The sequence below is a fragment of the Euleptes europaea genome, chromosome 18 (assembly GCF_029931775.1).
Source record: "Euleptes europaea isolate rEulEur1 chromosome 18, rEulEur1.hap1, whole genome shotgun sequence".
NCBI lineage: Eukaryota > Metazoa > Chordata > Lepidosauria > Squamata > Sphaerodactylidae > Euleptes > Euleptes europaea.
Genome location: NC_079329.1, coordinates 19,514,688 through 19,580,425, shown reverse-complemented (window position 1 = coordinate 19,580,425; position 65,738 = coordinate 19,514,688). Strand labels below are relative to the sequence as shown.

General features: G+C 43.3%; 3 protein-coding genes and 1 pseudogene across 3 annotated transcripts; 2 read left to right on the top strand and 2 right to left on the bottom strand.

The window, feature by feature from the left end:
* Nucleotides 1-1,407: 1,407 nt before the first annotated feature.
* On the top strand, nt 1,408-2,177 carry LOC130490770 (olfactory receptor 6C75-like; annotated as a pseudogene).
* Nucleotides 2,178-5,244: 3,067 nt separating this feature from the next.
* Nucleotides 5,245-6,192, bottom strand: LOC130489986 (olfactory receptor 10A4-like). Its single transcript, XM_056863775.1, has one exon. It carries the CDS (start codon nt 6,190-6,192, stop codon nt 5,245-5,247), a length of 948 nt encoding a protein of 315 aa, XP_056719753.1.
* A 9,978-nt stretch (nt 6,193-16,170) lies between these two features.
* LOC130490769 (semaphorin-6A-like) lies at nt 16,171-40,790 on the bottom strand. Its single transcript, XM_056864575.1, is given in 15 exon segments — nt 16,171-16,224; nt 18,468-18,552; nt 18,677-18,817; nt 19,447-19,623; nt 21,858-22,013; nt 23,723-23,854; nt 25,267-25,484; nt 26,794-26,882; nt 33,529-33,648; nt 35,127-35,217; nt 36,252-36,353; nt 37,359-37,421; nt 38,127-38,187; nt 39,467-39,581; nt 40,739-40,790. Coding segments are annotated over 15 exon segments (1,656 nt in total).
* Nucleotides 40,791-41,015: 225 nt separating this feature from the next.
* On the top strand, nt 41,016-56,026 carry LOC130490768 (vomeronasal type-2 receptor 26-like). Its single transcript, XM_056864574.1, has 6 exons — nt 41,016-41,023; nt 48,477-48,768; nt 50,442-51,281; nt 52,701-52,913; nt 53,947-54,073; nt 55,122-56,026. The coding sequence occupies exons 1-6, from the start codon at nt 41,016-41,018 to the stop codon at nt 56,024-56,026; spliced, it is 2,385 nt and encodes a 794-aa protein (XP_056720552.1).
* Nucleotides 56,027-65,738: the final 9,712 nt, after the last annotated feature.

The window sequence follows — 65,738 nt, the reverse complement described above, 5'->3', positions numbered from 1 at the left end:
TGCTTTGTGCTGCAGTGTAGTGAATGGATGATGCAAATGTGGATACATTATAGAACAGTTTTCCTTTTGGGTTGGACCAATATATCAATACTCCTGTTTCAAATATCTTATATCATAAATAGAGTCCCCCCAAAATGTGTGATGTTGCTTGCTTAGTTGAATCACCAAGAGTAATTGCATCAGTGGGTGCAGTGTGGTGTGTATTAGGATCTGGAAGACCCACCTTCAGATCTGAGTACCATGAACCTCACTGGGTGATTATGGACCAGTCAGACCAACCTACACCACAGAGGTATTATGAGGATATAGTGGAGAACGGAGAACCATCTGTGCCTCCCTGAGCTCTGCTGAAGGTATTGGTGGGCTTTAACTCTGATGTGCTTAAAATGATCCACAACCCTGGCACAGCTATTCCATTCTGTCCTTTTAGTTTAGCACACTGCAATTTGCTTCATTGCAAAGGCTGCATCATAGGCTGTTGCCAGGATTGTCATTAGGCAGGGATTAGACAAAGTGGCGTTTGGACATTGTCTAGTTCTTTCTCAAATGGTGACATTGTCTGTGAACAGCATATATGTGACAGTCAGCACGATGATGTGGTAAGCGTGTTGGACTAGGATCTGGAGGACTCATCTTTGAATTCTGTCTCTGGCATGGAATCCTACTGGGTGACCTTGAACCAGCCTGGGTTGCCTACTACACTGAATCAAGGGGTTGGATCCATCCAAACTTGCCCAACTCCCGACCTTCCCACAGGCCTTGTATGCAGGGTCCATGATTGCCGGCATAGTCTTTTTGGATGATCAAAGGCACTCACTTTTCCCCCAGCAGAACTGTTGGTTGGTTCCCACCCAGTCCTTTCAAACTTTCATGTTCCATAATGTTTTTGATCACAGCTCCATGACTCTTCCACAGAATTGGGCCATGTTTAAATTCAGTTCTTTGCTAATAAGCCTGAATCAGTCTTTATGCTCTGTGTATAATCTTGATAAATCTAATTTGTTATGGAAGAAATCATTGGCTACTTCTTATTAGATAGCACGTGAAAAAATGGTCAAGCTATATTTTCCTCCAAGTTGTTCAGTGATGGTGAGGCAGAAAAGTGAGAGCTTTAGGTAGTCTACTAAATTGATTTTGGAAATTAGCTTTATTCTTATTATATTAACCATAGGAAAATGTGAATGGAGTTCAGGGCCCATACAAATCAGAGGTACAAACAGGGGAACTGGATGGGTAAAGCTCACGCTGATTGCATATTTTATTATCTTTTCCACCAGCCGAATCATGCAGCAACTAGAGTGGAGAAACGAGACCATAATCACAGAATTCATTCTTCGTGGCTTTGGAGAGCTCCAGGAACTGCAGATCCTTCTCTTTGTGGTCTTTCTAGTGATCTACATCATGACCATGGCTGGAAACCTGACCATCATTATACTAGTTTTGACAGATCACCACCTCCATACCCCCATGTACTTCTTCCTGGGCAATCTGTCTTGCTTGGAGACCTGCTACACCTCAACCATTCTTCCCAGAGTGCTGGTCAACTTCTTAACGGAGAACCGTGGTGTTTCAGTGAATGACTGCATTGCACAATTATGGGCTTTTGTTTTCTTAACAGTAACGGAATGCTATCTCTTAGCGGCAATGTCTTATGATCGTTATTTGGCAATATGCAAACCCTTGCATTATTCGGTTCTTATGAATTTTAAAGTTTGCCTTTGGCTTGTGGCTGGATCTTGGATTGGCAGCTTTGTCATAGACACAGTATTATTAGCATTTATATTGCAGTTATCTTTCTGAGGCCCCAACATGATTGAGCATTTCTTCTGTGATTTCATCCCGATGATGAACCTGGCCTGCAGTGATGCAAGTCAGGTAAAACTGGTATCAGCGATTCTGACTTCCATCTCAACCATGCCTCCCTTTATTTTAACCATAGCATCCTACGCGCACATCATTACAGCCATTCTCGGAATCCCGTCCACCACAGGAAGGCAAAAGGCCTTCTCCACCTGCTCGTCTCACCTTATCGTGGTGATGATTTTCTATGGCACTCTCATCACCGTGTATCTTTTGCAGGATGCCAGTGAAGTGAAAGAGCTGAACAAAGCCTTCTCGATTTTTTACACCATCCTGACTCCCCTGGTCAATCCCCTCATATACAGCCTGAGGAATAAAGAGGTGAAAGAGGCTATAAGGAGAACTGCCACCAAATGGGCAAAGTGCATTAGACTTTATTGAACTCTTTTTTTCCCCTTCCTAAACTTAAACAGAACTTGCTTCTATGCTATGGTGAAGAAAGAATCAATTGCCATGCTGAATAATCATGTTTTGTGTGTGTTAAGTGCCGTCAAGTCGCTTCAGACTCATGGCGACCCTAGGAATGAAAGTCCTCCAAAATGTCCTGTCTTTGACAGCCTTGCTCAGATCTTGCAAACTGAAGGCTGTGGCTTCCTTTATTCAGTCAATCCATCTCTTGTTGGGTCTTCCTCTTTTCCTGCTGCCCTCAACTTTTCCTAGCATGACTGTCTTTTCAAGTGACTCTTGTCGTCTGATGACATTACCAAAATACGACAGCCTCAGTTTAGTCATTTTACCTTCTAAGGGTCAGTTCAGGCTTGATTTGCTCTATAACCCACTGATTTGTTTTTTGGCAGTCCACGGAATCTGTAACACTTTCCTCCAACACCACATTTCAAAGGAATCTATTTTCTTAGATAGATTTATCTATTTTCTTAGATAAATCATGTTTTAGGAGGGACTAATTCTTCCATGGAACTGAGCAAGTCTAAGTCTAGGCACTTTTAAGATAGGTCTATCCTTCAAGAGAGTATAGGATACATTTTTTTATTCGTTTTTCAAAAATTACAAAGCCACATGCTTACTAATATTATTACCCATTTAATGCTTCTATAGCAGTTACCATGAAGGAGACTTAGCTGGGATAAATGTTGTTGGTCTTCAGGTGGTACTGGTCTCTTACTTTTTTCTTCTGTTAAAGACTAAACCTTGCAATACAAAAGCGGGGGGGGGGAGCACCATAGGAGCCAGTGTGACCACATGAGGCATCTGTGCCACTTTGTGGGATGATAAGTGGCACCTACACCGGCATGGGGGCACTTACAATGGCCCCGGGGAGCGACGCAGCAGCTTGGGCCTTGGCTGCCGGCGCTGCCTCCCCAGTGGTGTAGTCCCAGCGAAACTTCCCCCGCCAGTATCCAGTGGGGCATTCCTGGGGGCGGAGCTGCTTTTAGGCAGCTTCCAAGCACCTCTAGGGCCAGGAACACCCTTCTACACTGCAGCATTGCTATGCCAACCAAATAGGTGGCATGGCCCCATGAAACTCCATGGAGGAGTTTCACAGATTCTTGCATTTCATTTATTTATTTTGTTTATCTTCTGGCCGGGAAGCCTCTCAGGTGGTGCATTTGTGCATTCCCGGCTGGCAACTAGGATTGGGCTGCGCCACAGGGACCCATCTGGACTTATCTGTTCAAATATGGATCTCATGAAATTATTGTGAGTTATGTAGTGTTCCAGTAGCTAGAATGCTAGTGTTTGATTCTGGAGACTATAGGTTAAAATCTGTATCGGTAAATTATTCCATATTTTGTTTTACTCCCAATGAATTGACAGACTAATATAAAATGATGAAAATAAAATTCAAGTGTCACTATGAAACTAAGATCAGAATAGAGAAGCTTTTCATTTCTTCACAATTGAAGTTACAATCATAGATTTTTTTTGCAAACATTTGAATGGGGATGATCCTTTTATGTTGGTACTCAATGGTTGTTATGTTGTTTTTATGCTAGTTTTATTAGTATTTTTAATGTTCTACATATATTTTCTCATTTTGTAATCCATTAGTGAATGTTCCTTCCTGCACCACTTTGCAGAACTGTGAATGTACTGGGATTATGTTCTGTTGTTTTAGTTTCCCTCCATATGACAAGTTACAGAGAGGAATAATGATCTCTATAAGAATGCTTCCTGACCTCTGTGTTAAGCACCATCCTGCATCCTGAGTCTATTTCCTCATCCAGAATGAATATTTGCATGTTCTTCTCTTTTTCATGTCTCTCTTTTTTTGGGGGGGGGGGATTTACATTTATCAGCATGGTCAATGGTCAGTGTGACTTAACTTTCTTCTCACACTCACACAGATAGATCAGCTAATGGGTGGGAAGGAGACAAGGAAGCAGGAAAAGAGGAGAGGCTATGGGAGACTGCCAGGGAAGGGAAAGAGGAAATAGTGGAGGAAGACAGAATGCAATGCCTCCCACAAGTCCTTGTGGGTCCTCCATTTGTTTATTTTAATAGAGGGCTATTTATTTGTCATTCTGTTTATTTAAAGCATTTATACATTCAATTCCCCCACCCTCAAAATAACTGGGGCACAAAGTGAGTACCAACAATAAAATCTATACAAGATAACACAATTCTAAAAACAACATAACTAAAACAACCAGTTAAAAATACTTTAAAACTAACATTTAAATGAGAGTGCTTTCTTTCAAGACATGCACAGAACCAGCATTTTTGGGGAGCCAAGGGATCTTCTAAAGAGTTCTGTTTGACAAGCCCTCTGAAACGTGAAGAGAAATGTAAATGTTCTGGGAAGCTATTCCATAACATGGGGGCAGCTACAGAATAAAGCTGATGAATGGATAGCAACAGAAAATACCTGTCCAGCTTTTAGAATTTAAAAGCTATTGATACACTGAGCACAGTTGTCACATGGGCAGAAACCAGAAGAGATGGTTCTTCAGGTTAGTGGGCCCCAGATTATAAAGCAATATTATTATTTTTAGCTTACAATATTGATCCTGGATAGCATTATTATTTTAAACAACACAAAAGGGGGGGAATCAGGTTCCTTTATGCAGAGGACATTCAGAAGAAGAAGAAGAGTTGTTTTTTATACCCCAATTTTCTCTACCTGTTTAAAGGAGACTTAAAGGAGCTTACAATTGCCTTCCCTTCCTCTCCCCACAACAGACACCTTGTTAGATAGGTGAGGCTGAGAGAGTTTGAAGAGAACTGTGACTAGCCCAAGGTCACCCAGCAGGCTTCATGTGAAGGAGTGGGGAAACCAATCTGGTTCACCAGAATAGAGTCCACCACTCATGTGGAGGAGTGGGGAATCAAACCTAGTTCTCCAGATTGGAGCCCATCTCTCTTAACCGCTACACCATGGTTGCGTCATTCTTCAATAGCTCAAGATCTTCATGTCTCTCAAGGCTATAATTGGAAACCTACTGTCTTCCACAGGGCAGCTTTCACTTCCTTGTTTCTTAGGCAGTATATCATGGGATTCACCATGGGGGTAACCATTGTGTAGAAAAGGGATAGAACTTTATCATTCTCTGAACTGCCACTGGATTGGGGGCACAGATACACTGTCATGGCAGAGCCATAGAACAGAGTCACCACCAGAAGGTGGGAAGAGCATGTGGAGATAGCCTTCTGCCTGCTTTCAGATGAGCTCATCCTCACCACAGCAGCAATGATATGAGCATATGAAATGAGGATTAGCATGAATGGAGCAATGATGATGACCACAGTGATAATCAACATAGCCATTTCTATCTGGGAAGTGTCAGCACAAACCAGCCTCAGCACAGGGGGAATATCACAGAAGAAGTGATTGATTTCATTAGGTCCACAGAATGGAGAAGAAAAGGTCAATGTGGTCTGAACAGAGGAAACTGGAAAGCCACTCATCCAAGATCCAACAACCAGCAGGGTACACGAACATTTGTCCATGATGGCCATGTACCTCAGAGGGTGACACACGGCCACATAGCGATCATAGGCCATAGCACCTAGGATGTAACACTCTGCACAGCCCAGAAGCAGGAAAAAACACATCTGGACCGCACAACCAGTAAAGGAGATCTTATTGTTCCCAGTGACATAACTCGTCAATATCCTGGGCATGGTGATGGAGCTATAGCAAAGTTCCATGAAAGAAAGGTTCCGAAGGAAGAAATACATGGGTGTCTGAAGGGCTGGGTTGGACAGTGTGAGGAAAACAATGAGGCCATTTCCGAGCAGGGTCATGGTATAGATGGTCAAGCAGAGAATAAAAAACAGCAGTTCTAGTAATGGACTTCCTGAAAATCCCAGGATGTGAAACACAGACACATGAGTGTTATTTCCAAGTGCTGCCTTCATCTGATTATTCATCTGCAAAGTCTAGAGATACTTCAAGTGGACACTTCAAGCTAGAAAACAGAAGAACTAGAAAGTGGTCAGTCACCAGGACACAAGCTGAAAGAAGGTCCTGAACATGGCAGTTTAGGGTCATTGAGGAGAGATTTAAAGTTATGAGTCAACACTAGGCTCTTGCTAAAGAAAATCAGCCACTAGCAAGAGCGCCTCTACACAATAGGACAAAAACAGTGATGGGGGTCAGAACCATTAATAAAGGCTTTTGGGTCAAGCCTGCCCAATCGTTTGAGAAACTTGTAGCATTGCTGAGGGCTACGGATCTCCTATTTCTTTGTTTTATTTCCAGTTCCAGTTTGATTGAAGAAGGATCTTGAAATAGGAAGGTATTACAAGTGAGCAGGGAAAAAAATCAACTTGTGCCCCCTTTCCAGTTTAGCATGGATGTTTATTCAGACCCAAGCCAATAATACAAATTTTCATTTCAGCTACTGTGACTAGTCCTATTTTCCAAATCAAAAATATTTTTTAAAAGACTTATTTTATTTTATTTTTATTGTCACATCCCCAGTTAATCTTACATTATCTGCCAAAGTAGGCCTCATGGCTAATCGTTGAATCCTAGTCCAAACATCAAGTGCTATGGAGTCAAAAGGCAGCCTTAGTTGCCAAGCGAATTATCTTGCAGCACTGGATATCCTGTTTTCTCCCTCTGTGGGTGATTGGGTCAATGATTTGTTATGTTAGATCTCTGTGTAAGGGAGAAGAAGAGTTGGTTTTTATACCCCAAGTTTAACTACCTTTAAGGAGATTCAAACTGGCTTACAATTGCCTTCCCTTCCTCTCCCCACAACAGACACCTTGTGAGGTAGGTGGGCTGTGTGAGTTGGGAAAGAACTGAGACTAGCCCAAGGTCACCCAGCAGGATGCATGTGGAAGAGTGGAGAAACCAACCCAGTTCACCAGAGTCCGCTGCTCATGTGGAGGAATGGGGGATCAAATCCGGTTCTCCAGATTAGAATCCACTGCTCTTAACCATTACAACACACTGTACAACAGACAAGAAGCTAAGTTCCATCTGGCAATATTTCCAGTGAAAATTGGAGGTGGGGAAGTCCATCATGTGTAGAGCTAACACAATGTTTGGGAAACATCAAGCATAGAAGGAATGAAATGGAAAATTTTACTGGTTTATGCTGTATTAATGAATCTCAATCTGGCTGCTTGACCCTCTCTCATGGCCAACAGGGTCCCTTGAGTTGGATCCAGCCAGTTATTCCACTCAGTCTCACTCAATTCCCTTTCATAATCCAGCCCCCATCCCACATGGCTTTTGTATATGAGTCCCATGATCCCTGGCTTAGCCCTTTTTGGTAGTCAAAGTCACCTTCCATTATGGCCATCAAATAAGAAAGCAGGGGGCATGGATGAAATTATGCCCTTGCTGGCATCAATAGCAACACATTGGCTCAATGGCGCTAGTCAGGACTCTAGTTTAGAATTCCCAGCTTCTGGGCCATCATCACGGACACATTTTCGAATGAAAACCATGTGAAATTATTCATTCAAAAATGTATGACTTTAAACAAATGAACCTCTTATATGGTCTCTGTCTTCCTTTTTATGCAAAAAGGCAGTAAAAAAGACAATGAAACAGTACACCACCCTCTTCCAGTTTGCAGCAAGGAGTGAAATATTGATAAATGCTGGTAGGATTTTTCACTACTCTTCAAGCAATGCAAGCTAATTCCCTTCTCCCATTGCTCACCTGACTGAAAAAGCAGCAAGAGTAAACCAGGAGCATCCTCCTCAGACAGACAGCGTGGTGTAGTAACAAGAAGCATTGGAATCATTTCACTAGATTGTCATATGATTCCTTCCACTCCTTTCTTTGTTATTTAGGGCTAATAGGAAAGCATCATTCTGTTCTTTTTTGTCAGATCGTTCAATTTTTAATTTTTAAGGACGTAAAATTAATAAATCCCTCTGCAAACCCTTGTAAATTTGTAAATCCCTGTGGATTAAGGTTATGCTTCTGGAGACCAATTAAGTGGCTGTGTTATGTTATGTACCTGTGTGAAAAAGAAAGAGCTGGCAATCAGCCAGTCTATCTGAGCATCTACTGCCAAGTGCTAGCATAAGCCCTTGGCATCTAGAACTTTTCTGTAGACATTGTAACTCTAAGGATCATCTATACCTGTATGGGGAAGGCAGAGCAACTAATCAGAGCATCTACTTAAGTGAGCAGCTGCCTACCAAAGAGAAATCTGCTCGATCCTGTCCACATCCTTTTTGAAGCGAGGCCTCCAGAACTGCACACAATACTCCAGGTGCGGCCTGACTAATGCAGTGTACAGTGGAACTATGACATCTTGCAAAAGTGAGCCATACAGAGTGAGCCATTACCCCTGACTAAGGGGCCTTAGGTAAACTGTCCAATCCCAACTAGATCAGCTGAATTAAGTTGCTGTCAATGCAGAATGAGTCAATCACTATCTTGAAGGGTGACTGGAGTGCCAGTGTGCTAGACATTGCAAGATGTCATAGTTCCGCTGTACAATGTATTGTTCAGGCTGGACCTGGAGTATTGTAAGAAAACCATTGAGAACTGTAAGAAAAACAGAATCCCATTTCCCAAGATCGACGAAAAAGAGCTGAATGACACGGAGAATCTGAACGACTGTCACATATTCAGAGGAGATAGTGGCCTAACTGTCATGCATTTCCCACTATTCAACAAAGTCAACTACCCAGGTAACTTTGGAAGAGGGTTGATAGGGGGCATAATGTCCCAATATTAGATTTGTTGGGTCGTCTTGTTGCCCACTGTTGGCTTGTGGAGCTCATTCCAATCAAGTCTACTGTGCAATGTTGGAATTGTGAACTCAAGCAAGATGGTGGCTTCTGGAGAAGAAAAAATAGCTAGTTTTGATTCAGGAGATTCCCACACAGGGATTTTGCCTCATGTGGCCAGTGAGATGTTCTGGGTTTTTTGGGGGGGAAGTCTCCACACAACATTCTGAATATGTCACGTGGGGCTTCTCTGGTTTCCCCCCTTAAGTCAGAGCAAAGAAAAATCTTCTTTGTTCCAACTAAAAGGGGAAATGGTGGGGTGGTTATGGGCAGAGCCTCTATGTGAAAGTCATACCTGCAGCCAATCAATGGTGGAGAGATTAGTGCTAATCTCCACCTTCTGTTATATCTTTAGGGATGGAAAGGGTCATTAATGGAGGCAGTAGTGGTCACAGTTTATTAGAATTCCACAGCCAACTAACAGAACAGGCCTCAACTAGGCCTCAGTAGCTAACTCTTCCTCCATGGTTCACATGACCTGAGCCTCTGCTTTCTAGAGAGGCCTTAGGAGTTGCCCTTAAAGCACCAGTAACAATACATCACACCTTCAAAATGACAGAGCAGACTCTAGAAAAGGGGAATGGCTTTTTTTCAGATTCTTGCTGTCCCCCTTCTCCAGAGTCCGGAGAAAGGGGACACCATGGATTTCTTTCACTCCAGAGAAGGGAGGCAGCATGGATCTGAAATAAATCCACATCACCCATCTTCTTCCGACTCTGGAGAAGGGGGTGTCATGGATTTCTTTAAGATCTGCGCTGCTGGCCTTCTCTGGAGTCTGGAGAAGGGGGGTAGGGTGGATTTCTTTCAGATCCACACTACCCCCCTTCTGTGGACTTTGGTGTGGATCTGAAAGATCCAGTTTTTCAGGTTCTGGTATTTTTTGAGTTTATTAACCCATTTTTTAAAATAAATAAATAAATAAAATCCAGGTTTTTTGGATTTTTGAAAAAATTGTGGGTTTGATAAACCCACCAAATACAGAAAAAATGGTGCACACCCCTAGTTGCCAGGCTAAGAGGCCTCAGTGGGATATTTCATTCCCTTAGTGTTTCTGTATCAATATGACAGAGGGGCTAGGACAGCAGTCAGCAGCATGGGGGTCAAGTAGGGTTGCCAGCTCTGAGTGCGGAAAAACCTTGAGATTTTGAGGGTACAGACTGAGGAGGGCAGGGGTTGGGGAGGAGATGGACTTCAATGGGGTATAGTGCCATAGAATCCACCTACCACAGTAGCCATTTTCTCTAGGTGAACCAATCAGTTGTAATTCCAGGAGATCTCCAGACACCACTTGGAGGTTGGCAACCCCAGGGTAGAGTGTGCAGCGGGCTCCCCACCCATCTCCATCCCACTTGCTGCCACTTCCACAGCAGGGGCACCATTTTGCATCACTATGTAGAATGCACCTCAGATTAACTTCCAAGTAAATAGTCATTAAGGAGAGCTGAGCATGTGAGATCCACAGTAATGTTGTATTACTTTACTTTTTTATTTTCAGAACGAATCACACAATACAATGACCAGTATTCCACATTCAAGAGGAATTATACCGTGAAGAAATTGAAAAGTTCCTCATTGCTGCCCAGAAAAATGTCAATGTTTGGCAAAAGATTGTGGAAGAGATCAAGCGTACTGTGGGTTCACAACGCGCTTAAGCAAATGCCTTCTATTTTAACCATTGCTTAAAAGCTGGGCTGTACAACCGAGGTGGGGGAGGGGCTTTCTTTTGTGCTATTTTTTTTAAAAAAAACAAAGCATACGGCCAATCATCATCTGTGTGGTTCAGTTTCAAGCATGCATTAAACAATCACAGTCAAAAGGAAGTTCCGTGACCAAAGAGGTTGGAAAAATATGTCACTGTAAACACTGGAAATGTTTGCAGGCCATATCTCCAACCCTCTGGTTCATGAATTGTCACAGGGATACACCTATGCCATGTTATATGTAAAATCCACACAATGGAACACAGTGTCTGCTGGCCCTCAGTTCTACTCCATTTCATCGACCATAAACTGTAGTTTTGGTCAGATACACCATCTGTCACTATGCAGCATTTCAGATCTACTGTTAAAATGTTACTTGCTTGCCTTGGGCTTCTGAGCACCTTTTCCAAAGCTCTCCAGTGAGAAGAAAAATCCTAGCAAAAGAAGGAACAAATCAAGATCACTGACACGTAAATGATTTTTATACCCTTTTACTGTGTCTTTGTGGGCATAACCAGCGGTGTTCTTACCCAGCAGTCAGAGAGCCAGCATGGTGTAGTGCTTAAGAGCGGTGGACTCTAATCTGGAGAACCGGGTTTGATTCCCCACTCCTTGTCAGGCCTTTGCTGTTAGCAGGAGTAAAGGCTCTTGACATAGGTAGGCCAGTTTCTGGCTACACGTCAATTCCCTGGTTCCCATGCCTGTAAACTCTGTGTACAGTTTCACTCATCTTGTTTTTGCTACTTTTGCTCCTGGAGCTGAAAGTCCTCGTCCCTTTCTCGCCACTTCCGAGTCTGGTGCAATCCCGTACCCCACAGGGGTGGTTCCTTGAAATCCCCCGTTGCTCCCATCCGAGAGCCAACTGTAAGATCCCAGTCCTCTCCCAGCAAGACGGAGCCCACTCCCTGCCGCCGCCGGGTAGTAACATGTGGAGGCTCCCACGGTCGAGGCGACTCCGGCCAAAGCCGCGGATGAACATCCGAAAGTAGGGGCACCGCTCTGTCCGTGCACTGAGACCGCGGTTGCTCCAACGGCAACTTGGGTGCCTCCTCCGGCTTTTCCGGTGGCTTTGGTTCCTCGTCCGGTACCTTGGGGTCCTCCAGGTCTTGGTCAGGAACTCGCGTGGTATCGGGCACTTTGGTATCCAGAGCTTCACCCATGGTGGTGGGGAGAACACGGCACTGCAGCCCGAAAATGGATTACCAGTCTAATGTCAGGATCAGGTGTCTGTCCTTAGCATCCCATAAGCAAACTCATCCAGACAGGTAGCTCTGAAGCAGTAATAGTTTATTAGGAGCCAAAAGACAGATTAAAGGGCTGACTGCCTACAGGCAAGTGAGGCTGGTAATGGCGAAACATAGACAGGTTACAAGCTTAAAAGCATTACAGGCTGTGAAAGTAAACAAGACTAAGCAGCACCGAGATAGGCGATTCCCAGGAAGGAAGACTAAACATCAGCACAGCACATGAGCAGCAGACTCTAATCTGGTGAACTGGGTAGGTTTCTGCGCTCCTACACATGAGGCCAGCTGGGTGACCTTGGGCCAGTCACAGTTGTCTTAGAGCTCTCTCAGCCTCACCTACCCCTCAGTGTCTGTTGTGTGGAGAGGAAAGGAAGGAGATTGTAAGGTGGTTTGATTCTCCTTAAAAGGTAGAGAAAAACCATCTCTTCTTCTTCTTTGCTCTGGAGCTCCTCCTCACTGGTTATCCCCTGACCATAATTTTTCCTAAAACCAAATGTATGAATATGTCCTATGAGCTTTGGCGAATTCTAGGTGCTAGTTGGAGGTCCTCTATGGATATGAAGGGCACATTTCCATCAAGAATAAGAGCAAGGACTAACTATCCACATGCCAAAGAGGAAAACACACTTGCTTAGTAACATTTAGGGCTTTTTATCTAAAAAAAAAGGAAAAGGATAATTTAATAATTGAAAGGTGATAGAACCCTGAGTAATTCTGATAGCAAGGTAGACTTTTCTGCATTTTCCGCCCAGCTGTTGCACAGGGAAGGTAAACTAGATGGGTTTTATGAATCCCAGAGATTCTTTCTGTGACACTAAGCAGATACTTATCTGGAATGTTATGAAACCACTCTGGAAGAGAGGAGTAACAAGCCGCATGTTACCCTGTTAGTTATGGACCCTAGTTAGAAATAAGCCTGTCTCAGTCGTTTACCAAGTTTGTGATTTCTGAATAAACTCACTTTGTTTAGTCCTTAATCAGACTCAGGATCATTCTTAAGAAAAACTCCACAAAAATATTTGGGGAAAAGAGATGTCCCTGATTTTCTCCAGTGAGCCATAATTCCAATAATAAATTTTACATCAGTCCACGTTGTGTACAGCAGGGAGAAAATACCACAGGAATGACCACACAAACATAGTTAGTGATGGGGTGAGGGCAGAAGGCAGGGTTGATGAGAGGTTTGGAAAGAGAGGTTTGGAGTAGCATGACGAACCTGTATGGGAACAAGGGATGAGTCCAGGTTACAACCTTTATCTGGAAACTACAGCCAGGGAAAGCCCCTGAGCCTGACGTGGTCACAGCTGCAGTTCTTCTTTATGAAACTGGATGCTGTGCCCAGTTCCAGGCCCCCATTTTTACACTGCAAAACAACTCAGGCAAAATGCCTACACCCTTGCACCAAGCCATTGTTATATTCATCCATTAAAAACTGGAAACTATTTAATCCATAGAGTTGGCAACCTCCGATTGTGGAAGTCAGAACTTTCCGGCAGAGCATTGTGATGTAAATGCCGGGGGGGGGGGGGAATGCCGGAATTCGGGATCGTTGTCATTTAAAAATCACACATTGGCCTCTTGTAACTCGGTCAGTGGCAACATCACAGATTACAAGGGACAACCTGAAATAGCGATCAGTGTAGGAGTTGACCCATTCCTTCCTACCCCCACCCCCCGCCGGTCTTTAGAAGCTCATCCAGAATTGATTAAAAAAAAAAAGAATTGCTCAATTTCTGATGCGCTGTAACACTCTCTTGCCAAAAACAACTACTTCCAAGGTTTTGTAATAGTTTTTTAAAGAAATCTGTACTCCCCCACCCCACTGTTTGACAGAGTTATAAGGGGAAAACTTCAAGATTTACATTCCACTGAGCGAGCAACATCTAGAGGTGAGACAGAGCGAAGCAGCATCATGGACAAAGTGGGCGTGGTTGGGCGGAGGGGGGGCCGGTGAGTCATGAGATGAGTGAAGGGGGAAGGACAAGAGGACAGAGGTAAGCGGTGCATAATACTGCGTGGTTTTTCCCATGAAAAAACAGAACCACTTAGGGATAGAGGGGGAAGGTCCGCAGCCATGAAAAATTATTTTAAATCGGTTTTTTTTTATCCACGGCAAAATAGAAGCAAAATCTACCATGAAAAATGCCCCTTAGACTTTCAAAATAACCTTTCGGTTTCAAGAAGACTTTGGTCAAGAACAACAGCGACATCTACGGGATTATTGGTTTGCTGCATTCTCACTGTCAATCTAGATGTCAATCTGGAATTTGTATCAAGGATAACAAAACAAATTGGGATTGATGATCATCATACCACAAAACTGATTTGAACCAGTTACAAAAGTAAAACGTATCAGCTAAATGCTTAAATGACGGAGGGCAGATTTTGCCCTTATGAGTAAATGCAAGGAAAATGGTGTCAGTCATTTGATCTATTTTAATAGCTCATTTGATGATGAAGTTGTATCAACTGGCATAGCTCCTGTTGAGCTCATTATGAAGTCTGGCCAGATTACTTTGATATCTCTTTCTCTTAACTGTTCCTCTTAAATCTAGAAATGCTGTTCCTCAAAGTAAGCATGACTTTGTGTTAGCTTGTGGGTTGAATGATGAGATAATTAATCCATCTCCTTTCCCTCTCTGTAAGACAATATTTACTTAATCATGTACCTGTTAATTTCCTTGAAATATATTAACATTACAAATACTGTATTTAGCTTCTTCTTTTTTTTTTGTATTTAGTAAAAGCATTTGTAACATTTCCTTTTTGGTCTGATTTCTGACTCAAGGGTACCTGGGAAACAGGCTCAGCAGTTCTACCAGGCAAAAATGTGAAAGGCAAAAACGTCAGCTTTGACCACCAAAAAGTCTGTGCAGGACATCATGAGACATGCATGGACAAAAGTCATGTGGTATGGAGGCTGTAATAAGGAGAGGAATTGGCTACGATTGCATGAAAGAACTAAGCAAGGTGTAGTGGTTACGAGTGGTGGACTCTAATCTGGAGAAGTGGGTTTGATTCCGCACTCCTCCACATGAGCGGAGGTGTCTGTTGTGGGGAGAGGAAGGGAAGGAGATTGTAAGCCATTTTGATTCTCCTTAAAAGGTAGAGAAAATTGGCATATAAAAACCAACTCGTCCTCCTCTTTCTCCTCTTTCTCCTCCTCCTCCTCCTCCTCCTCCTCCTTCCTCCCAACCCAGTGGCTCTCAGGGGCCATTTCAGAATAGGAAAGTTTAAAGCCCCACTTTCCCCACACGCCATAGTCCCAACCCAAATTCGGGCCCCACGTTCAAGGAAATCAAGCATTTCACTCACAGACCCCATTAATCTAATGAATCTGGGGACATACTGCAGAAATGTGTTTCATTTGGAGTCACATCATTGTTCTCTCCAGGTCAGTACTGTCTGCCCTGACTGCCAACAACTCTTTAGAGTCTCAGGTAGAGGTCTTTTGTTTTGCTTTCATCATTTGCTACCTGATCCTCGTGGACTGAAGTGGAGACATTCTGTGTGCAAAACATAGGCTCTCTGCCACTTAGCCATGGTTTGTTGATGAGTTGTGATTGCTGAGCTTATAGCTTAAAGAGAAATACTTTCATACATTCAGTGCTGGTAAGAAGTACATTAAAAAAAAAAACCCAAAAAACCTCAGCTCAACTTCTCTCAACATCTTTTGATCCAGCTTATAATTTCCCATATTCTCTCCAAAGATGTTAAATTTTATATACCTACATTTGTACTATATGGGTTTTTCCCCCTAGTCTCTGGAATAGCCAAAACCAAATTAGAAATTTGTTATTTTCCTTCTGCGTTTTCTTTCATTCTTGGACAATCATTTAATTTTAGGGTATTTTTTTGTGTGCATGTTTCCATCTTCTAGCTGGAACACCTAGACTCTCTCTCCATCATAGGAGGAACAATGACCAAGGCCTTCCTCTCTTGGGGGTTACAGAATGAATCACATTTGTATTTGTGTTTTCAACGAGGCAACCAAATCTTTCCAATACAGCACACACTCCATAATGTAGTGTGGACAGGCTGGACAATATGATGCAGTAATGTCGGGAACTAAGAAAGCAGAAAAGCCTTTTTGTGCTATAAATGCAGTTACGGGAAATAAAAATCAGCAGCCTAGTGCAATTGTTTACAGACACTCATGGACAATAACAGAAAGAAGACAAGCACTGTACTTACTTTTTTTAACAGTCGCCAAGACCATTTACATTGCCAAGCTCAACGTCCTGCTCAAATCCCTGGCTAAACAATAGAAAGAAATATAACTGTGAATTTCTGGACTCACTAGTCCCAGAACACCATCACATCTGGCTGACAGAATGAAGGGAAGATACAGGGCTGGATCCAGGCCTGGATGCTTGCTACTTTTAAAGGCATCCATCCCACAAAAGCCAGTGTATCACAGTGGAAAGAATTTCAGATTAAGACATAGGAGACCCAGGGGTATTCTTCACGGTGGATTTTGCTTCGGTTCCGAATCGGAGCAAATAATAAACTGATTTAAATAGCTTTTTCATGGCAGTGCAGATTCACCCCCCATCCCAATTTTTCATGGGAGAAACAGCGCACTTCTCTGCGCTGCTTACGTCTGCTGCCGCTCATGACTCACTGCTCCAAATCCGCCTAATCCCGCCCACTCTTCCCATGATCCTGTGTGTGTGGGGTATTCTTCATGGATATTTGCTGCTGTTTCGACGCTGTTTTGCCTCGGAGGCAAATTTTGGTTATTCACTGCAGAGCCGTGTTTTCCCCCACTGAGCAAAATAAGCCGGTTTAAAAGAGAGGCAATCCAAACCACTTCTGAGCCGTACTTTCCAGTAAAAGAGCATTTTGTTGCTCGGATGCCCATGAAGAAATGTTTGCTTCGCTCCCCTGACGTCTCCTTTCTCCTCCCCCAAGAACGGTGATTGGCTGGGGGAGTTGCCACTCTAACAGCATCGCACCGGCAGGAGGGAGACCCAAAGCAGACTGGCTGCCCCTCTTCAGAAGGGTGATGGGGGTTTTGGCTTGGATTTGCCGCTCTCAGGATGCCCCTCCCCAACACACACACACATAGGATCGCACCGGCTGGAGGGAGACCCAGAGCAGACTGGCTGCCCCTCTTCAGAAGGGTGACGGGAGTTTTGGCTTGGATTTGCTGCTCTCAGGATGCCCCCCCCCAAACACACACACACAGGATCATGGGAAGAGTGGGCGGGATTAGGCGGATTTGGAGCGGTGAGTCATGAGCGGCAGCAGACGTAAGCAGCGCAGAGAAGTGCGCTGTTTCTCCCATGAAAAATTGGGATGGGGGGTGAATCTGCACTGCCATGAAAAAGCTATTTAAATCAGTTTATTACTTGCTCCGATTCAAAACCGAAGCAAAATCCACCGTGAAGAATACCCCTGTGTGTTTGGGGGGGGGGGCATCCCGAGAGCAGCAAATACAAGCCAAAACCCCCATCACCCTTCTGAAGAGGGGCAGCCAGTCTGCTTTGGGTCTCCCTCCTGCCGGTGCGATGCTGTTAGAGTGGCAACTCCCCCAGCCAATCACCGTTCTTGGGGGAGGAGAAAGGAGACGTCCCGGGGAGCGAAGCAAACATTTCTTCATGGGCATCCGAGCAACAAAATGCTCTTTTACTGGAAAGTACGGCTCAGCAGTGGTTTGGATTGCCTCTCTTTTAAACCGGCTTATTTTGCTCAGTGGGGAAAACACGGCTCTGCAGTGAATAACCAAAATTTGCCTCCGACGCAAAACAGCGTTGAAACAGCAGCAAATATCCATGAAGAATACCCCCCAGATTCAAAACTTAGCTCTGCCATGGAAGTTCACTGGTGATTCTGAGCCAGCCACTGGTGACTTTGGGAGAGTGATGTGTTGGTTCCCCATTGGGTGGAAAGATAGGAAATATATGAATAAATAATACATATAGCTGAAGATGGGGGGCAGATAAACATAGGTTGGTTGGTAGATTTGAAAGAGGGAAGGAAACCAGAGAAGTTAAAGATCTAGGGGCTGCCAGGAGGAGGGAAAGAGGAAATAGTGTGGTGAAGGAGACACAGGGGGAAATTAGATGCCCCCACGAGTCCTTGCAGGTTTCCATTATACAACTGGGCCCAGACCAGCCCAATGGCCTACACTGTGCAACTGGGACAGACTTTTCCTGGAGACAGGCTGCCAGGGGGAGGCAATGAGGGAAAAGTGAAGACAGGGGGGAAGATAAAAGTAAGTTGTCTGGAGGGTGAGAAGGGGAGAGGAAGCAGAAAGCAGGTTTTCAGGAAAGAAAATTAGGAAGTAGGGGAGGTGAAAATGAGATGCCCCCTGCAAGTCCTCATGGATCCCCTGCTTGTAAAACTATTATGTGCTACTAGAAAAACATTGACTGTTAAATGGGGTTACTTGGCTTCATTTTCCTAATTTAGCCATCATGTACTTGGGCTTCAACTGGAGCGACGCCCCATAGAATCGCACTGTTATTGCATTTACCATCACAGTGATGACTTACCTATCTCCAGGTCTGAGGTATTTGCATTCCTGGCTTTTCTTCATCCATCCACAGTATGGATCTCGAGAAGCTATGCAAGCCCTTAATGGAGGAGACACATGTGGGTCATTCTAGAGTTCTTCACATGTACCATCCATATTAGGTGTGGTGTTTGAGAAAAGGATGACAGTGAAAGAAAGAAAAAAAGATCTCATGAACGACCTACTTCTTACACTTGCCGTGAAGCTTGCACCTTCCCAGTGGCACCTTTATTAAACAGTGTCTGAATGCGACATAAAGGGAACCAGATGGCTTGTCCAACTGCATGCTCACAATTCTTTTGTCATGCTCGCCTTTATATTGGCACCTGATTTGAAAAAAAGAAAGAAAAATAATCAGTGCTATAACACTTGATTATTATGAACATTTCATAGAATAAATATTAGGGGGCACAGGTCAGAAAAACAAGCAAGGGCAGAGGTAGCTTAGTTGGAGAAGGCCAGGACCTCCCTGAACTTCTCAGCCCTACTACGACCCCTGATTCAAACCAGCACTTCCCTGGTATGAACAGTAATGAAGGTTTTATCAGAGTACTGAGGTTCTTAGAAGTCATATTTCTTGATTTTCTTCTCAAGTTTCAGCCACTTCTTTTGTGGTGTTTGTTGACTTCTGGAGAATCAGGATTGGCAATGGGGTGCATTAAGATAATGGCTTATTTGTTTCGGGATGGAGAGAAAGAAACATTTCAGGACTGTAAGGTTCTTTCCCACGCCCTGTTATTTTGCATTTGATTTGTGTGTGTTGATATTTTAAGTAGTATTTTTCATAACCAAATGAAAATCCATAGGAGCAACAGAAAAGGGGGGGGGGAATTGAATGCATTTTTTGAAAAACAAGAATGAGCTCACAAATTTTTTCCCCACTGGACTAGAAAATGTAGAACTGACATTTTTCTTAGTTAAAAAAAAATAAGCATGAGAAACAAATGATACACACTTTTCAGGATTGTAAACACTTATCTCCTCCAGGAAAACACTGCTACTTAGGAAAGCATTCGCTCCTGATGTATCCATGACCTTCAAAAGCAATCCCATCTGTGTTCCAAGGAAAACCACCACCCGGTCCTTTTTGGGTCCGGCAGAAACATCAACTGCCATTTTTGTGAGCCGGTACCTGGATTGACAGCATTACAGTTTAAAATCCTACATTACCTGTCGTATGCTTTGTGTTTCTTTCTACTTCTTTAACAGTGTTATAAACACAATATAGCCATTCATACATACACAAAATTTTCTAGTTATGGTTAATGAAAAGACTCATACTAAACATTTTCACGCAGTACAAAATCAGTCTTCGGCTGAGCCAAGAGGGAGGCCACCACGATGGTGATTTGTATGTTATATTTTGTTCAATAACTTTGAAGGGAAGACTAGAAAAGAGCCAATATTTAGGAGCAAGTACCAAGGGCCTTTCATAGGGCTCTTTCACACATGTTGAATAATGCACTTTCAGTGCACTTTCAATGTACTTTAACTATCAGTTGCAAGGGGATTTTGCCATTTCACACAGTAAAATCCACCTGCAAAGTGCATTGAAAGTGGTGATAGCAAAAGGGCCTGCCCAAACCTCCCGGACTGGACCTGGCAGCCTGCTATGCAGACACTCGACTACTGTGCTGGCTGCATGGCCGCCCCAAACGATACAGGATGGTCGCTGCGCGCTCCGTTGTAACGGACTCGGCGGCTCCTGCGAGAGCCGTGCAGCTAGCAGTTAGGAAGCAGATGCAGGGGCAGCCTCCTGTGAACCTGAGAGAAGCCATGTTCCTGTACATCCTCTGTTCCAGCCGCAGCCATGTCATAGAAAGCAGACAGTCACGTAGTCAGTGTCAAACACCCCCCCTCCTCTTGCAACATCCACTGCTTAATGGGCTGTCAACAGCGATCCTGATATCAAGATGAGTCATTCCTCCTGCTATGCCGCAGCGATCCCAGGACGTTTGCATAGATCACACCCTTTGTTCCGAAATGCTAATCTGGTCAGCAGAGAATTTCCAGTTCCTCAAGGGTTGCAAAAGTCATTGGAATCAGAATAGATTTCCAAATTCTCACTACCCCACCCTGGTAGCCACAGTTTAATCCTTTTGCCACCTTTTTGCCATCTGGGAACCTAGGAGGGGTGAAACCCCTCTCCCTGCCCCTAGAAAAACAGTATATCTGGGGTGCCCCCAGCCCATTATATCTCTCTCTAAAACCTTAGGTCTTTCCTGGCACCTTTGCCGTTACTCTGTTGGTTTGGTTTTGTGCAGCCTTACCACGCTCCCTCCCGCCTTGCTGGCCAAGTCTACGGAAACCCCTGCCCCCAACTCGGCTTTAACTTTCAATCTGTTTTAGTCTACTTGACCTTGGACAACACCTTGTCTGGAAGGTAAATATACCCCCACCAACGACCTCCTGCCACGTTGGCATCTGTGCTTGTACTACTCTCTTTGAATATTCCTAGGCTTCTCTGTATGTGTGTATGCATCATTGATTTGAATGAGAAAGACATAAACACTATTTAATTTGGAATCCTGTGTCTGTCTTTATTCAAGGTCTCATTAAACGGACTCTGGTATAGCTGAGTGCGACCCCGTTATATAAATACACAGTTACCGATTGCTCAGCTAATTTCCCCATATTGACGGAGCAATTCGGCTAACAGTGGATTGCAAGTGCATTATTTGGCATGTGTGAAAGCACCCATAGCCTTTCTCACACTTTGCTCAGAGCCATCTGCGTAGGATACTAAAGGCTCATTTCCTTGTTATATATGCACCAAGCTCATGTATGTAGCCATGTGTATTTTGTAATGTGGGAATGTATACATTGTAATGTGGGAAAGTTTCCTAAAACATTACAGAAAGACCATAAGCATACACAAACACACAAAAGAATGAGGACATGTATGTAAAACAACAACAACAACACAGAGATCTGTCTATAACAGAGAGTTCATACATTTTAATGTTGTAGAGTGGCAAGCTGCAGTACTGCAGTCCAAGCTCTGCTCATGACCTGAGTTTGCTCCCAATGAAAGTCGGGTTCAAGTAAACAGCTCAAGCTGTAGAACCCTGTAATTTTTGCTTACTGCATCAATATCTTGAATAAATGTGATATCATTTATAAAATTATTTACATCCTTGAGCATTCCTGATTCTGGATTATTTAAGAATATCTTAAATAGAATTGTTCTTAATCTGACCACAGGAGACTTCACCAATTTCTTATTTCCTGCTCCCAGTTTTTAGACCCCTGATCATGTGGCAGTGGAGGTAGAAACATTTATACACATTCAAAGTATCAAAGGAAAACTACAAACAAATATCCAAAAGGAACAAATAAAAGTAATCTGAAAAAATATATATTTACCTGACCGTTGTCAGCAGAAACCATGGTAGAGATCCTGTTGATGATACACCTTTATCCATTAGATGATACTGACTCATAAAATTGAGAATGGCATCTGGAAAATCATTGGAAGATGTGTACCCTTCAAGGGGTTCAGAGCCAGCACAGGAACCAGGCCTAAACAGAACAAAGGGATGGAGGGAGTTACTTCATGAGTTGTACAGATATTATAGATACATTTCCCACAAGCTCAAGTTGCCTAGCAAAAGATGATGGGTTGGATCTAATCAGCTTGAATGCTGGTTGAACAGGGAGAAAGAGGAAGGTAATAGCAGAGGAAGGCAATAGCAAACCTCCTCTGCTTAATCACTTGCCTTGAAAAACCTTATTTCACATAGGCTATGTGTCTGTGCATCAGGAGCAATTGAGATGATAGATCACCTTCTGCTATTTTCTGATCTATGTGCCACACCCAGGGCCACCTGGATTGCACCCATTTTACCAAGATATCATCTTCCCGTTGACTCTTGGGTGGTCCCATTTCTGTTGGGTGATGCTGACCCAGAAATAACCAAATGTGTTGCGAAATATCTGGTAATAATAGCTTCCTTAAATGCAAGACAAAGCTAAACTATTGTTAATTAGTGGTATTATTATTGTAGTTACTGTTATGCCTGTAAAATAACTCATTTCTTGGTTATTGTGATTTTAATTTTAAAGTGTTTCAAGTATTTTAAGAATTTAAAGTTACTGCAGTTATACATTTTAATAATCTATAATGTTAAAATTATTTTATCCTATGCACATTGTGCTCAAGACCTTTGGTCAGATGAGCCTGAAATAAAAGGAAAGGGAAAACCCTATGGGGTCACCATATGCTGACTGCAACTTGGTGGCACTTTAGACACACATTTCCCTTGTCTCCTCTTGTAGAAAGCTGGGATTTCCAGTGAGTTTCCTTTCTGTTCCGGAAGAAGAATCCCAGCATATGACTTTATGAATCATCACCTTATCAAGGCCTTCTTCAGAGGTCTAATGAACACGTATTGCCATGTTTTAATTCTTCTTTCCACATATGAATGTAAGTGAATATAAAGACCAGGAAAACTACCTCTAGGGATTATTCAGATAAGGAGAATTTTGGAGGCATTCTTATTGTGTAGAGATCAACCACACCGTTGCCTAGAATATGATCTTTAGAAAAGGATGGAGAAAAATAGTAGAAAGGGATAGTAGACCATCTTGCACAATTTTTTTCACTATTGCCTGATCTGAGCAAAATCTTTATCGGTGGAAAACCACCTTTGGTTTCACTAAAATTACACTTCCTTCTGCTTTATTCTGGCCTCAATAAAAGTTGCTAACTTTGACATTTTTTTCATGGAAAATCTCCTGTTGTTTTGAAAACAATAAAACTTCATAGGTTGGATCCAGGCTAAATTGGCAATTTGCACTCATTCACTCTTCCTATAAATGCCCCCCCCCCGATTTAGTTTCTTGGTGGTGGAAAGTTCCGTCAAGTCACAGCTAACTTTTGGCATCCCTGTAGAGTTATCAAGGCAAGAGACATTCAGAGGGGGTTTGCCATTGCCTGCCTCTCTGTGGGCTGAGAGAATTCTGAGATAATTGTGAACTGGCCCAAGGTCACCCAGCAGGCTTCATGTGGAGGAGCAGGGAATCGAACCCAGTTCTCCAGAATAGAGTCCACCACTCTTAACTGCTGTACCTCACTGGCCCTCATTTAGTTTCTTAGGGTCCCCTTTCCCCCAGGAACAGCATTTCATGGAGATCAGAGGGCTGCAGTGGGAGGGAGAAGGCAGGAAAGTTCCATACTGCCATTGGAAAATGTGGTCCACATGCACGGAAGAACATTTCAGAGATATTACCTGGGTGTGGGCACCTGGTTATCAGGAACTGGAGTCCACATTGACAGTGGGGATAGCTGTCGTTTGAACCTCCCGGAAAACACCTTGTCAAGCTCAAGCATATCATAAGCGCACACAGCAGAGCCAGGGATGCTAGGGTGGGATATTTCCAGAAATGGTTAGAAGGGAAGCACATTTCCCCCTTTTTTACCTGAAAAACACCCTACCACTAGAATGTACAACATCTATTTTTAATGGAAGCAGAATGTGGTAAGATTTCCCATCTCATACTCACTCGGTGGTATATTCATGAATACATTTGTATATTATTATTTTATGATTCTATTCATCTAGAACAATATTAGGCTGCCCTTCCAAGCAATCTAAGGTCCCCCAAGTGAAGAATAATCAGAAATACCCAAACCAACTTTGAAAATGCTTATTAAAAGCCACAATTAAAGAAAACACAGTGACACATAAATAGAAAGGAAGGTCAGTGAGGGAATGCCAAATGGAGGGGGGAAAGGCTTCCCCCAAGAGATACAACATTTTTTTTACTATTTACTAATGAATCCTACAAGATGGGATATATAATGGCATCATTCTACTGTACATCAATGTCATGTGCTGCACCATCTTTCGAATGTACCATGTGCTGCATGAAAGAATTCCCATGACAATTGAACTGTATGTGTAAGGTCTGTGTTACAATCTCACTTGAGGCTAAAAGGATGACTAATATTGACAATTTGTGGGGGCGATGGCAGTAGAACAATGAAAATATGGGAAAGTGATAGATGGGAACAGATAGCCAGATTCTCAGGAATGACTGAGTTAGTAAAACTACAATGCATGCTCAAAGAGTATGCTCTACTCAGTTCTTAGGAATCCTTCCTCCTCTGCGAACTCCACCATATTTCAGCAATCTAACAGTCCTGGGTTTCTGAAGAGTCTTTATGCTTGCTCATTTGAACAACACACCTTCAGCAGTGCTAAATGGAAGACTTTGCTCATGTAATATAAAAAAAATCGATAATCTCTCTGATATGATGTTGGAGTGCCCCCTTTTAAACTCCAACATGACTAATGGATCACTCCTTATGACTTATTACATAAACCTTACCCATGAGTACTGGATTAAGAATGTTTCATTAGATTTGTCTTCTCTTACTGGCATGTAGGTAGCAAAAACCCAATGCAAACAACACCTTTATTAAACTAGTGAACTATGGTCCTTCATGCATGCCTGCTTCACTTGCTGTCACCCCTCCGATGACTTCAGGCCTTTGTTTGGATTATGCATGTCATTTCTGACTGTCAGAGGTTGCTTCACTTCCCCCTGCATTTCCCCACATTTTGCCCCCGTTTTCAAATTCGAGATAAAACAGGTCCCTTAACAGGTGGGCAAAACGTGGGGAAATAGAGGGGGAGAGAGAGGCAACCTCTGATGGTTGGGAAAAGTATGCATAATCTAAACAAAGACCCAAAGTTGTCGTAGGGGATACAGTGAGTGAAATAGCCATGTATAAAAAACCCATGAGAGGAAATGATTCTGTGGGGATTACCTATGTTTAGAGGTGGTAAAGGTTGCAAAGACCACGTCATGACCATTGATATGGACAACGTCTGTCACTGCCTGCAGTTCATCAAAATAGAAATTTAAAGTAGAAGGAACCAAGCAATTCAGTCGTGCCTTTAGGAAGGAAGTCCACTGTTGGTCTAGAAATGCCATATTTCCACCCATGTCGTTCTTGCAAATCCGAGCTACTCTCGAAACAATGAGCTGCAGTGAGAAGAAAGGTCAGGGCGAAGATAAAGAAATTAGGTCATTTTTGGTACTGAAGAGGAGAGCAACATTCAGCTTTGGAACAAGGCATTATGAACAACTTTATTTCTTTGCATCAAGCAAAACAAAGCAAAAATCCATCATGTCACCATTACTAAAACTGCCAAGAAAAAAAGTTGTTCTGTGTCAAAGAAGAGCAGTGATATTCCACACATACCAATATGCCTTCAGGAGATGAGTTCACTGACTGTATAGAACTCATCTCTATGCAATTTTTCTATGAATAAGATGAACATTAGGAGCCCCATGGCCAGAGTGGTAAGCTGCAGTCCTGCAGTCAAAGCTCTGCTCATGACCTGAGTTTGATCCTGCCAGAAGTCGGTGTCAGGTAGCTGGCTCAAGGTTGACTCAGCCTTCCATCCTTCTGAGGTCAGTAAAATGAGTACCCAGCTTGCTGTGGGTAATGTGTAGATGACTGGGGAAGGCAATGGCAAATCACCTCATAAACCTAGTCTATTTACTAAGTATCAGGATGTGACATCACCTCATGGGTCAGTAATAGCCCAGTGCTTGCATAGGGAACTACCTTTACCTTTAAGACCAGCATCCCTGGAACACATGAAGTTGACTTATACTGAGCCATATTGATCAATCAAGTTATTGTCTACTCTGACTAGCAGCCCCTTCCAGTAAAGGGTCTTTCACATCACCCGGTCCTTTAAACTGGAGGTGCTGGTGAGTGAACCTGAGATCTTCTGCATGCAAAGCTGATGCTCTACCACTGAGCCATGACCCTTCTTATTTCTGCTATCATGGTGAAGATTTTCCAAAGGTTTCTGTTTCCTTCCCCTGACCTGGATAGCTCCAGGCTAGCCTGATCTTGTCAGATCTCAGAACCTATGCAGGATTGGCCCTGGTAAGTATTTGGATGGGCAACCTCTAAGGAATACCAGGGTTGTGATGCAGAGGCAGGCAATGGCAAACCACCTCTAAACATCTCTTGCTTTGAAAACCCTATGGGGTCACCAGAAACCCACTGTGACTTGAAGGCACAAAAAAAACCCTGTTTCCTTTCTTTAATCAGTCACAGTAATTATTTACTGCAACTATTTTAAAACACATTTATTTGCCATGTGCTTTCCAGCTTAATGGGGTAGGGGAAGCATTCATAGGTCAGTATCAAGGCAATATGATACCTGATTCCAACCAAACTTCCAAATGAGTGGCAGGGGCTTCTTGAATCAGTGCCCTTATTCTGATGTATTTCCACACCAATCTTATCGCCCCCTTCTCTTTTGGCCCTTACCTCCCCAGGGTGATAGGCTTCAACTGCTACTTCTTGAAAGAAGAAGTACAGATAATTGCCATAATCTACCACATGGATGAAGCTAGACTCTGCAGACAAAACAAAATCATGGACATTGAAATGTGAATAATAACCAGAGCAATAAATCTGAGCAAACGACAAGAGGACTTTTGGATGTATTTTAATGAAAGTTCTGCAGCAATGTGTGGGCAGAGGTTGGGTTGGATCGAGCCAGCTTGTTCCCTCAATCTCACACAGTTTCTCTCCTTGCTACAGCCCCTGTCCCACATGGCTTTTTTGAAAAGGTCCCATGATCCCCCAGCATAGTCTTTTGTGGTGATCAAAGGGGTGGGGCTCCTTTCTTTTTCCCCAACAGAAAAGCTGGCTGGATCCAACCTGTTGTGCATACATGGTTTGCTGTAACTTTCCAATCATTCAGAAACATCATGCTTCCGTTCCTTCCTCTGCATTATAGATGCACATGTGTATATTGGTAAAAGCAGCATTTCTAGCTCTATATTATTGGATCCCTCGCAAAAAGGGCTTGGATCCCACATAAAAAAAATTCTACAGGTGGAAGGGGGTGTGATCTAGGGCTGTCAATTCGGTTCCATCCAAACTGAAAAACAGCCGAATTTTCCCCAATTCGGCGGTTTCCAGTTCGGATAGCGCCAAAGTAAAAAAAGGTGGGAAAATGATGAACCGAATTTGCTGAGTTCATGTGGACGCCAAATAAATTTGTACAGATTCGGCATCCCCAAATCGGCATTCTCCTGCAGTGCCTTCCTGAAAAGAAACAAAGAGCGAGCTCTCTTTTGGAAGGCAAGCAAACTTGCCTTTCAGGAGATATAACCATTACCAAACACCAGTGGCCAATAGGTGGCCAAGCTGGGTCTTCTTCTGGCCAATCAGAGAAGGGATTCTCCCATTTGAACCTCTCTGAATTGGCCAGGAGAAGAGAAGAAATACTTGCTGGCTGCCATGAGTCTTGCTGCTGCTGTGCTGCTGATCCTGAGCTGACCTGAGCTGACCTGACCTGACCTGCTGCTAGAATTGTATTGGATTACTCTTGAGTCCTGACTCCCAGTCCCTGCTCCTGATGGAAGAGAAGACATCCACAGTTTGACCCATTTTGGGGCTTTTCTCTATAACTTTTTTCCTGTGTGTGTGTGTGGGGAAAGCAGATTCTGTGTGTGTGTGAAAGGGGAAGCCAAAGGGGTGGGTGGGTTTACCTGTTCTGCTGGGAGTGGGCTTGATTGCCTCTCTGTGGGACTGTGCTTTCTGCTGTTTTCACTGGTTGCCAACTTTGTCTGGAGTTAACTGTGGGTCAGTGAGTCTCTCTCTGGCTGGCTCCTATTGTTTCCAATAGGCTGTGCAGCCACTCCTGTTGTTTCTAATGGGCTAGTCTGCCATTCATTTTAGTACATCCCATGTCAGTTAGTCTCTCTCTGTCTGGCCCGTTCTTCTCCTTCATTAGGAATTTGCATCTTCCCCATTCCCAGAAGAAGAAGTCGATTTTTATACCTTGATTTTCTTTACCAAAAAAAGTCTGAAACCAGTTTACAGTCACCTTCCCTTCCTCTCTTCACAACAGACACCTTGTGAGGTTGGTGGGACTGAGAGAGCTCTAAGAGAACTGTGTCTAGTCCAAGGTTACCCAGTAGGCTTCATGTGCAGGAGGGGGGAGAGCAACCCAGTTCACCAGATTACAGTCTGCCGGTCATGTGGAGGAATGGGGAATAAAACCCAATTCTCCAGATTAGAGTACACTACTCCAAACTACCATTGTTAACCACTCCACCATGCTGGCTCTCAGCAGTTCAAAAAGGACTTTGGACTATAGCGGAAGATGTGAGGCAGGGAAATCATGTTACATGGACATAATTTGTTCCATCCATGAATGTTTTAGCTGAAATCCAAGCCATTACCTTCCTGAAAGCTCCTTTCCCCATGCTCTTCTTTTGAAGAGCTGCCTGCATCATTATGCCTTCCCCCATTCTAGTGGGAGCATTCCATCAGCATTTCCTGTCTGCCTAGATGTACCAGGCTGGCCATTCTGTGGTATCAGGAGCCCCATGGCATAAAATCACTCCACACAAACTATATTAAAGACTCCAGAATTCCACAGCTAATCTATGTTAAGTCTTCATGACAAAATTACAGATATTTTACTCCACTTCCCAGTCATCTGCCTTTGAAGAAAATAAATCTCTGCAGCCTTCTGTTTAGCTAGACTGAATGCTAACCCCTCTATGGTTATGCAGGGCAGAAGTTTGAATATACCACACCCAAACAGGACCTGTCCTTTCTCTTCTGGCTCTATTGAACACATGAAGCTGCCTTATAATGAATCAGACCCTTGGTCCATCAAAGTCAGCATTGTCTACTCAGACAATGGCTCTCCAGAGTGTCAGGCAGAGGTCTTTCTCATCACCTACTTGCCTAGTTCCTTTAACTGGAGATGCCGGAGATTGAACCTGGGACCTTCTGCATGCCAAGCAGAGGCTCTACCACTGAGCCACAGCCCCTCCCCGATGGATTCATTAGCTCATGCCCTCTTGGAATGCCACTTTTATGAGGAACTCCAATCATGTTATATCTCTCCCCTTTTAACATATAAATCTAATGCCTCTGTGTCTGACACAATGCCTTTTTTTATTAAGTGACAGGGATCCCAAGGCTACATTGTTAGTGGCAAGATTTATTTCAGTCATAGAATCATAGAGTTGGAAGGGACCACCAGGGCCATCAAGTCCAACCCCCTGCACAATGCAGGAAATTCACAACTACCTCCCCCCTCCACACCCCTAGTGACCAGAAGAAGCCAAGATGCCCTCCCTGTCATCATCTGCCTAAGGTCACAGAATCAGCATGGCTGACAGATGGCCATCTAACCTCTTCTTAAAACCCTCCAGGGAAGGAGAGCTTACCACCTCCCGAGGAAGCCTGTTCCACTGAGGAACCGCTCTAACTGTTAGAAAATTCTTCTTAATGTCTAGACGGAAACTCTTTTGATTTAATTTCAACCTGTTGGTTCTGGTCCGACCTTCTTGAGCAACAGAAAACAACTTGGCACCCTCCTCTATATGACAGCCCTTCAAGTACTTGAAGATGATTATCATATCCCCTCTCAGTCTTCTCCTCTTCAGGCTAAACATACCCAGCTCCTTAAACCTTTCCTCATAGGACTTGGTCTCCAGACCCCTCACCATCTTTGTTGCCCTTCTCTGGACACGTTCCAGCTTGTCTACATCTTTCTTAAATTGTGGTGCCCAAAACTGAACACAGTACTCTAGTTGAGGTCTAACCAGAGCAGAGTAAAGTGATACCATCACTTCGTGTGATCTGGACACTATACTTCTGTTGATGCAGCCCAAGACTGCATTTGCCTTTTCAGTTACAGCATCACACTGCTGACTCCAAGATCCTTTTCACACACACTACTGCTCAAACAAGTCTTCCCCATCCTATAATTATGCATTTGATTTTTCCTACCTAAATGCAGAACTTTACATTTGTCTTTGTTGAAGTGCATTTTATTAGTTCTAGCCCATTTCTCCAGCCTGTCAAGATCATCCTGCATCTTGGCTCTGTCTTCTACCGTATTTGCTACCCCTCCCAATTTAGTATCATCTGCAAATTTAATAAGCATCCCCGCTATTCCTTTATCCAAATCATTTATAAAGATGTTGAACAACACAGGGCCCAGCACAGATCTCTGAGGAACTCCACTAGTCACTTCTTTCCAAGTGGATGAGGAACCATTAACTAGCACTCTTTGGGTATGATCTGTCAACCAGTTGCAGATCCATCTAACAATAATAGGATCTAACCCACATTTTCCCAGTTTATCAACTAGAATACTATGTGGAACCTTATCAAAAGCCTTACTGAAATCTAGATAAACTATGTCTACAGCATTCCCCTGATCCAGCAAGGTAGTAACTTTCTCAAAAAAAGGAGATAAGATTAGTCTGACATGACTTATTCTTGAGAAACCCATGCTGGCTCTTGGTGATCAGATCCATCCTTTCTAAATGCTCAAGGACGGACTGTTTGATGATTTGTTCGAACACTTTTCCTGGTATAGAAGTCAAGCTGATGGGTCGGTAGTTACCTGGATCCTCTTTTTTCCTCTTCTTGAAGATGGGGACAACATTTGCCCACCTCCAATCTTCTGGCACCTCACCTATTTGCCAAGACTTTTCAAAAATAATGGGCAGAGTTTCCAAAAATACATCTGCAAGTTCTTTGAGTACCCTTGGGTGCAATTTGTCTGGCAAAGAGGATTTTGGTTCATTTAAAGAAATCAGGTGTTTGTGCACTACCCCAATGCCAATTCTAGGCTTCAAATCCCTTCCCTCATCACACATTCTGTTTATGCCATGTTGAGCACCACTTCCCTCACGAGAAAAAAATGAGGAAAAGTAGGAATTGAGGAGTTCTGCTCTCTCTTCATCTCCTGTTACAATTTCACTTTCCAGTCTACGCAATGGGCTTATCTTTTCCTTGTTCTTACTCTTACTCTGTACATAGGAAAAGAACCCTTTTTTGTTGTGTTTAGCATCTCTCGCTAGCCTAAGTTCATACTGAGCTTTAGCTTTCCTAACACTCTCCCTACAAGCACTAGTTATTTGCTTATATTCCTCTTTGGTTATAAGGCCCTCCTTCCACTTCCTAAATGAGTCTTTTTAATTTCTCAACTCTTTAAAAAGCTGTTTATGGAGCCACCCTGGTCTCTTTAGGCTCCTCCCATTTTTCCTTCTCATAGGAATGGTTTGGGATTACGCCTTCAGTATTTTATTTTTAAGAAATGCCCACCCTTCTTGAACTCCCTTCTCCTTAAGTATTTCTGACCATGGGATTCTACCTAGCATAAGTTTAAGTTTGTTAAAATTTGCTCTTTTGAAGTCCAACCTACATGTCTGACTACATACAGGTTTTCCTCTCCCCAAGATTGTAAATGCCAAGAGTACATGGTCACTACTACCCAGGGTGCCTACTACTTTAACCTCATCGACCAGTTCTTCCCTGTTGGTGAGAATCAAGTCTAAGATAGCAGACCCCCTTGTTTCCCTGTCCACCTTCTGGAATAGGAAGTTGTCAGCAAGACAAGTCAGGAATTTATTGGATCTTGCATTTTTAGCAGCGTTGGACTTCCAACAGATATCCGGGTAATTAAAATCTCCCATGACCACCATGTCCCGTCTCTTTGAGAACTTTGTGATCTGGTCTAGGAGCGTCCCATCCAAGTCCTCTGCCTGGTTTGGCGGTCGATAGCAGACCCCCACGAGAATATCACTATTATTTCTTATTCCTTTTATTTTTACCCATAGAGTCTCGACTGCACTACCATGCTCAGATTCATGTACTTCTTTACAAGTGTACACATCTTTGACATACAGTGCTACTCCCCCCTTCCTTATCAGTCTATCCCTTTTAAACAAGTTGTACCCCATAATCTTAATATTCCAATCATGAGTGACATCCCACCAAATTTCAGAAATGCCTATTAGGTCAAAATTCCCTTCCTGTATTAGGGCTTTGAGTCCTTATAACCCTCAAGCATTAGATTTACTCTGCTAGAACTATCAACCTTATAAAATGTCATTGTGCCATGTTTTATTGTTTGTAATGTTTTAATCCTTATGTAGTGCCTTAAAATAAAATATATTTATTATTATTTTATCTTTTCCACCCAACCTTGGGTACCCAGCTTCTGGTTTGTTAAGGTTGGGTTCTTCTTCCTTTTACTTCCTGTTTTTTTTTTTCAAAATAGGAAGCCTCTAGTTGCCAGAGGAATACTCCTTGCTCCAAACATAATATTTGGGTCCTATCCATAATCTCCAAATTGTTCTTTTTAAGAAGAATCAGCTTTTATACCACACTTTTCTCTAGTGTAAGGAGCCTCAAAGCAGCTTATAATCACCTTCCCTCTCCACCCACAACAGGCACCTTGTGAGGTAGGTGAGGCTGAGAGAGTTCAGAGAGAATTGTGACTAGCCCAAGGTCATCCAGCTGGTTTTAATGGAGGAATGGGGAATCAAACCTAGTTCTCTGGATTAGAGTCTGCTGCTCTTAACCACTACATCACTCGAGCTCTCCAAATCTTATTTACAAGCAAGAGCTCCCTGTTCATTATATGAAAATTCTGTAATGCACCAATTCCTACTGAACAAACTGAAACATTCCTAACAATGTGGTTATTTAGCATGTAGAAAGAGTTTGATTTAGCACACATTATTCAGTATTTAGGGTTGCCAGCTCCTGGTTGGGAAATACCTGGAGATTTTGGGGGTGAAGCCTAAGGAAGGTAGGGTTTGGAGAGGGGAGGGACTTCAATGCTGTACAGTCCAACTGCCCAAGTGGCCATTTTCTCCAGGGGAACTGATCTCTGCAGCCCTGAAATCAGTTATAACAGCGGGAGATCTCCAGCCACCACCTGGAGGTTGGCAACCCTATCAATATTCCAGGGCAACAAAGCAGAATGTCTGTTATTTTATTTTTATGGATGGATGTCAGTGTTGCATGACAAATGCTCTAAAACGCTATACATGCTCTATACATAGAAGTGCTCTTTGGGGAAAAACCTGATGGTCACCTGGCTGATGTAAAAAAATAATTACAAGAGGATGAACAAGTTCTGGATTACAAAGCAGAAAAGAACAAAAACTAGCAGTCATCTAACTTTGTTTAGAAGTGTCTCTCTCCCCCCGCCCCGTTTTGCACTCTTACCTTTCAACCATTTTGAATCTTTTTTAGCGGTCCTCAGAAATGGGGGAGTTCCAAGGCTTCGGTAAATGAGCGGATCACTTCCCCTCATGTCTGACACAGTGCCAGAATACAAATGCCCACCTTTGGGATTGGGGTTGAAAGAGACATACAGTGAGAAAGAAGAGTAGTTACTTTCCCCCTTGATGTTTTTTTTTTTTTGCCCTGAAGGCACTGCTCATTTTCAGATGAGGAATAACCCATAGAAGTGGCCTTTATTTCAGTTGATTAGTTATATACAGAAGCTAAAATGACTAAACTGAGGCTATGGTACTTTGGGCATATTATGAGACGACAAAGGTCACTGGAAAAGACAATCATGCTGGGAAAAGTTGAAGGCAGCAGGAAAAAAGGAAGACCCAAAAAGAGATGGATTGGCTCTATAAAGGAAGCCACAGCTCTCAGTTTGCAAGACCTGAGCAAGGCTGTTGATGACAGGACTTTTTGGGGGACATTGATTCATAGGGTCGCCATGAGTTGGAAGTGACTTGATGGCACTTAACAAACACAGTTATATGCAATGTCTTACACAGCACCTGTTTGAACTCACAGAAGACAATATGACCTTACAACTGAGACAACGCCTGGAAATGTGGGGTTGGATCCAACCATCGTTTCTCCTCAAGCTTGCCCAATTCCCCTCCTAACTGGAGCCCTTGTTCTGTGTTGTTTTGGTCCTTGAGGATTTCATGATCCTAGGCATAGCCTTTCAGTGGTCAGAGGGGTCAGAGCAAAAGCTGAAAGGGTCCAACCCAACATTTAGACACTGAAAGATGGATCAGACATCCTATCACTAGAATGCACAGTCTCTTTTTAATGGAAATAGAATGTGGTACGGTTTTCTGTCTCATACTCATTGAGTGGCATATTAGCATATATATTTGTTTTTATTATTTTATTATTCTACTTATTTAGAATAATATTAGGCCACCTTTCCAACCAACCTAAGGTCCACAAACTGAAGAATACTCTGAAACATCAAAACCAACTTTGAAAATGAGTATGTGTAGAACAGTTCACAGCCACAATGAAAGTAAACACAGTAAAACATAAATAGAAAGTAAGGTTAGCGTGATAATGCCAAAGAGGTATAATCCAAGAAATATGACTTTTTTACTATCTACTAATGAATCCTAAGAGCCCCGTGGCGCAGAGTGGTAAGCTGCAGTACTGCAGTCCAAGCTCTACTCACGACCTGAGTTCGATCCCGACAGAAGTTGGTTTTAGGTAGCCGCCTCAAGGTTAACTCAGCCTTCCATCCTTCAGAGGTCGGTCAAATGAGTACCCAGCTTGCTGGGAATAATGTGTAGATGACTGGGGAAGGCACTGGCAAACCACCCCGTAAACAAAGTCTGCCTAGTAAACGTCGGGATGTGACGTCACCCCATGGGTCAGGAATGACCCGGTGCTTGCACAGGGGACCTTTACCTTTACCTTTTTAATGAATCCTAGAAGATGGGATATATCATCACATTATTCCATGACAGATCAATGCCATGTGCTGCACCATCTTTAAAATGTACAACACTAAAAAAGCATGCATGTTTTCCCTTCCTTATTACCGGCAAAAAATGCAACGTTGCTATCCTTGGGATTATAAGGGCACCTGCCATTTCCATTGATTTTTTCTCCCTTGAGTTCAAGAGTTCCCACCTAGAAAAAACAACACCAGAATCTCTTTAGAAAGACACAGAAATCGATACAACTTTTTATTTCTTCCGTCCTTGTCAGCAGTTTTGGTGAAACAAAGAGAAGAGGTCCCATTTACCCCCTCCCACAAAAAAAATTATATGGGGATCATGGGATCAGAATATGCATGAGCCATATGGAATGGCTCTTTAGTAGGGAAAATAATTGGGTAATACATGATAAAAAAATTGGGTAGATCCCAACCACTGTAAACTGTAGAATTAAATTGCTTCTTTTGGGGAAAATAACTCTTTTGCCTGCCCCATATATTTACTGAGACACTCTATCCATACACTATGTTTTGTTTAACTATAAATCAAATCCAGAGGTTTATGGGTTCTGGCAAATCAGGAAACTCTACTTTTTGCAATATAAGGGGACAGTCGTACCCAATACAAAGACTAATTGGATTTCCCATTCCATAAAGAGATTCACTATGTTTGTGTTAGCCAGGGTTGTACATAAATCCTTTGACTTTGCAGAACTACCCTGTGAAATACCTGTAAATCTCAGGCTAGGGTAACTAGACTGAAATTCCAGTTCCAGTTCCAGTGCAAAATGAGTGCCTGTATGAAAATGAGCATTGAGTCATAACTTGATTATCTTCAACGTGACCATTAAATAATAAACTACGGATAGAGAGCCCCGTGGCTCTCTAAGTTCTAAGTTCCTAAAACCTTGGGGTTGTTGAAGAGTACATCTATGGGATTTTAAATGAAACTTCCCAGACAGTAAGGGAAAACTTGGGGCAAAAGCCCAGAGTGTGAACCTCTCTCGGATGACTAATTGTATCTCCAAAGATCATGAATCTATATAAAAAGCAGCCGATGACGAAAGAAAGGACCAAAATTCAACTGCAAACTCTACCTTAATAGGATATCCTTGTGAGTAACCCTAGAAAACTAATTTTCCATTGTGGACTGTACCAATATTGAACGCAGCTCAAAGCAGAATGTCCATCAGGATTAAAAGTAAAAGCTTAAGGATGCAAAACATACCTTATAGTTCCCACAGGAAGGACTATAGGCATCTGTCCCACAAATAAATAATGTGTCATTGTTTTTTCTTATAAGAACCTTAATAAAGTTATGGCATTCATCCTGGAAAAAAAAATCAGAAAGAGAAATATTATGTCAGCAAATTAATTACAGCATCTTATATAGATAGAGAGGTCTTGCTAGAACTAAAATGAAACTGGATACTGCAAATGCTCAGCTTCAGGCTTCCACTGGCAATAATAATAAGCGAACAGTCATCTCGCCACATCTCAGAAGCTAAGCAGGGTTGGTCATGGTTAGTATTTGGGAGACCACCAAGGAATACCAGGGTTGTGACACTGAGACAGGCAATGGCAAACCACCTCTGTTAGTCTCTTGCCTTGAAAACCCTATGTGGTTGCCATAAGTCGGACGTGATTTGATGGCACTTGACACACACAACAGTAAGGCAGATAGTGAGTTTTCTTTAATGTATTAAAGAAAACATAGGTGCTAGGAAGTGAGAACAGTGGGTGGGACCCTACCAGCATTTTCCTGGTGAGAGATAGTAGAGCAGCCCTTGTTGGCTGTCAAAATGGTTATGCTGGCAATGCAGGAACCAGACGGGGATAATTTGTGTGGGATGAGATCTACAGTGATGGTGAGATTGAGTGGAAAAACAGGTAAGATCCAATCCTTTTTTTTTTTAACCAAGGTCATCTTTGTTGCTGAACTTTGAAAAGCATGCAGCCTTTAATCTCCATAAATGTGGGTTAATGGTTGAACGTTGCACATGCAGTCAAGAGCTGGTGTGCAAAAAGAAAGCCTGAACAGAGCAGGTTGGATCCTGCTAGATTTTTCCAATGATGAAAGAAAGAAGAGGACTGATCACCAAAAACAAAAACAAAAAAACAACAACCCTATGCTGGGGATGATGGGACCCCCATAGACATAGGCCATGTGGGACAGGCACTACAGCAGGGAGGAGAATCAGGCAACATTGGAAACATCCAGTCCAGTGACTGCAACTTGGTTGTCTTCATTAGGATCATGGGGGATAAGCCATTTGACAGCAAAGAGAACATTCCCGGATTAACAGTCAAAATAACCGTCAAGAATATTTCCTACCTCAGGATTTCCAAACATAACACATTTTCCCACTTTGGCATTACTGGATTCCCATGTCAATTTCTGCAAATTCAAGGAATAAATCAATTACAGCCCGGACATGTATGTTTAGCCTGAAAAGGAGAAAACTGAGAGGTGATATGATAACCATCTTCAAGTACTTGAAGGGCTGTCATATAGACGAGGGTGCCAAGTTGTTTTCTGTTGCCCCAGAAGGTCGAACCAGAACCAGTGGGTTGAAATTCAATCAAAAGAGTTTCTGTCTAGACATTAGGAAGAATTTTCTAACAGTTAGAGCGGTTCCTCAGTGGAACAGGCTTCCTTGGGAGGTGGTAAGCTCTCCTTCCCTGGAGATTTTTAAGAAGAGGTTAGATGGCCATCTGTCAACAATGCTGATTCTATGACATTAAGCAGTTCACGAGAGGGAGGGCATCTTGGCCATCTTCTGGGCATGGAGTAGGGGTCACTGGGTTGTGGGGGGGAGGTAGTTGTGAATTTCCTGGATTGTGCAGGGGGTTGGAATAGATGACCCTGGTGGTCCCTTCCAACTCTATGATTCTATGATTATGCTGCTGGATTTTAAAGATAACAACCAGCTGTTGGGTGGGATCCAACAAGCTTTTCTACTAATGGAAAAGGGTGGAGGGTTCCTCTTCCACCATACAAACAATTCTTTGGTGGGGATTGTGGGATCTCATATATCAGGGAACTGATATAGTGTAGAGGCTAAGAGAAGAAATTATCCTCTATCTACGTCACAGTACTTACTTTGGTAAAATATATTTCTCCCTTATGTGATGTGTCCATTTTAACAGTGTAAACATTGTCCCTGTAAAAAACAGAAAAATGGGTGCTTGAATAAGCTCGGACAATTCACCGCTGACAGAAGACAGTTTCTGTGCAATACTTTGGGAGTCAGAGCGGGTTGGAACTTACCAACTTTTCCACTGGCAAAGGACAGAGGAGAAGACCCTTTAAACCATTCAAAAGGCAATGACAGGATCCAGAGACATGAGCAGACAAAATCTATTCTGGATGATGGAGCTGAGAAATCAGGCAAGACTGAGGAGAAAATCTGGTAGACCTCAACCCAGTAGCTTGAGACCCATTAAGGACAGCTTATATGACGACTAGGAATGTTTGAAATCTTCTTGAAAACATTTCATCCATTGCTTCCCTTTTAGAGTAAATTGGTAACATTTATTTAGATATTTCCACCTTGCTTTTATTTCTGGGGTGGGGGGGGGGAAGCAGCTTTGCTTTCCTCCATTTTACTCTGACAACAACTAGAAGGAGGAGAAGAAGAAGTGTTGGTTTTTATACCCTGTTTATCTCTACCTTTTAAGATGTCTCAAAGCAGCTTCCTCCCCTAGAACTGTGATTAGCTCAAGGTCACCCAGCTGGCTTCATGTGTAGGAGTGGGAAAACCAACCTGGTTCACCAGATTAGAGTCCATCATTCTTAACCACTACACCACACTACAACTCTGTGAGACAGACTAGGCTGAGAGACGACAACTTGCCCAGGGTCACCTAATAAGACTTCATAGTACAGTGGAGATTCAACCCTAGGTATCCCAAGTCCATGTCCAATAGTATAACTGCCACACCACCTTAGCTCTCTGATGGGTGCCATCATGTATCAGTTGCTTGCATGTAACTGTTCTTCTTGCTCTCCCTGGGTCACTCATCCCTTGTGTGACAGAAAACTAAGGTCTTTTATACATGGCTGTTTCACTCGCTATCACCCCTCCAATGACTTTGGGTCTCTGTACTGATTATGCATGCCATTTCCAACTGTCAGAGGTCGCCTTGCTCTCCCTCTGTGTTTCCCCACGTTTTGCCCATATTTTCAATTTTGAGATAAAACAGGCCACTGAAAATGCAACCAAAACGTGGGGAAATGCAGGAGGAGAGCAAGGCGGCCTCAGATAGTTGAAAACTGCATGCAAAATCAACACAAAGACCCAAAGTCGTTGGAGGAGTGACAGTGAGTGAGAAAGCCATACATAAAAGACCAAAAAGAAGAAGGAAACAGCTGAGAAGGGCATCTCTGAAGGATTTGTATTATAAGAAAAGTAGGAATGGAGTAAGGAACAAGCAACTAACCTGGCAGCAATGTAGAGGATTCTGTTAATGATCAGAGTTTGCTGGATGTCTAATGAGTGCTCATTTGTATCACTTCCTGAGTTATGACCCAGAAACACCAGATAACCTAGTGTGCCTATGAAGACAAAATAAGACTTGAGGTTCAATTCAGGTACAATAAAAAAACAAATCCAAGCGTATTTGTGATGGGTCTATTTACCATGGGGATGGTCCAGGAAAGTTCACTCTTTTCCTCCACACTTAGGGTTGCCAACCTCCAGGTGGTGGCAGGAGATCTCCTGGGATTACAACTGATCTCCAGGCAACAGAGATCAGTTCACCTGGAGAAAATGGCTGCTTTGGAAGATGGACTCTATGACATTCTACCCCATTAAAGTCCCTCCCCTCACCAAACCCCACCCTCATGAGTCTCCACCCCCCAAATCTCCAGGAATTTCCCAACCCAGAGCTGGCAACCCTATCCATGCTGTTTAATACCCATATAAAACCACTGGGATGGATTTTATGGGGATTTGGTGTGAAGTGGTATCAGAATGCTGAAAATAGCCAGCTCTACTTCTTTTTAGCATCAGAATTAGGGGAAAGTTATTAGATCTGTCAGAAAACAGAAGGGCAAGTCTCCTTTGTAGTATATATTGCTTTTTATCAACTTCAGTAGTTGTGCCTACTATGTTCCTAGAGAGGAAGATTTGCCTCTGATTCTGATCATACAGAAATTGTATTGGTGTAGTGCAAGTTACTCGGAGCTGCCTTTGAAGATGGTCTAGACCAAGGGTGTCAAACTTAAGGCCCGTGGGCCAGATCTGGCCCCTTGAGAGCTCTTATCCAGCCTGCAAGCCAGCTGAGGCAGCCACCCACCCCCTGCTCCCGATTTGGGCTGGCTAGGATTGGCCCAGCCCAACCAAGTGACATTTACGCCATACCCAGCCCTCATAACAATTGAGTTCAACACCCCTGGTCTAGACACTTCAATTGGCACAGAACAAGCAGCCTTGTTATTTGCTGGTAGGAGCTAACCCTCAAAATGCTATGCTGATCGCCAGTCTTTCCAGGTACAATTTCAAGGGCTGATCATTATCTTTTAAGTCCTCAGCATCCTGGGACCTGGGTATTTGAAGGACCACCTGTTCCCACACCAGGAAGCCCCGCAGCTCACATCAGCATCCCAAGGTATTATCTATTTCCCCAACTGTCTACTTGTAGCCAATAAAATATGACTAGGAGCTTGGGGGTAGGAATCTTAAGGACACTGTCCCTCTGGGTAATACTCACGCTTACTAGACCAACGAACAGCAGGCTCTTGATCCTCTGGGAAATGCGCCATGGCACAATGTTGCAACATGAAATAAAGCAACAGGATTCCTGATCTCATAGTCATTCTGTTGGGAGACACTCAGTGCAATCCTAAGAAGGTCTACTCAGAATCCTACTCAGGTCTATTTGATGGGGCTTATTCCCAGGGCAATATTTTTTTAGGATTACACTATTAATAGCTTCACTTTACCCTGTGAAAGTCAAACAGAAACATTCTATCAACTCATATTGAGCTATGACAAAGTAAGTCTTGAATAGCCAACAAGGAACAAAGAAGACTGTCCTGCCTTTTTGAATCTGCAACAGCAACAATCACACTATGCTCATCTAAAAGAAGACTTCCCAGCATCAAGCTTTGGTGGACACTGACATAAGGAACAACTCTGAGCAGGTCTACTCAGAAGTTATTCAATGGGGTTTGTGTGTGTGCGTTTTAAGTGCCGTCAAGTAGCTTCGAACTCATGGTGACCCTATGAATCAATGTTCTCCAAAATGTCCTATCTTTGAAAGCCTTGCTCAGATCTTGCAAATTGAGGGCTGTGGCTTCCTTTATTGAGTCAATCCATCTCTTGTTGGGTCTTCCTCTTTTCCTGCTGCCCTCAATTTTTCCTAGCATGACTGTCTTTTCTAGCAACTCTTGTCTTCTCATAATGTGACCAAAATACGATAGCCTCAGTTTAGTCATTTTAGCTTCTAGTGTCAGTTCAGGCTTAATTTGATCTATAACCCACCTTTTTTTTTTTTTTTTTTTTTTTTGCAGTCCAGGGTATTTGTAACATTCTTCTCCAACACCACATTTCAAAGGAATCTACTTTCTTTCTATCAGCTTTCTTCAATGTCCAGCTTTCACACCCATGCACAGTAATAGGGATACAATGGCATGAATTAACTTAATCTTGGTGGCCAGTGACACATCCTTACACTTCAGAATCTTTTCTAGCTCCTTCATGGCTGCTTATCAATCTCCTTCTGATTTCTTGGCTGCAGTCTCCCTTTTGGTTGATGGGGCTTACTCTCAGGAAAGTTCCTTAAGATTGCAGCAATAGAGTTGGATCGAGTGAAGGAGTTCCACAAATGGTGTTGTTGTTGGGAATATTTGCTGATTTACTCCTCCCATTGCAGACCCATGAATCCCTCTCTCATTCTTCCTGAGGGTCATGCATCCTGCACAAACACAATTTTGGGCCACAGTTAAGGTTGTCTACTCTAGCTTGGTAAAATTCGCAGAGATTTCGGGATTGTGCCTGGAGTGAGTAGAATTTTGGGTGGGGAGATAGCTGAGTGGTGGTGTGATGCCACAGAGTCCAACCGCTGAAACTGACATTGCTAGCGTATTGCTCTGACATGCTGGAAGAGATGTTGCAATGCCAGATGATGCTGGACAACTAGGTTCCTATCTTCAAAACCCTCATGTTGGTTGCCCAGCCTCAGACTGGCAAACCTAAAAACAGCACTAATAGAAGATCAAAAATGCAGACAGCAGGACAGAGTCACTTGATATTATAACTACACATGCATTTACTAGCCTGTCTCTGAGCATGGAGGTGCTTCACCTTCATGGTTAATGACCATTATCTTGGTTGATGAAAAGAGAGAATTATCTTAGAGAGAAAGGAAGTTATTTTTAGTTAGCACAATATCTAACTTGATACATGTTTCTTTTTCGATGCCCATATTATAGTAGATTGAGGGTTAAGCTTGTTTATCCACATAATAGCTACATTCACGGAAAGTTCGGAGTGGGTATGGCTGGAAAAGTTATTAATTTGTGGAAATCCCATAACTTCAAAACAAGCGGCCATATTTTGTGCTTGTGTGGTTAAAGCCTGGAGCAAGAAAGGAGTTGCTGGGAAAGATAAGGAATTATATTAAAAATAGAAATACTGCTCCAAGTTTTACACTGTTATATTTGGCTTAATTAGGATTTTACCTGTTTTGTCAGCAGTTCTTTGAAATGCAAGGTTTTTGGAAATATAGCATAGAAATGTAATGTGATATTTTCTGGTCAATGACTGCAATACATTAATTATATATTGTATATCTGACTTCTGGATACCATACCTATCTCAGCAAAATAGGCGGCCTGGGCTTCAGCTGTCTGTTACCTGGAATTTTGAGGGTGAAGAATCTCTACTAAGCACTAATGGACCAAACATTCTTTGGAGTGTGAAGCTCAATTGCCAAATACATTTGCAAAAATACTTACAATACACTACCAATTACAGGTCTTCCAGAAGGCTGATCAACCTGGCCCAAAGCAAAGATCCCTCTTGAATGGCGTTCTTGATTGACGTGGCTTATATGGTTGGGATCCCAAGCAATGACAAAGACCTGATGCAATTCCTGTAACATTTATGCACTTTGAATACATGTATTGATTAACCATGCAATCCTAAACAGAGTTCCATCCTTGTAAGTCCACTGAAGTCAATGGGCTTAGAGACTGCAAGTTTGCTTAGGACTGCACTGTCATTATCCTCTGCAGGAATAACTCTAGCTAAACATGTACCAAAAGAAATATTTCACTCCGTTCCTGGAATGGTTTAGGTGGGATGATACAGGCACAAAGTGATCCTCTTACATTAATTCCCTGCACCAGGTACATAACATGCAAGGTACAAAGTAATCCTAACAGTTGCCACAGGATGAATATAGGTGGACAGTGATCTAAAGCTAACAGACATTCCTTGGGGGATTGGCCATTCTGATTAAAACTGAGTCATTGTGTATAACTGGTATATAAATGTCATAAATGCTGTAGAAGAAATACGTCAGTAAAGGTCCCATGTTCAATCCCTGGCCTCTCCAGTTAAAAGGAACAGGTAATAGGTGATGTGAAAAATCCTTCCTGCAACCTCTGAAGAGTTGCTGGCAGTTACAGAAACAGACAGGAGAAAGACATATCTTGTAATTCCCCAGGGGCCATCAACCTAAAGAGCCAGCACCATTCAGTGGTTAAGAGAGGTGGATTCTAATGTGAAGAACCAGGTTTGATTCCCCACTCCTCCACAGGAGCAGCAGACTCTAATCTGGTGAACAAGGTTGATTTCTCCAGTCCTACACATGAAGCCAGCTGGGTGACCTTGGGCTAGTAATAGTTCTCTCTAAACTCTCTCAGCCCCACCTACCTCACAAGGTGTCTGATGTGGGAAGAGGAAGGGAAGGAGATTGTAAACCAGTTTGATTCTCCTTAAAAAAATATAAAGGTGGCATATAAAAACCAACTCTTCTTCTTCCTCTTCCTCTTCTTCTTCTTGTCATTGAAACCAGGACGGAGGAGTTTACAAAAAAGGGAACAGCTAATAAATCAGCACAGATTCAACACAATTGAGGTGCCATGTTCAAACCCTGGAGAGGCTGGCCTACTAGAAAAGGTGCGGAGGACCTCCCAACACACAGCCAAAGTTGAAATAGCACAGTCGCGAAGCCATCTAGACAGGCTTCCTATTTCCCATGTCTGTGCTGGTGCCTCCGTACACATCAGAAAGTTGGGATGTGTGAAATAAATCGTGTTGTGTGCAAGAAAAGGGGAATGGGGGCATGCAGAGTTTAGGCGGTGTTACTGACCTCAATTTTACAGAGAGGCAGAGAGAGAGACTCCCAGAGGATCAGAGGTGTCTTTGTTCAGTGCTGTCAAGTCGCTTCCGACTCATGGCGACCCTATGAACTCAAATGGCTACTGTTCCTCAGACAGTGTGAAGTTCAGATGGTCCCCACCTCAAGTCTATCCTACTTGATGCTCTATAAGATACATGATACCATGAACCTCCTCTTCTTTGCTTTGTGCTGCAGTGTAGTGTAGGAATGGGCAATGCAAATGTGGATACATTATAGAATAGTTTTCCCTTTGGAGGGGACCAATATATCAATACTCCAGTTTCAAATGGTCTTAGTATAAATAGAGTCTCCCCCAAAATTTGTGATGTTGATTACTTAGTTGAATAACCTAGAGTAATTGCATCAGCATGTGCAGAGTGACATGTACTAGGATCTGGGGTTTGAGGAGGGGAGGGACTTCAGTGCCATAAAGTCCAGCTGACAAAGAGGCCATTTCCTCCAGATGAACTGATCTCTATTGGCTGGAGCTCAGTCGTAATAGCAGGAGATCTCCAGCTCATACCTGGAGGTTGGCAACCCTATTGGTCACCCAGTCATAATGCAATCTAGGCCAATGCACTAGGCCAAAAGTGCCCCTCACTATACTGCACAGGGTGTGATCTCCATCCTGTGAGCATCCAAGTTTGGAAAACCTGAAGGATCCCACCTACCACTTGGTCAGAAACACCTTCATGAATTTTCCCAACTATTAGCTGTGGTTTAGCTTGACAATAAACAAACAAAAAACAAGTACAATTAATCAAATCAAGGCTGAGATCATTATCTTGCTACTGAGAATGTCACCAAGACTCATAAGATTTATATTGATTGAGGTTTCATGACCTCCACATAATTAACAGAGCTGACTCAATCTGGATACGACAGAGGCAAATTCATGGAAATTTGACAAGTGCTGAAGTTGGTGGCGAACAGTTAAGCTCTCTGCTGTTTCTCAAAAAAGAACCAAAATGGGACATAGGTAGGGTTGCTAGGTCCCTCTTTGCCACCAGCAGGAAGTTTTGGGGGCAGAGCATGAGGAGGGCGGGGTTTGGGGTGGGGAGGGACTTCAATGCCATCAAGTCCAATTGCCAAAGTGGCCATTTTCTCCAAGTGAACTGATCTCTGTCGGTTGGAGATCAGTTGTAATAGCAGGAGATCTCCAGCTAATACCTGGAGGTTGGCAACCCTAGACATAGGTCTTAGGACTAGGAGGCTATGTACGTGCCATTGCCATTGACTACCACCATTGACAGTTGGCTATGACGTTAGGGGTAGGGCTTGGCTGCAAAGTGTGGAAATGAGCATAGAAATAGAAATATTAGTGAAACTTCCCCGTCACGTACACACACTCTTGGCTTCCCATTTATTTTGGGAAATCTATTACCTTCTGTCTGATCTAATAAGTGCAACTGACCCTGTTCCTGAAAGGGTGGGAAGTGGCATGAAATAGTGCTTAGGTCTAGTTGTGATTGGTGGCACATATGGTAAATTTGCTAGTGCCAGGGCACTGCCATGCATTTTTGATGCTACATTTGTGGGCTAAATGAGCACACCATGTTCTGCATTGTTTATCATGTCATGTCATGTTTAATATATAGGCTTTGTTCATGATACCTTGTTTTTCAGATTTCTGTGGTTCCTGCTCCTATTCCATTGCTTATTACATGTACAGTCCTATTGACTGCATAGATTTACATCGCATAGTCTGCCATGAGTCTCGGTGAACAAGGCAAACTATAAAATAATGCAAATAAATAATACAGACAAAGGTGAGACAGCCTGCTGCTTAGCAACTGAGGTCAAGAGTGGGAGAGTAGAGAGAAGAGAAGATGATCTTCTCATCCAATTCCCCATGGCAGATTTTGTCACTTAGTAAGTTAGGATCCTTATTGCATCTGGTGAATGTTCTGTAGCCTTGCATTCATATAATTACTTTACACCATTACCTCCTCACTGTGGAGCAGAGACGAGATTGAGTGAAATCTTACAAACACGTTTTCCCATTTGCACAGACAATCCATGACATTGGGGAGGGCGTTCATCTACTCTGTGATTACCAGAATCACTGTTATTAATTTCCCATTTCTTGTGTCATTGCAAAAGGACAGGTTTAAAGCAGTGGGGGTTAAATTCTGAACTAACTTGGGTGGAGAAGTCACAATGTGATCCTTGGAGCTGGGGTTCTGCTCCATGGCAGGGTAGGGCTAAGTCCACCATCTGTTCTTCAGCCCACCGGACAGAATGAAGCTTTTCAGCAAGCTCCCTAGGTCCACAAATCCACCTTCTGTGTATTGCCTTGGGGGGATGTCTTAAGTTGTCCTGCAGCGCTTGCTGCGGAGGACATCGTAGCAGAATGCAGGTGTGCAGCTGCGGCCTGGGGAGGCATGTCTATGCACGCAGGTGGTTGCTCTTGTTGCTCTTGCTGAGCCTTCTTCCTTCTCTCGCATGCTGGACAAACATGGAAGGGAAATGTCATTATGGAGAAAACCTACCGAACCATCTGTATAGGACAGGAGATAACATCATTGGTGGGGTTCTATCTCTCATACATCAAAACACTCTTTTGAATGATTTTCAGGAACCTCCAGATAGAAAAGATCATAAAGTCATGTAAGTAATAGTAATAGCAAGTAATAGATGATATTTGCCACGGGATGTTTAGGATTACTGACATCTGCAATGAGGGGTGGAGTTTCAATAGCAGCAGCTTTTTACATCATGGCTCTGTAGTTGTTGAATCAGCTGAATTTCTCCCGGTGGGGTGCTTCTTAAAGGCAAAGGAGACTTTATTTTCAAGGACCTGGCAACCGTACTGATGTTGGTGATCTAAGCTATGAATTTGGATTATAAGCTTTCCTAGTCAATCCAAACAAGTCTGCTTGAGGGGAAATGTGACTGTAAATTTTGGGCTGGATCTGGCCAAATTTTACACTCACCCAGTTCTTGTCCTTGCTAAATTCCCTGTCCCACATAGCTCTTGTCCATGCAGGTTCCATGATTCCCAGCAGAGAGTTTTTGTGTGGTCAAAGAGGACTCCTCCTCCCTTTTTAACCAGCATGTGAGAAAACATGTTTATGCACGGGAGGAAAATTCACTTATTTTCCCAAGCATTAGGTTCAGGATTGTACCCTGTTCTCTTGTTTGACCTGTATTCTCATCAGCTGCATTATCAATCACTTCTACTGGTTTATTCGTCCATGCTGTTTATTTGCTTCTTTTAATTCTTCTAGAGATAAGGTTATTGTTTTATGTTTCTCATCTCTTGATACTGCTTTGAGGAGAGGTTAGAAAGAGAAAACAGCTGCTAAGTATGATTAGTCAGTACATGAACAATTATTGTTCCATATTGCACTGTTCAGCGCTGAAGATCAGACTGTATGTATTTTTTTTTTATTGGCATGGAACGCAGTTGCCGTGTGAATAAGTAATAAAACGTTTACAAGACACATCAGGATTTATGTTATCTGTTAATCATTTGATGTTACATTGCTATCACAACATTACAAAAAAGAAGTTTCAAAATTGGCTTTTTGGTGTGTGCTGTCAAGTCACAGCTGACTTAACATGACCCCATAGGGTTTTCAAGGCAAGAGATGTTCAGTGGTGGTTTGCTATTGTCTGCCTCCACGTCATGTCCCTGGTATTCCTTGGAGGTTGCCCATCCAAGTACTAATCAGGGCTGACCCTGCTTAGCTTCTGAGATTTGATAAGATCAGGCTAACCTGGGGCTATCCAGGTCAGGGCTTTAGGTATACCAAAAAGAGCAATATGCTGTGCACATGGTAGGTCAGCAAGGGAAAGGTGTTGATTTTACCCACTGGAAGGAAGGCAGGGCAGATTGCAAGGGAATCAGTGCAGAAGGCTTTCTTTCCTTCCAGTGATAAGAAGGCAGCAACATTCTGTTTGCCTGCCCCAAAGGAGGCAGAGTGGAATAGGGAGGAGAGAATCAACACCTGAAAAGTTATGCTGGGGTGTACAAAAGTAATATAAGGAGGGATGTAGCAAGGAGGAGAACTGGGTGAGAATGAACAAAAAAGCTGGCTGGATCCCACCACGATCACTAATAGAAGTTTCCATATCAATGTCAATCTTATTGCAGGGTGGTCTATAAGAATTATCAGCATGCCCTCACCTTAATGTTTGCCATTCATGAGATCAATAAAAACCCTACACTCTTGCCCAATATCACCCTGGGCCTTCACATCTATGACAACCAGTTTTATGCAAGGATCACATATGCAACCATTCTGGATCTACTCTTCACCCAACAAAGAAATGTACCCAATTATAAATGTGATAGGGGAAAAGATGTGTTGTCTGTTATTGGGGGGCTCTCTTTAGATGCCTCCATCCAGATGGCCACCATTTTGAGCATCTACAAGATTCCACAGGTATGTACATTTATATTTGGGTCACAATGGTGCACACCTGCTAGTCAAATAGGTTCTGGTACAACAGCTCCCAATTAATTGTAATCGTTTCAGAACAAGAACAAATTCTTCCCCTTTTTGAGATTCACATCTCCTTGTGATTGACACATAAATGCAAAACACAAGAGGTAACACTTATAAACAATATATATTCCACACACATGTAGACGTCTTTGGGCTATTGGATGCTTCACATGGGAGTAGATTGAAGTGCATTTGTGAGGAGCAGGTCTGGACAGCCCTCTGATAACACAATTCAAAGTTGTTTATAGCTTTGGTGGATGCCTGTATGGCATCTTCCTTCTTCCCTTTTTTATGCCTTAGCCGTAATAGCCATTGTGCTACACAGAGGAAAATGTAGCTATTATTGCTGGAAAGACAGGAATCAAAAAGGAAGAGTTTTAAAAGGGATTTTACCATTGAATAAGCATAGTGCTCTTTTGGTAGGACTCATGAGCATCCTTGTGTATTCAGTGATTTATCTAGAATATTTGCACAATTCACTACTAAGGAACCAGTGTGGTGTAGTGGTTAAGAGTGGCGGTCTCTAATCTGGAGAACCAAGTTCAATTCTCCACACCTCCATATGAAGCCTGCTGGGTGACCTCGGGCCAATCACAGTTCCCTCAGAACTCTCTCAGCCCACACAGAGGCAGGCAATGGCAAACCACCTCCGAACGTCTCTTGCCTTAAAAACCCAACAGGGTCGCCATAAGTCAGCTGTGATTTGATGGCACTTTCCACCACCACTCTGAGGTATATTCAGAAATCAGTAATTCAGTATGGAAATCTTTACCTTGCTTCTCATGAGAGATTCTGGTCTTTGTATTTTCTCTGGTTATCTATTGAAGGAGGACATTGTGTTCAGACTAGGGCTGTTGGGAAAAAAAAGTTCGGTAAAATTCGGGTTTGGGTTTATTGGCCTTTCCCCCCCCCGGAAAACCCGAATGCCAAATTTCCTATACCGGTAAAGGTAGGAATTTGAATTTAAATTTGGGTTTCCTGAAAAATCTGGCCATTTAAACCCTATGGGGGCATTTTGCTGCTTTCCATGGCTCCTGGGGGGCATTTTTGCAGGTAGAGGTTCCGAATTTTCAGGGTAGCTAGAAGGGACTCTCCTTGCAAGAATCTCCAAGTTTGGTAAAGATTGGGTCAGGGGGGTTGGAGTTATGGGGTCTGAAAAGGGTTGCCCCATCCTCCTCCATTGAAAAGCATTGGCAAAGTGGCTGTGTTCAGAATCTTCAGTGTGATCTTTACAATGCATCTCAATGGAGAAGCTGGGCTTTAAACAGTGGGAAAGTTCACCCCACATCTCCTTATGATACAATGTATTTGGATACATTGTGCAAGATTGATGTCTAATGATAACTGGTCCAAATTTGGGTACAAGGAAGGATGAGATGGTTTTTTGCTCTTTGAACATATTTGAATGTCAAAATGGAAGAGTTCAGACTTTTCTGAATATACTTGACTGTAGATTTATGTATGCTATTGACCTTTGTATATTTGAAATGTAGATTTTAGTATGCCACGGAGCAAAACAGTTCCTCTGCTAACACCTTCTCTATTTTGGCAAGATTAGGGTTAGGACTATGTTTTATTTATGTATTTACAGTATTTATTTTCCCCACTAGCTCACTTATGGTGCATTCGAGACAACATTCAGTGGTAAAAGTGAATTCGCTTCTTTGTACCATGTGGCACCAAAAGTTAGTACTCATCAGACAGGGATTGTCCGGCTCCTCCTGCATTTCAGATGGACCTGGATTGGTGTCATTGTTTCAAAAGATGATGGTGGAGAAAGCTTTCTGCAGATCCTGATGCCTTTACTTATGCAAAACAACATTTGTGTTGTCTTCAGGGAAAGGATTGAAATAATTGGCAATGCTCAGTTAGGTTCTCATGCTGAAAATATGAAAAAGTTTCCTGAAATTTTTTTATCAGCTGATGTCAATGTGACGGTTATCAGTGGCGACTTTCAGTCTCTGCTTGCTTTAACGATAGTGCTTGGGATTCATGAATTTGTGGCTATGTCTTATGTAGGAAGGGTTTGGATCACGTCACCTCAATGGGATTTCACCAACTCAATCAGTGCACTTGGCTTCTGTCGAAAAACTTTCCACGGCACACTGTCTTTCTTGGCCCACACAAATGAAGTACCGGAATTCCGGAACTTTCTCCAGAACTTAAAACTGGATAAGACGCTGGAGCATTTTCTCTGCTTTTTCTGGATATCTGTATTCCAGTGTTGCTTTAACGAATCACATTTTACTGGCTGTGAAAAGTGTACAGGGGAGGAAAAGCTGGAGCATTTACCTCGAAATCACTTTGAGATGGAGATGACTGGTCAGAGCTACATGATCTACAATGTTGTCTATGCTGTGGCACATGCTTTACATGCCATGTACCTGTCCAGACCAAGACGACTGCCGGAGAAAAGCAAATCTGAGCATATGAATGTTCAGTCGTGGCAGGTATATCCATCCATGTAATGAACTTCATGGTGTGGTGCAATCACACTTGCTGACAGAAACTCCAAAGCTAAATTGCCTGGATCCCTTGCAGGAGAGCATGGGCCCACATCCTTTCGCAGTTAAAGAGCCATGCTACGTCAATGTTCAGGAGCAAGAGATCCGCAAAAAGTCAGTCTAAGAAAAATTATTTGCATAGCTGAAACTGCGCAGCTTAACATCAGTGACAATTGACATGTTGATTAATAACCTATATCATTTCTGCAGCCCAAACAATGGTTGTTGCAAGACTTTTCTCACGAAGCAGAACACTTGATGTCTCACAATAACTAAGAAATATACCCAGGAGCACTCTCAGTGATTGATTTAGCCAAAAACATCAATCTGTGCTTACTTTGCATTTAGGATTACTGGCAACTGTTCACTTCTAGCATTTCCCTTTCATAAAGCATCTCCAAAAAGCTCTTTAGTCCCATGGGGGGGGGGGCACACTATTTTACCATTCTCTGCACATTAAGGTAACTTTCACACAGTCCTGAATAATGCACTCTCAATCCACTTTCAGTGCACTTTGCAGCTGTATTTTACAGTGTGAAATGGCAAAATCCACTTTCAAACAATCCTAAAAAGTGGACTGAAAGTGGATTGAAAGTGCATTATTCAGGATGTGTGGAAGTGCTTTGGGTTAAAGAATATTGGAGAGGTAGGATGCCAGAATAAGTAAATGTTTGTTTTTAAGAGCTGTATTTGGTTCTGTACTGAGCCAAATGGCTCTAAAGTCACAGATATATGATAAATGGAACTAGGTTAACTGGAACTGCATTCCTGGGGGAAGGGTTCTAAGGGAACAGAGCTTACACTGGACATCTGGGCCTACACAGGGCAATTCAGTGAAGTCTTTGTTCAGAGCACAATTGTTTATTGATGCTCTCTCACTATCATAACAACAGACTGTTGGCTTAGTGAATTAAATACAGTACACAGATTCAGACATTAAGTTGCCAGCCTCCAAATGGTGGCTGGAGATCTCCTGCTATTACAACTGATCTCCAGCTGATAGAGATCAGTTCACCTGGAGAAAATGGCCTCTTTGGCAGTTTGACTCTATGACACTGAGGTCCCTCCCCTCTCCAAACCCCGTCCTCCTCAGGCTCCACCCCAAAATCTCCAGGTATTTCCCAACCCAGAGCTGGCAACCCTATTCAGACATCCTTTGGGATTGTCTACAGTAAAAAAAAAAAAAAAATCCTAGCACATCGAATACTAGAAGCAGCACATTGAAGAAACAGACTCCCAATGCTACCCTAGGTTGAGTTGTACCCTTCTAAAATAATTTACTTCAAGGTGCTGAAAAGGGTGTTATTTCTGCTTTGGACGGCATGGTCCATCTTGTACACTTTATTGTATTCTCTTCTTATAAAGGTCCACTCTTTCCTGAAAAACATCCACTTTAACAATGGCGCTGGGCATGAAGTCCTATTTGAGAACGAGGCATTGTCAACTGGGTATGATATCATCAATTGGGTCACCTTCTCCAATCAGTCTTTCCTTAAGGTCCGGGTCGGAAAGATTTCATCGAGCCAAGAATTCACGATTGATGAGAAAGCCATTGTGTGGAACGGCCGATTTAAGGAGGTAGGAATGAACGGCTTATTGTGTGTCCCAGTCTAAGGTATGTTTATTACTTTGTAAGTCTCACTGTGTACTGTATAGACCCAACAAGAGATGGATTGACTCAATAAAGGAAGCCAGAGCCTTCAATTTGCAAGATCTGAGCAAAGCTGTCAAAGATAGGACATTTTGGAGGACTTTCATTCATAGGGTCGCCATGAGTCGGAAGCGACTTGACGGCACTTAACACACACACACACACACACACACACAAGTCTCACTTGCCCTGGGTTGCCAGCCTCCATGTGGGGCTTGGAAATCTCCTGGAATTACAACTGATCTCTGGATGACACCGATCAGTTCCCCTGGAAAAAATGACAGCTTTCGATGGTGGACTGTATGGCATTATGCCCTGCTGAGATCCCTCCCCAAATCCCTCCCTCCCCGGGGTCCACTCCCAAATCTCCAGGAATTTTCCAAGCCTAAACTGACTACTAGCAAACTGGTGCAAAGGAGATAAGCACTGGGGAAAGGCTGGGGAGACATTTTTATCCTCCTAAAATACCCCTTTCACACTAGAAATATTCACCATCAAACATTTGACCCAGCCCCACTCCTAACTCTCAAACATAAACTAAAAGTCCTATAAAATTTAGAGCCAGAAAGTTCCCTGATATCGAGGAGAAGAAGTAGAAGAAGAGTTGGTTTTTATATGCTGATTTTATGTACCTTTTAAGAAGTATTAGTAGTAGAAGAAGAGTTGGTTTTCTCTACCACTTAAGGGAGAATCAAATCAGTTTACAATCTCCTTCCCTTCCTCTCCCCGCAACAGACACCTTGTGAGGTAGGTGGGGCTGAGAGAGTTTGGAGAGAACTGTGACAAGGTCACCCAGCTGCTTCATGTGTAGGAGCTAACCCAGTTCACCAGATTAGAGTCCACTGCTCATGTGGAGGAGTGGGGAATCAAACCCGGTTCTCCAGAGTCAACCGCTCTAAACCACTGCACCACGCTGCCATATGTTTGGGCAGTACATTTCTTTCATTTTTTTATCATTAGATGTTGCCCCATTCCAAGTGTGTTGAGAGCTGCAATTTTGGACACAGCAGGACAGTTAAGAAAGATCAGCCAGTTTGTTGCTACGACTGTACTCCATGCCCAGAGGACATGATTTCTAACAAGACAGGTAAATAAAAGTACGCTAATTTGCCTGAGGTTATCTTCCAGTATTTGTTTATCCCCATGCATATTTCAAGTGCACTAATGAGAAACGCCCTGACCTGGATGGCCTAGGCTTGTCAGATCTCAGAAAGGTCAGCCCTGGTCAGCCCTGGTTAATATTTGGATGGGAGACCACCAAGGAATACCAGGGTTGCTGTGCAGAGGAAGGCACTGGCAAACCACCTCTGTTAATCTCTTGCCATGAAAACCCCAAAAAGGGGTCTCCATATGTCGGCTGCGACTTGACCCCCAGGAAGATTGTGAAAATCATTGCCATACCTAGAAACTAGAAGTCAACAGTGATACAACATCTGTCCACATCAAAGGTTTTCTCGCTCTCTCTGTTCTCTGCCATGCTCCCATTTGGACCAGCCATTTGCTCACTCTATTTACTGAAAATTGAATTTCCCCCAGCTTCTTCTCCTTCTAGGACTAATCCCATTTCTTTTCCCTCGAAACAGATTGGGCCAACATCTGCTTGCCCCTTTCCTCTTTGTCTTCTGCCCCCAAGCTGCCTTTGGCTCGGAGACTGCTTGGGCCCCTATCTGATGGACAACCTATGGGGCTGGATATATTTGGCCTGTTTGGTCAATCTCACCCAATTGTCCTGTTACTACAGCTCCTGTGTCATATAGCTTTTGTCCATGCAGGTCCCATGATCTCCACCATAGCCTTTTGGGGTAATTAAAAATAATCCATACTTTCTTTTTCACCAATGGAAAAGCTTTTTGCATACAATTCATGAAGCTGCTTTTCCCCTTTTGGGTTTGTTTGCTTCCCAATCATCTGGATCCCTGTAGTGGTGCTGGATCCCGCATGGGACCCCGAGATCACTAGTTATATATGTCCCCATCCCTAATATAGAAAGCCGAGTGCTAAAGAAAAAGCAGTGCAGTGCAGAAGTGATCCATTTTCATCCACCATTCTTTACACCACTTATAAACACTTCTATACAAATAAAAAAAAGTATGATTAATGAATAAAGATACTGATTCTGCGGTTCTCTGTTTCAGATGCTGATGATTGTATCAAGTGCCCAGAAGATCAGTATCCTAACAGGAACAAAGATCAGTGCATCCCCAAAGTTATAACTTTCCTATCCTACCAAGAGCCCTTGGGGATTGTTTTGGCTTTCCTTGCTATTTTCTTTGTTGTCATTACGAGTGTCACAATACAGATATTTGTGAAAAACTGGGACACGCCCATCGTCAAAGCCAACAATCGGACCCTCACCTGTGTCCTTCTCATGTCCATCCTGCTTTGCTACCTTTCTTCCCTGCTACTCATTGGCAAGCCTGGGAAGGTGTCCTGCCTTCTCCACCAATCAGCCTTTGGCATCATTTTCTCCGTCGCTGTTTCCTGCTTGTTTGCAAAAACCATCACTGTTGTCTTGGCCTTCATAGCAACGCAGCCTGGGAATGCCATGAGGAAATGGTTAAGGAGAAACATTTCCCACTCCATTGTCCTTTCTGGCTCCCTCATTCAAGTGGGCCTTTGCCTTGCGTGGCTGTCGACCTCTCCTCCTTTCCCAGATGTTGATATGCACTCCAAGGCTGGGCAAATCGTAGTGAAATGCAATGAAGGCTCGGTTACTATGTTCTACAGTGTCCTGGGCTACATGGGCTTTCTGGCCACCATCGGCTTTGCCATAGCTTTCCCAGCCAGGAAACTGCCAGACACTTTCAACGAAGCCAAATTCATTACCTTCAGCTTGCTGATCTTTTGCAGTGTTTGGATCTCCTTTATTCCAGCTTACCTGAGCACCAAGGGGAAAAACACAGTAGCTGTTGAAGTCTTTGCCATCTTGGCCTCCAACACTGGAATCCTGGCCTGCATCTTCCTTCCCAAATGTTACATTATCGTCCTAAGGTCTGATCTCAACTCCCGGAAGCTACTTAGAGAGAAAAAGAATTATTAACGTTGCAATAAAAAGCAGCTGAAGTTTTAGAAGCAGTGATCCATTTGTTCCTCTGAAATTTAAGTGCTTTTTATTGAGAGAGTGGGCCAATCAAAGGCGAGGGTCACTGATTTAGTATATCCATATCCCTCCTTATAAGAAAAGTTCTTGAAGTGTCTTACATCTGTTATGAAAAAAGTGTAACAAAATCAATAAAATCCACAGTGATTGTATTTACTGCTGAAATTTTAATGCGGATTATTTCCAGTCATGTAATGATCAGGGTAGTTGCAGCAGTAAAAAGAAGGAAGGAAGGAAGGAAGGAAGGAAGGAAGGAAGGAAGGAAGGAAGGAAGGAAGGAAGGAAGGAAGGAAGGAAGGAAGGAAGGACAAGGCAGGATCTCCTCTATTCCAGCTTACTTGAGTATAGGGTTGTCAACCTTCAGGTAGTGGTTGAAGATCTATCACTATTACAGCTGATCTCCACATGACAGAGATCTGCTGACCTGAAGAAAATGACCATTTTGGAAGGTGGACTCTATGGTATTATACCCCATACAAGTCCCTCCCCTCCCCAAACCCTACCCTCCTCAGGCACCACCCCCAGAATTATTTATTTCGATATTTGTTTTTAATGGATTTTTGTTTTTGTTTTGCTTGAATGTATTTTATTCATTGTAAACTTCCCGGAGATGTTTAAACCAGGGCCTCAAAATATTTTCTATAACTAAATGAATAAAAAAAGAATCTGACTGCACGAATGGATTTGGTGACACCAAAATTGCTTTTTTGCAGTGTTTGATCAATGTGCATGCACCTGCACACAGATATTGGTAGGGAAAATGGATGCAAATGAACAAAAGGAAGCTGCAGTAAAGTGTACATGTTCCAGTTCTAGAATCAACTTTAGAAATTCTCCTAGAAAATAGGGTTGCCAACCTCCAGATACTAGCTGGAGATCTCCTGCTATTACAACTGATCTTCAGTCAATAGGGATCAGTTCACCTGGAGAAAATGGCCATTTTAGCAATTGGACTCTATGGCATCAAAGTCCCTCCCCTCTCCAAACCCTGCCCTCTTCAGGCTCCGCACAAAAAAACCTTCTTCCGGTGGCAAAGAGGGACCTGGCAACCCTACTAGTAAAACTATAATGCAGAGCAAAGGATGCTTATAGAACAAAATGAGGCTGAATCCTACCAGCTTTTCCACTGTTGTAAGAGGGAGGTAAAAGGTAAAAGTAAAGGTCCCCTGTGCAAGCACCGGGTCATTCCTGACCCATGGGGTGACATCACACCCCCACGTTTACTAGGCAGACTTTGTTTATGGGGTAGTTTGCTAGTGCCTTCCCCAGTCATCTTCCCTTTACCCCCAAGCAAGCTGGGTACTCATTTTACCAACCTCAGAAGGCTGGAAGGCTGAGTCAACCTTGAGCCGGCTACCTGAAACCAGCTTCCGTTGAGATCGAACTCAGGTCGTAAGCAGAGCTTGGACTGCAGTACTGCAGCTTACCACTGTGCGCCACGGGGCTCCTTGAAAGAGGGAGGAGGACCCACTTTTGACTGCCCCAAAAGCTATGCTGAGGTCCATAGAAGCCATATGGGAAAAAAGAGCACTCGTGACAATGGTTTCAGTTCCAAACAAGAATATAAGGTTGCCTTGTATTTGATTTCTAAAGTGAAGCTTCCATAATAGTTATATGCTTGGGTTATAGCAAAAGATGGATTAATCACCTCAGTACCAGCTCTCTGCAAGCACGGAGCAAAAGAGAAGTTTTACTGTTCCAGGAATGTTTCAGGTGGGATGCTGAACAGTGAACATTGTCTCTCTTCTTACCTTAACTCAATGTTCCAGGCAAAAAAAACACACAAGGAAAAAATTATAATTAATGGTTGCCCTTGGGGGGAAAGGGCTACAGGCAGACAACTGCCTAGGGTCAAGATGTCTGATGCTTTTTAGCAGGTTGGATCCTGGCTGTGAGAGAAATGTCAGCAGAACAAATGCAGTCCTTAACTTGGTAGTATAATACGAACCACTCATTGATTTTACAGTGAAAGAAAAATGCCGGGTCAGTGAAGTACTTATACTGGTTTGACAATTCATACAGATGAATGGCTCACAAACTGTGCCTCTTGAGCAAGAATTTAGAATTCAGTTTAAACAAACTAGGAAAATTACTGCAAGAAAAGACCAAGGACTTGCAACTCATGGCCTATATGTATGAGGCCCTGGGTTTGATCTCTCGTGTCTCCAGTTAAGAAGCAGGGCTGACTGAAGAACACTTATACATTTTCCAGGGTGAGATAACTGAATTCCCTGTGACTGCTTCCATGTTATATTAGGGGCGTATTAATCTTCTGCCCATATGGGTTTCATGTTTTCTGAAGCGCAGCATTTTGGGATGAGGCCATAGCAGAATGGAAGAGCCATATTACGTATGAAGAATGTGTCCAGGATCTCCAATGAATATATCTCAAGGGTGAAAGATAGGGGAAGATTTCTTCTGGAGAAACTGAAGAACCACTTCTGGGCACTGGGTCAGATCCATCCACCTTTTCTGCTGGTGAAGAAGGCCCCTTTCATCACACCAATAGGTTATGCTGGGATTCATGGACCCGCATGGAGAAAAGCCCTGTGAGATGGGGTGTATAATGAGGGGAACCGGGTAAGATTTTGTTTTGTTTTTTAAAAGCTAGCAGGAACCAACCCATTGTAGAAACAGTGGGTTGTATGGACCAATCCTCTTACTCTGCTGATATGTTACCAAATTGGCACAAGGGATGACACAGATACAGAATCTACCTCACCTTATGATCTATGTAAACTGTTTGACACTGCTGATATGATAGAGCTGCTCTTTAGAGGGTTAACAAGAACAAGGACATTTTCCAAATGAAATAGAAGTTGGAATGAACAAATACTCCCTATTTTGTTTCAGTATGTTATTATGATGAAAGGTTTCAGGCCATCTATTTCATTGCAGGTCCAACGACTTATTTGTTTCTACATGTAGATTTATGGAGGGCATATGATATTTACATGATACTCATATATATAATGGGTCAGATCACACCAACGTTTCTGCTAGTTTAAAAGGGAGAAGAGGTCCCTTTGGCCACCCAGAAGGTGATTTGGATTGGAGATTCATGGGAAGGAAAGAGGAGATCTAACCCTGTATCTCCCTCCTCTTTGGTATTTTAAATCAAATTCAGGATCCTCCACTATCACTGAGGATTTAAAAGAAGATTTATTTGTTCCTTTGGATATCACATCTGTTTTGGTCCTGAGAAGATGTTAGATAACATGCTGTTACTGAATCAGGCTGGTTAGATTTACTTTTGGAGTCAGAGTTGGCCAAGCTCCCAGCAAGCTTGTCAGGGCGTTCAAAGTTGGAACTATCTTTATTCTGTAGCAACCATCAGGCCTCCTTCTTTTGTACCTTGCATATTTCATGTGGGGAACAGGGAATTAAGATAAGAAGAGGGTCAGCATGCACAATGTGCTATCCCACCTGACAAATTCCAGTAACTTAGTGAAACCTTTATTTTGGATTTTGCTTGGTTAGTCACGGGGAGAAAATTAATTGTTCTGGATAATTCAGTATAAATATTAGGGAAAAAATCACATTAGGTCTTTCTAGTTGCTCATAAAGGAACACACAGCACATAACTACGTGAGTCAACAATACTAACCAAGAGAGATTTGGCCAGGGTGGTTCATCTTCTGAAAGGTTTGGCCAGCTGTAATTGTTATTGGAATATAGTGACTATTTGCAACTTGATTCCGTAACTGAGCTTCAACCATCCAAAAAATGTGCATTTTGTCCATGTGTGCTTAATACTATGTTATAAGTAGGGCTGTCAATTCGATTCGGTCCAAACTGAAAATCAACCGAATTTCCCCTGATTCGGTGATTTTCTGTTCGGACGGATCCGAACTCAAAACTGGTGGGCAACCGGGGGGGCCGAATTCAGAGAGTTCGGGAGTCCGCGAATAAATTCGGCAAATTCGGCCCCCCTTCAGGGGAGCCCCTGAAAGGCGCGGGCTGCCCTTTAAACTGATCTGAGCCTCCCAGCTGGGAGGCGCAGGTCAGTTTAAAGGGCAGCCCGCCCCCCTTCAGCGGGCTCCGCTGGAGAGGCGCGGGCTGCCCTTTAAACTGACCTGCGCCTCCCAGCTGGGAGGCTCAGATCAGTTTAAAGGGCAGCCCGCCCCCCTTCAGCGGGCTCCGCTGGAGAGGCTCGGGCTGCCCTTTAAACTGATCTGAGCCTCCCAGCTGGGAGGCGCAGGTCAGTTTAAAGGGCAGCCCGCACCTTTCAGCGGGCTCCGCTGGAGAGGCGCGGGCTGCCCTTTAAACTGACCTGCGCCTCCCGGCCGGGAGATGCACATCAGTTTAAAGGGCAGCCCGCCCCCCTTCAGTGGGCTCCGCTGGAGAGGCGCGGGCTGCCCTATAAACTGACCTGCGCCTCCCGGCCGGGAGACGCACATCAGTTTAAAGGGCAGCCCGCCCCCCTTCAGTGGGCTCCGCTGGAGAGGCTCGGGCTGTCCTTTAAACTGATCTGTGCCTCCCGGCCGGGAGGCGCAGATCAGTTTAAAGGACAGCCCGAGCCTCTCCAGCGGAGCCCGCTGAAGGGGGGCGGGCTGCCCTTTAAACTGATCTGCGCCTCCCAGCTGGGAGGCTCAGATCAGTTTAAAGGGCCCCCGCGCGCCTTCAGGGAATCCCTCTGAAGGCGCGCTGGGGCCGAATTTTCCCCCGAACTCCAGATCCCCCCGAATTACCGGGGATCCGAAGCGGCCGGGAGATGCACATCAGTTTAAAGGGCAGCCCGCCCCCCTTCAGTGGGCTCCGCTGGAGAGGCGCGGGCTGCCCTATAAACTGACCTGCGCCTCCCGGCTGGGAGACGCACATCAGTTTAAAGGGCAGCCCGCCCCCCTTCAGTGGGCTCCGCTGGAGAGGCTCGGGCTGTCCTTTAAACTGATCTGTGCCTCCCGGCCGGGAGGCGCAGATCAGTTTAAAGGACAGCCCGAGCCTCTCCAGCGGAGCCCGCTGAAGGGGGGCGGGCTGCCCTTTAAACTGATCTGCGCCTCCCAGCTGGGAGGCTCAGATCAGTTTAAAGGGCCCCCGCGCGCCTTCAGGGAATCCCTCTGAAGGCGCGCTGGGGCTGAATTTTCCCCCGAACTCCGGATCCCCCCGAATTACCGGGGATCCGAAGCGGGGGAGTTCAGACTTCGGCATGTACCGAACCCACAAGGGTCAAATGCGGCCGAATCCGAACTGTACCGAATTTTTTTTTTTACAGCCCTAGTTATAAGTCCTAAATTCTGGGTGACAGAAAAGCTGGAGCCTAGGGTTACTAAACCCTTTCTGTTGAATGAGATGGAGATGGTTTCTTGAAGTGAAATATCATGTTAGCTTAAAAAAAAATCAGTACAAAATCTATGAGTTGGATCCAGCCATTCCCTGTGAATGGATCCCCCCTCCCCCAGGTTCAGATATTTACAGACAGGAATTTCCCAGGTCAGATCCTGAGCAGTAAGTATCTATAGTTCTTTCCTATTCACTGATGGCGTGCGGCATCTTGAAACCTGTTCAGAACCAAGATGTTGGTGTGCCAACCAAAAGCCAGAGATCATCAACAAATGCTATTGGGATGTTTTTCTGCTTTCAAGTTAATATGTTTATTTTTAATGCTGGATGGTTGAAGGGCAGGAGCGCTCCTATTGACCCTTGCTGGTTATTCAAGCCTTCTTCTGTCCGCAGTGGCTACATATCGGTCGATACAATGCTTCTGCTTCTTTTTTGCAGGGTTAAGTGACGATATTGAGGCTCCTGCCTGAATTATGAGGTCAGAAATCTTATTGTTCTGTTTCACATTGTGGAATTTTGCTGGAGCTGCTATTCCAGAAGACTTGATTCCACTCAGTGTTAATTACTGTGAGTATTAATGGCAAGGAAATTGCCTAATGATTCATCCCCTCTCGCACATGCACATGTGTGGACATGCACACATATACAAATGGCTGCAATCATTTCATACGCCAGCAATACACATGCACAAAGCAATAGTTGCAATGTTTTCATGTTATTTATTTTATTTTTATTGAACGGAATTTATACTCTGCCTTTTATTTTAGTCAATTATTAAGAAACGCTTATAGTTCAAAGCTGAGGAGCACCAGAACTATTAGCACACATGTTTCCATACAAGTGCTCAGCTAATATTCTAGTGTTTCCATCTGTTTTTCATATCTGAGATATTTCCTCCCCTCTTTTTTTTTGGGGGGGGGGAGGTGCTCAACACTTCTTTCTGAGAACCAGTGTGGTTAACAGCAGTGGTTTGGAGAAGTGGACTCTGATCTGGAGAACCAGGTTTGATTCCTCACTCCTCCACATGAGCAGTGGATGCTAATCTGGTGAGCTGGATTTGTTTCCCTGCTCCTACACTTGAAGCCAACTGGGTAACCTTGGGCTAGTCACACTCTGTCAGCCACACCTACCTCACAGGGTGTCTGTTGTGGAAGGGAAGGTGATTGTGAGCCAGTTTGATTTCTCCTTAAGTGGTAGAGAAAGTTGTCATATAAAAACCAACTCTTCTTCTTCTTTTTCTTCTTCTTCTTCTTCTTCTTCTTCTTCGCTATGTTGAGTGAACTGATCACTCTTTGAATTAGATCTCGTTTTGAACCAAACTCCTTCTGTAACCCTCCCCCTTACTTTCCCTTTTTTCTTTTGTGTGTGTATAAATCAGGCTGGGTGGTTTCCTCATGAAGTGCGCTCTGACTCAAAAAAGCTTATACTGGGACATATTTTGTAATTTGTTAAGGGGCTTCTGGACTCTGGTCCAGTTAGTTATGATATCTAAATTGGAAAAACAAACTTAATAAACAGGAATTCCTAACCAATCCAAGTTTAGAATAATCAGTTACTGGGGGAAGTACTATACTTACTATGCCATCCTAAGCAGAGCTATACCTTTTTCAGCTCAAAGGACTTGGAAAGGTGTAACTCTGCTTAGAACTGCACTGCTGTTGTATTGAGGTATCCATATTAAGGTATCACAAATAATTAGGGTTGCCAGTTCTGGATTGGGAAATACCTGGAGATTTTTGGGGTGGGCCTGAGGAGAGTGGGGTTTGGGGGGGGGGAGGGACTTCAATGCCATAGAGACCTATTGCCAAAGTGGCCATTTTCTCCAGAAGAACTGATCTCTATCAGCTGGAGATCAGTTGTAATAGTGGGAGATCTCGAGCTAGAGGTAGGCAATCCTACAAACAACAGGGTTTAGTTGAAGAACTCCAGGTCTGATCCAGCCAACTCCTTCACTCAACCTCATCCAAATCTTCTCCTTACTACAGGTCCTGCCACACATGGCTTTTGTCCAAGCAGGTCCCATGCTCCCAGCATAGCCTGTTTGGGTGATCAAAGGGGACCTTCCCTCCTACATTCACAAGCAGGAAACCTGGTTGGATCTAAGCCTCCCTCTTTAACACGGGCATGTTTTGTGAGGGGAGGAGAGGAGGATGCGTGGCTTTTCACCACGTCGATGCTCATAAAAGAATGAAATTGTATGTGAAGCCTGAACTGAGCCTCAATCTGCTCTTCTCTTTTCATAGACAGAACACATTTTCTACCATTTATGGGCCGTGGAAAGGACTTTGACCCACGCAGGATAAAAATGGACATCCAGCAACTCTTGATTGTGTACAGAAGACTTTACGTTTCCGCTAGGTCAGTTGTCTTTCCTTACTCCCTTTCCTTCCTTTTCTGTTCCTTTTCTTTTTTGGATTCTATCATAGAAAATGAGTGTCACATGAGAGGGACATTAACCATTGCAATCATGAATTGCTGTGTCAGATCCAGCCAGATTTTTCACCCTATCAATGGCTTTTGGGCATGCAGAACCCATGGTCCCCAGCATAGCCTATTTAGGGGTGATCAAAAGGAGTTCTTTCCTCCTTTTGTATTGTTAGAATGGCCATTTTGAAAGTTCCTTCCACGCAAAAAAAATTGATCCAGTTCTCCACTTAGGGTTGCCAGCTCTGGGTTGGGAAACACCTGGAGATTTTGGGGGGCAGAGCATGAAGAGGGCAGGGTTTGGGGAGGAAAGGGACTTCAATGCCACAGAGTCCAATTGGCAATGTGGCCATTTTCTCCTGGGGAACTGATCTCGGTTGCCTTGAGATCAGTTGTAATTGTGGGAGATCTCCAGCCACCACCCGGAGATAGACAAACCCTATCTTCATTCGTGAAGGAACTGAACAGGTTTCATTTATATATACATAGAACTTGGCCCTAGAGGCTTTAACAGAAACTGCTCAAGCAGCCATTACTACAACAACTCTGCTTCTTCCCAGACACCACCAGGAGGCAGATTACCTCTCCTCCAAACATCCATAACTGTATCATTCTTTGTCACTCTTTACCACCTTCACCAGCAGAAAAGCTATTTGGATTCCTACCCAATGTTTCATCCAGTTCCATAACTGGGGAGACGTCTCAAAGGCTGCTGACAGACAATGTGTACTGACTCTGACAGGCTGTGCTATAGAGTTCATTGGAAGACCTATGAGATGGTGGTTACAACAGAAAGAAATCTTGCTTCACTGCTACCATTGCAATAGTTAATAATAAGAATTTATTGGTACAGTCAATCTGACAAGTAAAAAACTATACAACAATAAACCTCCCATGATCAATATAAAAACACGTTAAAAAAAAAGAAGGGACATATTTATACAAATTTTAAGAACACTTTGCATAAAAGTGAATGGAGTAGAAAAAAGTGGGATAAGTGCCAATAACATCATTCTAGCAGACGTCTGTGAAGCTTCATAGAGGCAGTGGTGGAAGAAAAAAAAGGGGAAAGAATGGGGAATGAAACCCAACCTAAAAACAAAAGCTGGGTACCCGAGGTTGGGTGAGAGGAAAATTTATATAAGTCTATGTAGAAATATTACAAACATAATTTATTAGAAGCACTATGCAAAATTTAAAATTATTTAAAAGCATTAAAATAGCACAATGGCAAAACTTAGGTTGATATCTATAACCACAAACCCAAATGTGTTTTGGCCTCTAGAGGCAGCCCAAAATTTGGCAACCTGAGTTGTAACCTGAGGGTTCTCGCCGTTTAACAGTTTCGTGACGCTAACCGCTGAGTCCCGGCCTGGGAATCTTACCAACAACGGAGAAATCATTTCAGCTCGAGCATTTCAGCTGAGCCTTTAAGTTCCCAGGAAAAAATGACTAGCTGTGACATTCTCCAAAATTCTTTACTGAGAAAATCTCCAAACTATGTTCTGATTAGGGTTGCCAACCTCCAGGTAGCAGCTGGAGATCTCCTGCTTTTACAACTGATCTGCAGCCGATAGAGATCTGTTCACCTGGAGAAAATAGCTGCTTTGGCAATGACTCTATGGCATTGAAGTCCCTCCCCTCTCAAATCCCACCCTCCTCAGACTCCGCCCCTAAAGCCTCCCGCCTATAGTGAAGAGGGACCTGGCAACCCTAATTATGATGATGGCAACACACTCTATATGTGTCTGCCCTTAAAGACAATTTGGAAACTCCAGTTAGTACAGAATGCCACAGCCCAGCTATTATTAGGTACTAAATGCAATCTTTATATCACTCCCATTCTGCAGACACTCCATCAGTCATTGATCAGTTACCTGATTCCATTCAAGTTTACAGCTATACGCTACAAAGCCCATAAGGAATAACATGAAGACTTCCATATAAG

Coding starts and splice junctions, on each gene's coding strand:
- LOC130489986 (XM_056863775.1), bottom strand. CDS start 6,192: ATGAATAATCAGATGAAGGCAGCACTTGGAAATAACACTCATGTGTCT.
- LOC130490768 (XM_056864574.1), top strand. Junction 51,282..52,700: donor TGAATGTTCAGTCGTGGCAG/GTATATCCATCC, acceptor CTTCTTATAAAG/GTCCACTCTTTCCTGAAAAA. Junction 54,074..55,121: donor CATGATTTCTAACAAGACAG/GTAAATAAAAGT, acceptor TCTCTGTTTCAG/ATGCTGATGATTGTATCAAG.